We start from the raw sequence: 59,098 nt of genomic DNA on the forward strand, positions 1-59,098 counted from the left end.
TATAAACAATTTTCTAACACCTTTCAAATATAAGAGTGCATTTTTGAGTTTTATTTTGAAGAGATAAGAAAAGAAAGGGTAAGAAACTTTTAGTTTTTGTATTCTTGAGTTTTTGTTTTAAAAGAAAGGGAAGGGAAAGAAAGGGAAAAATAAGATGTTTTGATCCCAAAACTTTCTTGCCACTTTTGGCAAGATTTGGAAGGAAAAGTGGTGAAATTATTATTATACCCTTCAAACTTTTATAAAGATTTTAATTACTACAAGGCTATAAATGTAAAATTGTATATTTTTATCCTTTCTTTTCCTTCCCTTCTAACTCAAAAATACATTTAACTATCAACTTTCTTTTCTTTTCTTTCAACTTGAGAATGTCTCTTTTTTATGTAATTATCTATCCTTTCTTCCCCTATCTAATTTTCTCATTTCTTTTCTTTTAATAAAAACTCGAGAATACAGTGTTAAGAGTTTGATAATGATTATAAAGGATTATAGTAATAGATTAATAACAAATTTGTTAAATGGTAATTTTTTCTTTTTCTTTTTATAAAAAAAGAAACCTAACCGCCGAGTGTATATATATACGATAGGCAAGTAGGGGTTAGATCAATTTGTAATATGGAAAGTATAATTTGGTGTTAACAGCAGTGTTGTTACTCCACAAACTTTTTCTTCAATTCTGGAATGTGATTGAATACATAAATAGTCTTGGGGACATACACTTAACAACGAATAAAAACCGGATATTATACAATCACTGAAGGCGCGATAGGCTTTCAGATTGAATCAATTTGGTGATTCACCCCAAATTATTCAAGCGGATACAATCAGTGATTAAGAATGTTTTGTATGATTTTGTGTTTGAGAGAAGTATGTGAAAACGGGAGAGAATTCAATTTGAACTCGTGATAATAGAATGAATGATGCCAGGCCCGTAACTGCCTTTATGACAGTTAAATTTGACTTTGCAAAATTGGCAAAATAAGTCCCTCAAGTTCTAAAAAATAATTTTCTGAGACGTTTTTACCATAGCAATGTTAATGCAAAATAAGTCGCTCAAGCTCGACCCCAGCCAGGGGTTGCAGCCCCTTAGACCCCGCTCCCATTCTTAAGGGGCTTTGCCCCTAAGATCATAATAAATTTATATAAGCGTGCACTCCGCACAACCATACTTATATGATGTATTATTATAATTAAATAACCAATTAACCAAATACACTAAAATATCTAACAAATAGCCCCCTGATTGTGAAGGTAGAAGGACGAGTTATATAATGTCAATAGCAGCTAAGTTAACCCCTTTTTTAAAATCATAATAAATTCATATAAGCGTGCACTCCGCACTACCATACCTATATGATGTATTATTATATTATGATTAAATAGCCAATTAACCCAATTACACTAAAATATCTAACAAATAGCCCCGTATTGTGAGGGTAGCAGGACGAGTTATATGATATCAATTACAGCTAAGTTAACGGCTTTATTTGCGGTATTTTTATCTATTATTTTGGAGCTTTATAATTCCTCCGTTTTATTGGATTAAATTTCAATGAATTAGATCTATAAGGGGTTGTTTGGTTCACCGAATTCAAAGGAATTCAATGGAATTGGAATTATGAATTCCATTCCTTTAGTTGTTTGGTTGGATTATGGAAGGAATTTGAATCTAAAACATTCCCCAAATTCCATTAAACACAGAATTCGGAATTCCATCACATACTAGATGGAAAGTCTTGAATTCCTCTGGAATTCACATATATTACCAAAAGACCCTTCCTCTTGTCACTTCCAGAATCACTACTTGAACATCCATCACCATCCATATTATTGCACTTCCATCACCGTACATACCCTTCGATGACTTCACACCAGCGTCACGTTCATATCACATTCATCAAGACACCACCCCCCAACAGCTCTCGTAGAACAACATTGAACCTCATGAAATAAAATACCAACAGATCGGGCGTGATGGTCACCTTATGAATCTTCAATTCGAGCAATACACATGTTGCATATTTTATGAATATAAAGAGGTGATATTATTGAAATGATGATGGAAGAAATTTTGGAAGACTGATTGAAAAAGTTACTGAAAAAAAAATATATATGATGAAGATGAAAGGACAGAGAAACGTATAATGATGATGCTGCTTTCGTTTTTGTTCTTTAGTCAATCCTATCACCACTTACATTTGGTATAGGCAGGCAAAAATATTTAATAACGTAAATATATGCAATGGCAATAAAGTCTTTTTATCATAATACAAAATTCCAATTCCTTAGATGTATTTTTGAACCAAACAAGATTATAAAATTATCAAATTTCAATTCCTTCGAATTCCAATTCCTTTAAAAAATCCAATTCCTTCAAAAATATTCGCAGCTTAAGAACCCAAGCCCTAGCCCTAGGTTTTCAATAAAAAACAAATCCCCCTTTGTAGTAATAAATAGAGGATAAAAATCCCACCGTAAAATCGAAAGAGAAAAATAATTCAATCAGATCGATGGAAGGAAAATTTAAGACACAGCTGGATGACGATGAGCTGACGGAATTGTATAATAAAAACCTGTCGTCTATATTTCACACCAATTCGACATTGACAAGTATCGTCGTGCTAATGCTGGCAAACTCTACATCGATCCCGGTTTGCACTTTGGCAAGCATCTTTACCCACATCCCTATATGTTTAATTTTATATATTTATTCTATTTTATGTATATATTTGGGGTTGTTTGGCATATTCTCCGACTTATTGCAAAATAAAAACCCTAGCTTCAAAACCTGTATGTATATGCAGTATGTTAATTTTGTATATTAATTTTATTATGATTAGGTTTCCCACCTGAAAGTAAAGGTCATCCCCGCCCCGTCCGTGAAGAATTCGAAGAAGAATATGATGAGGAGCAATATGATGGTAAACATTCTTATTTTTTTTTCCCATTATGCAGCTCGATTACCTTACAACGTAGTGCTAAAAGTCATTAAAAAATATACGAGTAACATATTTCTTTTTATTAGCTAATAACGTAATTTCTTTTTGTTCATTTAGGTCATTCTACTATAAATTTGTAACTACACTTTCGGAAAGAGAAAATAGGTCTAAATACCCAAATATTCATAGAAGTATATCATTTTAGGCAAGTTTTTTTATGAAAATTTTCACGCCCGGAAATCGCAATGAGAAACCTGATGTTTATGATCATTTTGGTAGTGATGTTACTTTCTCTTTTAAATTCCTTTAGTTTGATCATTGAATCCTCTTATGAATTTTAATTTAAATTGCATTAAAAATGACGACAAAAATTAGAGGTTTTTCTTCAAAAAAGTACAATGATCTAATTGGACAAAAAGAAAGTCTACGATTTAAAACCAACATTTTGAACAACTATATACTACGATCCTACAATGTATCAGCAAATTTTAACTTCCGACTGTAATAATTTTTAAGCATCTTCAAAAGTTGTTAGGACTTAGGAGTCCATCCTAGCTAATGATATGTTGAAATGACATTCACTTATTTTGTTTGGTTTTTATTCGTGTAGATGAGGATCGCAAATCATCATCGTTTATACCATATATATTTCCCTCTCCCCGTTCCTCATATCAACCCCGCTTCAATGAGATGGGTATCGATTATATCTTTCTCATTTTCATATAATGTATACACGCAGCAGTTCAAATATATACAAGGTTGTAAATATCGGTTTCGGTATCGTATCGGCCGACCCCCGATATGCGATATATCGGATATGTCGGGGATATATCCGATACCCTAAATTGTAAAGGAATTCATCTAAATATATATATATATATATATATACTAACAATGTATACAATTTGACATAACTTTACATATCTTTCAATCTTAATTGCTATGTTATGAAGCAAATTTTACATACCTTTTAATCTTAAAGTTAGAAACCCTATTTTTGGGTTTATAAAAAAAAGAAAAAAAAAGTCAACTTTTTTGATCGATATTGACCGACATTTGACCGAAACGATAAGTTCAGCCGATAACCCATATATCGTATCAGTTGAAGGTCGAAATCCGATTATATCGGCCGATATTTGCAACCATATGTGTGTGTGTGTGTGTATACGCGCACATACACATATATGCACGCGCGCACACACACACATATATCTATTTCTATTTAACGTATTTGGTTCAACTTTTAGAAATTTTGTCGGACTTTGATCATATTGTTATATTTGTCTAAATTAAAGGGATGTTTGTTTGGTAAGGGTGCTTTTATTTGTAGAAAACTAGGAGTATTTTCTAGAAAAATTTTCAATGGAAATATGGGAAATTGATTACGTGGTTCAGTTGTGAGTTTTTCTAAAAAAATTTCATTGAAAGTAGACGATTATTTTTTCTTACTTCTAACTACCTACTGGAAAACTTATTTTAATATTTTTCTTTTTTTTTTCACTTTTTAAATGAAAAACTCCTTATGTTTTCCAAACTTGCAACTAAACCTGTTTCAAAATTTTCAATGGTGTTCTACAGTTAAAAAGCCCTTCAAATTTTCTTGAAAAATGAAAATGGAAATTTGTAAAAAGTTTTCTGTAACTTAATGCACCTAGACTTTTCGCTTAACCTTTTTTGTGAATGCAAATATTCGTGACCAAACTTATAACCCCAAATCAACTTAGTTACTACTAGTAATTATGATGAAATCTCTTTCTTATACTATTATTCTGCTGGTAAATTAATAAAATAGATGATGGAATGGATGAAGCCCACAACAATCTTGGCATGCCAAGCGAAAGACAAAAGGAAGACGCTGTGTTTAAAGTTCTAAGACCTTTGGATTATGGTATTGTCTGTCCTTTGCCAAAATTGCGAGGAATGCCTTGCATTTATCTTTTTCTATCCATATGATAATAAATTTCTGGCAAAATCGCAAGCTACAAGTTGCTAGGTTTTTTTAGTATTGCTTGCAAGGCTTGCCATTCTGTTGGGAATTTTCTAAAAAGTCAAAAAGTTGATTAAATTGGTATAATTGTGGGGTTTTTTTGGATACTAATGTTATTTTCTTATTTTGTTGTAAACCAACATGAACAAACTCGAGCTCGAACAATAGTCAATTATTTGAATTTAAACTCGAACACCATTTTGAAATGTTACTTGAGCTCAAGTTTGACTTTCAAGCCAAGTAAATAAGAAACACTCTTTATTGATTCTTTATTTTATCTGTCAATGCTTTCAGCAGCATGCGTCTCACATTCTGGCTACAAATTACTCTTTTCTTTAATAGAATCCAATCGTGTCTTATGTTTGGTTGGTAGAAAATATAACTTCACTCAAATCAACTTATTTCTAAACAAACATCTTGAAATTACTTTGCCGTATCGTGCTATTGTGCTTGGTTAATTGATAGGTACTTCTTTTGATGGCAAAGGCCCCGGCCCCTGGAGGGCATTTTCCTCAACATTAATACGATATCCATTTGCCTCAGGTAACAATTATATTCCCTCTTAGATATGTGGAAGGGACCAGCATGTAATGTAAACATGATGAAGTAACTTTATCTCTGCTATTATTTTGTTGGTTTATTAATAATAGGTGGTACGGAACCGTTGTCGAAAAAGTCAAAATCTGTACCCCTGCAACAACTTTTTTTGTTGAAACTACTGTTGATGCCTCTGCCTCTGCCTCTGCCTCTGGTAACAATGGTATCTACTTTATGGTTGAAGCATTTCAATTCACTCTTGGCTTATGTTACTATTGTGTTTGATTTGTTAACTTTGGACCTTGTAGTTGATGCTGTTTCCCTGCCCAGTTGTGGTAATAGGATTTAACGTCCATCTGCATAGCAATTTTTATCATTTGTACACATGGCAAGCTAACGAGAGTATAAATTTTAGGTAGATGTATGGCTAATAGGTACAACTGTCTCAACTCCAAAGAAATGTTGCAAGAACCTTGGCAGTTAACCTTGGTTGAGAATCCAAATTCTGCTTCCTCTGGTTGCACTCTTGCTATGTTCTACTTTCTAAAAGTTATTAAGATATGTAAAAAAAGTTTGGATTACTTGTTCCGTTGTAATCTTAGCATGTTATTATCAGATTTCTTCTTTGGCATTTTATTATGTGAAATGCTATGGTTTGGGGAGACTCTATTGTCATGATAAATTTATCTCATGTTGAAATTTAAATGAGTGAGTGCCCTTAAAGTATAAAAGTTCCATAACCTATTATATGCATGAAACGCAACAACAGAAAATGATATTACATTTACCAGCATATGTATAATCATAACACAAACCAAATCTACATTTAAATTTTAGACTTTCGGTTTCTCTTTTGGTAATAGCTTATAGCTCAATTCACAAATTTCTGAAACTACAACACCAACATTATTTAATAAGCACTAATTACTCGAAAATTAAGAATTAGCGCTAAACATAATACCAAAGAAACAAAACAATTCTCAGCAATACAAACAAACAAACAAAACAATTAGATACAACGATATTCCTACGTTCATCTATAAATAAGATTTTTCTTAAATGATTCTAAAAACACCCACCATACACTGATACACTCTCCGTGAAACTCAAATCCATTGTTTTATAATCATTCTTAGAAGCAATAGCAATCCATCTGCCATAGATATACTTGCTCCTTGTCAACAATCAATAAATTCTTCGTCTTGTAATAATGATTAGTATGATAGCCAGCTTTAGCGAGTGGGACAACTTTCTGAATTGGTTCAGTGTGCATAACAATCTAAACTTTTTTTTAGAAAAAAGTCATGTAAACTTACATCAGTAAATTGTAACCACCTGGCTCATAACATGATACATATACACGTATTTGGGAATTATATTATAAAAAATTCAGGCGATAAAGTCTTATAGGAGAAGTTAGGCTTCGGAATTACGAGTAAATGAAATTATTCCTCTCCCTTTGGTTGCCTTCTCTTAAATGGGCCCCACATAACAATTGAGTTTCGGTCCAATTACTCATTCGATTTCCCGCGGCTACTAGTATTTGACCCGAATAAGATATGGGTTGGACCTTAGGTCCCCTTGTCTTCTTGATTATGCATAAAATTGGCTTTGAGTCCTTATCTTGGCGCGATTGTTTGTTTTCACCTATGGGCTTGGCTACCTTATCGGGTTACTGGGCTTGTTGACTCGTTCGACCACTCGTCGGGCCCAACAACACGATTGGGCTACTTAAGGGTATATATATATATATATATATATAGGGGGACAATCAAATAAGAACAGTTTTAAAATAAAAATGGTGAGAATACCTTAAAAACATCATTTTGATGCATTAAAAGTCTATAAAACTGACATAGTGCATAACTAATTATCATTATTTAAGTGTTTAACAACACATTGATTCATCAAAATCGAAAAAATCACGTTTTTTGTTGGATGCATCATTTTGATGATTATGCATCCAAGATAGATGCACAAAACAAAAAACATGATTATTTCGATTTTGATGGATGAATGTGTTGTTAAACACTTAAATAAAGATAATTAGTTCTGCACTATGTTAGTTTTATGTTTTAATGCATCAAAATGATGTTTTTAAGGTGTTCTCACCGTTCTTATTTTAAGAGTGTTCTCACTTACCCATATATATATATATGTATATATATAAGGTGGCAATTAAATGAGAACCAAGTTAAAATGAGAACAAATGAGCCACTTAAAAACTATATTTTGATGCATTAAAAGTCTATAAAACTGACATGGTGCATAACTAATTATCATTATTTAAGTGTTTAATAACACATGGATCCGTCAAAATCGAAAAAAATCACGTTTTTTTTGGATGCATCATTTTGATAATATGCATCCAAGATGGATGTACAAAACAAAAAACGTAATTTTTTCGATTTTGAAGTATCAATGTGTTGTTAAACACTTAAATAATGATAATTAATTATGCACTATGTTAGTTTTATGGAATTTTTAATGCATCAAAATAATGTTCTTAAGTGTTCTCACCGTTCTTATTTTAAAAGTGTTCTCACTGGAGTGTTATATATATATAATGTATTTGTATTTTGTTGGGCATTAAATTTAGGATAGAGATTTCCTAAAGTTGATAAATAACTTTAGGTAAAGTTTAGTCAATCTTGACCCTTGATTTAAGTTCAATGGTCAAGATTAACAACTTTACCCTTAAAGTTGTTTTATAACTTTAGGGAATCCTCGTCCTTAAATTTAGTACTAGCTACTGACGTGTCACTCGAAACAATATGGTGATCTTAAGTAGGAAAAAATTGATATAACAAGCTCAGAAAATGCCAACCGAACACATTCTGATAGTCATATATACACAGTGCAAACACTAAATTCTATATCCCAAAATGAAACACAACAAAAATGACCCAAAATCATAATTTCACATGCTAGTCAAACCATGTGAATCCAAATCTTTACAGAAAAACACCGATGATGATGATGATGATGATGATGATGATGATGATGATGATGATGATGTAACCATTTTTATTTCGTCTCGTAACCACTACTCTGCTCCCCGCCCCACCGTCGCGCCCTTCTCTCTTCTCCAACCACACTGTCGCCCACACCGCACCCTAATGTTTTTTTAGATCAATCTGTTTGTTTTCTTGTCTATTTGTGTTTGTCAGCTAGATCTGTTCAGATCATGTTTTAATTTGTTGGTTTTTGTGTTTATTTGCTGGTGTGAAGAGGTTTATGGCTGTTGGGGTTCGAAAATGTGCCACAATAGTCGAGTTTGGTGGCCAGAATTGGCTGGCGGTGTGGTTGATGTAGTTGTTGGTGTATATATGTGGTGGTCGGAAGTGGCTAGCGGTGGTGGATGATGTAGCTGTTGGTGTATAGATGTGGTTGTTGGGGATAAAAATTTTTATAAAAATAAAAAATAAAAGAAAAATTCCTACTGAAATTATATTTAAGTTGAAAAGCAAAAAAAAGTAGAAAGTAAGTTTATGGGTATCAAACGGGTAATCGATATACTATATCCATTATGGGTAAATCCTATGTAGCACCGAAACGGATACGGCAAAGGAGCACGGGAACGATACGGGAACGGAAAACGGAAAAACTAAAAAAGTTAAGATACGGGTACGACAAATATACGGCAATAAAAATATTTTAAAAAATAAAAATATATTGCTTTTATATAGAGAAAGACTTGAGACTTAATAAATTATGTATAATTATATATGTATAAATTTATAATATATGCTTGATGGTGACCGGTGATCACGGATTAAATTTTTACTAATCAATGAGGGAATAAAAAAAGCTTGATGGAGACCTCAAATGTATAATGTAGTTAGTTTGTGTTTGGGGTATGCATTTGAAATAGAAAAAGCTCATTAAAACCCTATTATTAATTGAATACGGTACGGAAGCTTCACAGAAACGTTTCGGTATATATGAAAACTTCAAGGAAACGTTTCGTCGTGTTTCGTACGAGTTTCCGTTCACATGGAGTTTCTGAAACGGGTACGCTTACCTGTTTGGAGTTTCGGTGCATCATAGGGTAAATCTATGCCGCCAACCCATGATACACTTGTAAGAGACCCATGGATATATCCATAACTATAAGACACTGTCAAACCCGTATTATGCAATATTATTTATATTATGTTTGTAATATAATATATATTTATAATATCTCTATGACCCCCCTTATTTCAAGTTTGAACAATCTTAAATACTATTTATCTTGTTATTTTAATTTTTAAACATCTCTACTTATATATCTATCATTAATGAAACTAATTTACAATATTTACGAGTATCTTTTAACTTCTAAAATAACTAAGTGAATAAGGGGAACTAATCATTTTGAAATATACAAGCATGATATTCACACCCGCAAATTGCAACGGCGATAATTTACGGCGAACAAGATGGCGAAATTGTGATAAGCTACGTGTTTATTAGTATTGGTAAGGAGTATAAAACTATTGAGTGTGATAGTTTATGGCGGTGGACTTGTGGTTTACCGTCATACGACTAAAAGAAAAAGTAACTCCTAATGCCGTTTTCTACGGGTTTTGGGTCCCAATGTATTTGACGATGTATGGGAGAGGTTAATATGTAGACAACCTTACCTCTACCAAAGGTAGAAAAGGACCTCCAGCCTTGCTGGGCATGAAGATTGAATCCATAACATCTGCTTTCAGAGACAAAAGCTTCAACTACTGATCCAACTCAGTTGGTTATTACCGTCATACGACTCATACCCTTTTATTTGTTTTAAATTGATTAATGATTTTTTTATAGTTGCAAATTCAATGTTACCTTCTTATTATTATATATATATATAAAAAAACAACAATTCCAATTTTTATAGCAATTTTTCTGTAAGAAAACTGAAACCTTTGTAGTTCTATATACATTTTCTAGTTCAAACGATTGAACTTTTTTTTTTTAACAGTGAGTTTTTTTTTTTTGAACGGTAATGATTCGAACCTAGTAGTGATATCCAAGTGGTCAGTATGCCAGCATTTGGAACTTGAAGGCACCCCTGGAGATCAAGGGTGCGATAACACGACCCGCACACGTCCAAAAAGGTAACTGTCTAAAACCATGGGAAATTGAAATTCGATCCCTGGGCTCTCAACCAACATCCCCTCTCCTAGAACCCCCAAAGAAGGCTCAAGGTGGCCATTTGATCTAAGACCAAATGGTATTTTTTTAACAACGAGTTAGTAGTTACCCATTAGCATTCAAGACACTACAAAGACATGTAGTTGGACAGTATTCAAAACTCGAATATGTAGCACTTAAACACTAACGTGAAAGTTTATATCCAGTCCATTTGTATGTTATTTGTTTTCTCTTCCTTTCTTTTTAGCATCTTAATTCCATCTCAAGATGAATATCCCCAACAATTATTATTATTATTACTATTTATACTCCCTTATAAAAGAAATTGAACCTCCTTCCCTTAAATGTAAGAACTTGACATGTCTAATTTACCCTCCATACGCGGAAACACATAGCAAAAACCCTAACTCACAATGTGTCCCCCTCCTCCCCCTTTCACATGCCATCACAAAAATTCATCAAATTTCCGACCGCAATGAAACTACTTTTACGTTAATAACCACACCACCACTGCATTGCGCGGACACCAATCTAGTTAATATAAGGTAGGAGAATGATGAGAACCAACTGTTTAAAAAAGGCAACATTATAGGATATAACATAAAAAGCAAGACGACCATCAACACCAAAACCATATTTTCAATAACAATCATCTCCCACCCATGTACATCTACCAAATTACACTTACAGCTCCATACACACATTTAATTACATTTATACCGAATATCCACATACTAACATGAGGCGTAAACGATCATTCAATAGAATTCACGGTCTGGGAAGATGAGGGGGGCAACGAGGGACCAGATATAGAGCCCAGCAGTGACCCACTCGGTGCAGATCCGAACCCAAACTGATGTCCACCCAACATCAATAAGGTCCGAGCTTTCAGAGCTGCTCCATCCTGTTAAAAGCATGGCAGAGTACATGCTAGCCAAAGCAAATATCACATGGAAAAACGTGTACGAGTAACTCACGGGTTTTGCTTCACCTTCTTTCTTGCCATTGCCTGATTCCAGTTCTTCGGAGTCCAGAAGAGGTGATCTATCACCTGTTATGGAAGATATGCTAAGTTGTTAGTTCATTAAACTTACTTGGTAAAACCCGAAATCCTTGTACTAATTGCACAATTGTGGAGTGGAGTAAATAGTAAATCATGCATGATAATGGAGTGGCCATATCAGCAATGACTCAACCGGTTCTAAATGAGGCCTTATTGACCCATTTATTCAAGAATTTGCCATTGGGATTCTCTTTATCTCTAACATATCAAAAAAATCATATATAAAAGTAGCTTAAAAGGAAGATGCCAGAAAGGTCGATAGTCACCAAAACTGTATTTATAAATATATACAAAATTCTAAATCATTGTAAATGTAAAGTAATATTATTGATGAAATAACATAATTACTGTAATCATATATGACAGACTAAGTAATTATCATGAAATAAATAAACTTTCATGGAAAAAGTCTTCTGGGTCAACCAAACGCAACCAGCACAAAATTACACATTCTGACCGGGTAACCCAACCCATCTGACCAGCCCATTTTGCCACCTATAATCGGTTTAGTCACAGTCTTCAGTTGGTAAATGAAAAAGTTTATTACCAGCTCTTGGAGAAGATGGGGGCGATAGGAAAGTTGTAGATGAGCCAGCACGAAGGGCTGAATATAGAACTGAGAGAACAGTTGTAAACATGCCAAGTATAAGGGTACTTGTGGTAACCACTTTGGAACTGTTAAGACCATTGCAGGCATAATCTCGGGGTTCAGCAGCAAGACCAGTGTAACACACATAAGCACAGTAAACTGATATCACAGAAGCAGGCAACAGGCTACCATTCACCTGTTAAAACCAAAAAACACGATATCTTAAGAATGGGTTTCCAATAGAACTTAGGGGGGATGTATTGACGTTTGTTTCAAAGCAACTATGCATATCCGACGTAATCAGATAGCAAGCGAAATAGAAAGATTGCGAGACAGTGTTTGGATTTGCTTTTGTTGTTTAAATTTGTAATCATCATGAAATCATCTATTTGAGTGTTAAACAAATTTTGACTAAAAGAAAATATTTCTTGAAAGATGACAGTAAAAATCTTTGAAAATAGGTTGAAAGAATGGGCAGTTAGGTATTTTAACTTTGTAAGGTTTTGTTGAAGCTGGTACGAAACTGATTTCCAAAACCAATTATTTAACCCCAAACTAATAAGATAATCAGAAGTATTTATCCAGACATCAAATGTGATGATCAAAAACAGAGTGATCAGTTTCAAAAACCAAATCCAAATACCCCTAAATACCACCCCTAATAAAAAATTAACCACAAACATCAAGTTCCTTCAGTCTAAGTATGGATTCTATAGCTAAAAGCAATCATAATAGCATGTATTAAACATATTTATACCGTGGGATGCAGTGCAATAACTGCAAATACAAGTGCAAGTATCATTGTCATGACAAGAAAGAAAACATTTAGACCACAATCATTGCCAGATGGATTGAACCAAATAAACAGCAGTCCAGACATTGTAAATGCAGCAATATAGCAAGTAACTGACACTGCAAGTAAGGCAACGAACCTGAAATTATACATAAGAAATAGATTATATATACGAAATAGTACCAAGTACCCTTTCGTACAACAATATCAGGGATTATAGACGTGTGTTTAAGCCTCTTCAAAGATGTGAGTCTATGAGTTTGCTGTTTCATTAATAGAAATAAATGAAGAATAGCAGGCCTAAAACTAACCACTTCTGTTCATCTTTAGCAACCCAGGCATCATTCCAAGAATGTGTAGCATCCAATAATATTATCACTTGAACGAGTAAAAAGAACCCTGCTCCAAATTTTGATATAAATCCTGCATATTTAGAGAGTTTTAATTTATATCAATCAGACTTCAAGTTGAAGATACAAGCAAATTTCCACAAAATTGTATTAAAGTATAAAACTGATGAAACTGGAATAAAAGACACAATGGCAGCCTAAAATATATAGGTGGCAAATTTTACACATTTACCTATAAATAGGTCGATAAAAGCTATGTTGTTTTTCTAATTAAATCAGTTAAGCCAAAGGATTTAGCTAAAAGGAAAATTGGTCAGATGAGTCAAATCCAAAGTGCATTCAAAAGTATAAAACCATCTAAATCGCTTATTCGCTTGATATACAAGAGTTCAATATCTTTGTACTAATACAATTTTCCATATTAAACACATTAATAATTTAGATAAATTAAAAAATGTATATCAACTTTGCGAAATTTGTCTAATAAGATGTTCCACTAATAGCCTATAAGGGCAAAGTAAGATGAAACTCGCGGATCAAAATCATAGCTAATGATCTCAGGTAATGATCAGAAGTAAACTAGGATCCAAAACTCACCATAAACAGATGTGACTGGATTCGGAAGAAAAAACATAAGGATGATAAGCAAAGCCCATATTATAATCTTAAAAATCCAACCACCATGGTGCCAAGCATCACGTCTGTCATTCTGATCCTTTATACCAATCATCAACAAAGCAAGTATTGCAAAAAACAAGCAATTTCCAAGGCTGACACGTAGAACAGCTTCGGATTGGAACCATTCATCTGAAAGAGTATCAGATGTATTGATCCCTGGAAAAGTTCAGAAGAAAGAAAATGGTTGTTAGTAAGATCTAACTTAAAAATTCAGACAATGGACTGCTAAAAACACTTCATTGAAAGGAATTAACAAGGTATTGTATCATTGTTTGTGTTAGGCCACAGTTTAAGGAGTGTTTAACTTCTACTCAAAGATCTAATTTTCCACTCAACAAACAAATAAATATAGAAATCTTATATATCAAAATTATTATCACTGTCAGCAGTCTTTTGTAATGCATACTATAACTATTACACGCAACTGTAAACTTTGTGTAAACTTTATCAAAAAGGAATGACACATTTTTTAGATAACCAGACAAGAAAACTCATTCTATCGACGTATAGGGGGTTTAGTATGCTAATCAAAATTAAAAAATTAAAACTACTTATGCTTTTTGCAATACGCAAAAGCAACAATTGTAACAACACACACTGCCAGAAATAATGCTTACACTTGTTTCTGCCGTAACAAAACCCAATAACTAAATACACACTTGTTTTGGTGAATGGCAATTCTCCTAATTTATAGATCTAAAATGTATAACAATCACATATAGGCAATTGAAACAAAAAAGTCCCAAACCACTTTTTCAAATCAAACTGCTTTATTAGCGCTAGCTTGCTTTTATCCAAATAATCAAAACTACTTATCTACCATGTCAAAAAAATAATAAACATATAAACACCCCATAAACTGACCAATTTCGACCTTATTTTACATCAATTTTAACCATCCAAATGTTTTTGGATTCATTTTTAAACAAGACAAAAAAGTAACATGTAGTTAATTACACAACGATACTTAGCTATAAATGACAATTTCATATTTTACACAAATATACACTATGTAGTGTCCTACCATACATGTTGCGTATGGCTAAATATTGTTGTGTACATATCACCTCCTCATTTGAATTCGTCATCCTACTTTATAACTCGCACCTTACATCATCCAATTTCAGAAAATCATCATAAGCAATCACACAGTCTATTTTTAGCTAAAAACCATACAACATACACCCAGCAAAAAAATCACCAAAAACAATTAAAAATCCAAACTTTACAACAACCCAAATTAATATACACAAAAACAAACAAAACCCAGATTTTAAAATGAAAAAATTACAACAACTTACAAGAAATCTTTTTCAATAGAGGAGTCCCAATTTCACGGAGAACCCAAGAAACGATCAAAGAAAGACCAAAGAGACCACAGTAACCAAGCCTAGCTGATTTCTTTGTGATTGTTGATGCAGCTGATGTGCATAATCCACATGTTAATGATGCACAACATCCAACCAAACACGACATCGTTTTGATTGATTCTGTTTTGAAGGTTCACGTATCCTCTGTTTTTTATGACAATATGGATCTGTGTGACACAAGTTTGATTTTTTATTTATTGATTGATTGATTTTATTTTTATGTTTATTTATATGATTGTTTTGGTTTTTGGATAATAAACAAGACTAGACTTTCTCACTTGCAAAATTGGGTTAATTTTAACTATTTATTTTTTTCTCTTAAACTATTGTTGACAAAGGTTGTCTCCAAATGTATAAAAATAAAATTGATATTAATGTTCTGTATTAGAATGAGTCAATAAGTAAATAAGGGTAAAGAACTTGTGTGTACCTTGTCTTTATCTACTATTATAAGAAAGAAACTTTTTTTTGGTTCATTGTATGTAAGTAACTTAATAAACTAAATAAATCCTGTAAATAATCTGCTAAATACTGATGTGGTGGTCTCTCATTGGGTGGGCCACATATCATATGTTTAATGGTGCCACATTAGTACCCAGTCGATTTATTACACAATTCGTTTAGTTTTGAGACAAACTTACAAGTTACATATACACACAGATTCTTTTTCCTTTTCAAAAGATATGAGTTACTTCTAATTATTTGTTTAAAAAGTTCACAAAAGAATCTCCAAAGTAAACGTTTAACCGTTCAAGTCCTTAAATTTTAACTTCATATCAAAAGTTCATGTTTTTTTCTTTATAAAAAGTGAGATTCGAATATCAAAACAGATTGTCTAGTTGTCTTTATTGGTACCACGCTAGAGAGTTCACTCGTCCAATATCTAACAGAAAGAAAAACCTATTTTTAGTCCGTCTAAAAAGAAAAACTTTATATGTTAAAACTTGAACCTAATAGCTCATGTTTGAGTTTAAATAAAAAAAACTTTTGAATTTTATAATAGACATCCAAATATATATGCAACTCAACATCTATCTTATAAACAATCATTAGCCATACCAAACTTATACATCTACATCTACATACAAGGTTGTAAAATTCCCTCGAGTCGGCCGAGTACCAAAAATAAACTTTTGACTCCCACCTCGTCGAGTCGAGTCCGAGTCACGAATTCTCCAACCTTGATAAAATGATGATGAAACGTGAATCAATCAACTAATCTACAGTTTAATTTTTAAATTTGAATTATTATGTTAATATTTTTAAACAATTATGTTTTAAATTGAACTTTAGAATATATTTTTAAAGCTCTATTACATACAATTTCATAGATATTTATAGTTCTATATAAAGTTCCAATCCGAGTTCTTCCCGAGTCGAGTCCGATTCTCCAAAAATTCCTGACTCCTCCCTTCGTCGAGTCGAGTCCAGGTCACGAGTTTCCCAACCTTGTCTACATATATATGTATAATTCATTAATTTCCTATCTTTTATGAAATCAACTAACAATAAATAAAAAATAAAAACATCACAAGTAAAAAAAGATAGAGCCTTTTAACATTTTTACACTTTAGTAAATGATAGGAATATACGAGTACTAGCCACTTTATCAAACGGTTGAACCAACCAACCACTCGGCAGGCAGTAGTCAGTCAGTCGGTCAGTAAATCATTTGCGAAGATCCATCATCCACAAACCCAATTTGCTTTTCTCTTTTTACCCATTCACTGATTGAATTCTCAATACAACATTTATTACCACTTCTCTTCTCTCAAATAAAATCTTCACACCACACACTCCAATATTTGTTCTTTTATTTTTATCTTTTTTATATTATACGTATAATATAAAAACAAAAACAGTAGACACAAACACAAACACAATCGATAAATAAATCACACTCCCCGTGTGTGTTCTTTTTCCCTGATTCAATTTCAATCTCTATATCTAATATCTATATATATATTTATAAAAACAATAATAATTGTAATGATGCATGCGATAAACGCAGTGCAAATAATAAGAATGTTGACAAGTAGCAGTAGTAATTCGATGATGCTAGAAGCTGAGATTGAATTCGGATCGGCGTTGTTTTACGTATACGTCGGAATATCGTGTTTTTTAGTTATTTTCGCCGGAATTATGTCGGGACTTACTCTAGGATTAATGTCTTTAGGCCTTGTCGAACTCGAAATCCTTCAACGTAGTGGCACTCCTACTGAAAAAAAACAAGCAGGTTAACATTATTATATATTCATTTATTCAATTCATTTCACTTTTTTAATCATAATTCTCATAATAGATTCAGTTATGTTATGTATGTATATATATATATATATTATGTGTTTGAGAATTTTGATTGTGGTGGTGATAATGAATAATGATTGGTGTGGGGTTGACTTTTTAAGTAACAGGTGTTTGACTTTTTAGGTTGGGAGGGCAAAGTATGTAGAAATGTATGTATGTATGTTTGTATATACACGAGTTCTCTGGTCATTGCTGTTGTGTGTATCTGACAACGTCTTATAATTAGTGAACGTGGCAGCTTAGATGATTTGACGCCTATAATTCTGGATTTTGATGGGTTATTTGATGGAATGGTTAGTTAATGGATAGGAAAGAATTGAAAGGTTGGTACGTAACGCACAAATGAATGTACAACGTAATAATTAGACACGTTTTGTTTTGTTAACTAAGAATTAAAATTTTGTTTGCCTGAATGTAATTTACAAGTGGAAAGGGAATATGTAGCTTTTTAGGTAGCTAAAGTGTATAATTATAGAATCATAAAGTTTGACTTCTAATGTTATGTAACCTTTTCATGATACCCAGAATTGCAAAACATGTATAGTTGGAGGCATTCTTATGTCGGCTGACCTATTAGGAGATGAGTTTAAAGGCTCTACCGTAAACTTTGGTTATCTTAGAAAGGGAAGGGCAGGACCCATTATGAACATTGTCTCACTAATTTTTGTTGAACAAGTGTAGTGAAGAAACTGAGTTTTCGGTACCTTTTGTTTTCAAGGCTCTTTTGGGATTGGCCTTTTTAACCATGTCTTGATAGATGGAATTAATTATGACGTTGGAACATGAAACATGGCCTCCATCGGGATGTACTGCATATAAGATGCTTTAAATAATAATTTTTTAAACTACCTTCAGAATGTAGGATTCTGTTTTTCATACAGGAAGTTGTAAATATTCTCATCTTGATTTCATGATATATTATTGTCTTCAGCTGTCATATTTCCTGTGGTTCAGAAACAGCATCAACTTCTTGTAACATTGCTTCTATGCAATGCAGCTGCGATGGAGGTACGATATTGAAACTTACTACTTTTAGCCAAGCTTAATTTTCCTCCAAAATATGTGATAGGATCATTCCACTTCAGTCTATTTTCAAATACACTTTCTTGAGTGGTTTTCTTTAATTTTAAAAAAACTACACACACGACACACCAATGTTAGTATCAAACAAGTAATGCATTCAATTATGTATCTCTTTCTTATTATAACAGATAGTCACTAAGTAGTGATTGGTTATTCACTCTACATTTCCAGGTTAAGTACATAGATATTTTAGCCATTAGAAAAGCTTGGAAACACTCTAATTTTAAGGTTAAGTACATATGTACTTAACCTTAAAATTAGAGTGTTTCCAAGCTTTTCTAATGGCTAAAATATGCTAATAACTATTGTTATATTTTACATCTTACACACAGACACATGGTTTCTAATGTAGATGATATCTACTATTTCAATCTGCAGGCGCTGCCAATATACTTGGATAAGATTTTCAATCAAGTTGTTGCAATAGTACTTTCTGTAACTTTTGTCTTGTTTTTTGGAGAAGTGATTCCTCAAGCAGTATGTACCAGATATGGACTAGCTATAGGTTCTAGTTTCATTTGGCTTGTAAAGGTTCTGATGATAATTTGCTATCCAATTGCTTATCCTATTGGCAAGGTAACTAAATACAATCTTTAACTCTGTTCACTTGTTTATTAATGTATTGTGAATCGAACAGATAAATTCATATTACTTTCCATAGTTGACCGTGACTGCGGACTTCAGTTAGTCATTTTGGTAAATTATTGCAGCTTATGTTTTCAGTATTATGTCATTCCAGATGCTTGATTTGGTACTTGGACATAATGATGCTTTATTTAGACGAGCTCAGTTGAAAGCCCTTGTATCTATCCATGGCCAGGAGGTTATTGTTTTGTCATTTAAGCATTTAACTTAGTTCTTTTTCCTTACGATTGTAGTAATGATTATCTCAGTTGTCATCCCTGTGCTGTACGCCTTTGCTGCAAAAGATGACATTTTCATTCTATTGCAGGCTGGTAAAGGAGGTGAGCTCACTCATGACGAGACAACAATTATCAGTGGAGCACTTGATTTAACTGAAAAGGTATCAGTTGACATAATTTCGCAATCTATGTGAGCATTATACTTGCATTCTGTATGATCTGAAACTTTTAGAGACTCAAAAGTTATGCTTCCATTCTTATTGATTATTAATATTTGTGTTAATTAGTGTTAGATGATTTCTGTTTAATGTTACTATTAATAAGTGACTGTTGAATCTATTGATTATTTATCTGACCAGACTGCAGAGGAGGCCATGACACCAATTGAGTCAACTTTTTCCTTGGATGTCAATTCAAAGTTAGATTGGTGAGTTTTGTACATGTACATGATTATATTTGCGTGTTAGCAGTTTATCATTTGGTGTTCTTCTGATAATTCATAAGCTTACCATTAAAATGACATTATATGTTTTGGTCAACATCTTTCCAGATCCTTGCTGAAAATGTGTACTTGAAATTAGTGAATAGATGTGATACCGTAGGATTAACACATTGGGTGGTTTCTTTTTAAATGTATAAAATAGATTGGGGTATTGAGAATTAAGATTGTAAACAAATATATGTGATTCAATCATTTAATGTCTTTTTGAAATTAAGATATTCTATTTTGTATCAGTTAGTATGAACCTGTGAAAATTGGGGGATCTTTATCCAAACAACATCAACTAATGTTGGTATCGGCTTATCACAGATTTAAAACTTCATTTACATAATTAGGAACCCCATAACTACAATTTGACACATCATCTTTGCTTAAGAGAAGTTAGCATTGATATTAATTGGTAGCATGTTTCAGCAACTGTTTTAGGCATGCAATTGTATTACCAAGTTTCAAACCAGTAGAATTATACAGTTTATAAACAAGATTGTTATGGTCTTAGCACTGTAGCAGTATAGCTTCAAAGTAAGGTTAGAAAGTGCATCATTCCCAGCATTAGGTGTCTGAACTGTTTTGGTTGCGTAATAAGTTAATTTTCATGGAGCATTTTAGGAGATTAACCTTCAGCCTATGAAGATTATTTATTTTGTTAAGTATCCCTTTGTTCCTAAGATCAGATTTATTTTTGCTTTAGCTTTAATGGGTAGATGAAACAGTAAATGATGGACACAAAATGTGAAGCAAAAGTTGACCTGCTCCATTTGTGTGTCAGAACGAGCTGAAAGTTGGAAACAACTTTTTTCTTTGTGTATAATTATGCAGACATGGTTTCGTTTCTCAAATCTTAATATAAAATCTTTGTTAGTTGTGTTACTTGATGTGGGTTATCGATATTTTTCTCCTATTATTTCAGGGAAGCAATGGGAAAGATACTTGCAAGAGGTCATAGCAGAGTTCCTGTGTATTCAGGAAACCCAAGAAATGTTATTGGACTTCTATTGGTAAGTTATCACTACACATGGCAATTTTAATCATTTACCCAAAAAAAAATGTCTGACCATAGAAACTAAATAGCAGCTAAAGTGATGACGGTTGAAGGGGTTGAGTGGCAAAAATGATCGAAAGTTGCCCAAAGTTTATTCAAAATGCATACAACTTCCCAGCTCTTCTCTATAAAAATAATGTATTGTGTATTATTGCAAGAGTGATATAGTTTTTGCAAATATATTTGCTAATACTTTAGTTACTTATAGAAGTCAAAAAGGAAAGACAAAAAAATGTCGGTGGTCGATCCCGCATGACACAAACCGCTTTCACCCATCCTTAAGTTTTACATGGTTATTCTTCCTTTGGTACTTAGCTGTGAATAAGCTATCCTTTAAACCTATCCTTGTCGAGCTGCAGGTGAAAAGTCTTCTTACTGTACGAGCAGAAACAGAGACCCCAGTAAGTGCAGTGTCTATTAGAAGAATTCCAAGGTGTGCCTATCCCCTTCTTTTTATCTTATTCTCTTCCATTATTCTTCATTACTTATTACTTAAATTTTGGCCATAATTATAAATAAGGCACCTTGGGATATTTTTCTTGTATCAATATCTCGGTTTCCATCTTTTGAGCCTCTGTTAGCTGTACACTAGTGATTAGTTCTTCATTTGGGGTTTGTTTTTAAAATAATATAATATTTGCCACTTCAATATATATATATATATAGGGGTTGGGTATTGTAAAACGAAGTATAAAGTAAAACAAATAGGACAAGATATTGACCCTTAGATCATGGTTAAATTGATGCATGAAGATTCACGAATCAATTGATGCACGATGATTTTCATGATGCACGGTGATTTTCAGTAAAGAGAAACCTATTGTTTTATTTGTTTTACTTTAATAATTGTTTTATTTTAAAACCTATATATATATATTATGAAAATATGGATTGCGTATAATTTATTAATCAATTACTATATATAGGGTTCCAGCTGACATGCCTCTATATGACATACTAAATGAGTTCCAAAAAGGAAGCAGTCATATGGCAGCTGTAGTCAAAACTAAAGGGAAAGGTAGAAAGCCTCCTGCACTTGAAGAAGAACCAAATCAAGAAACAATTAGCATACGGTATTCTCAATCTGCAACTCCACAGCCATCGAAGGAGGGCGAAAAGGGAGATAGTGTAACAATTGACGTGGATACGTCTGCTAGATTCACACATACATTCTCCATGCAACGCGATGCCGCAACAAATGGAGCGCCTTATTCAACCGAGGACATTGAAGAAGGTGAAGTGATTGGTATTATCACGTTAGAAGATGTATTTGAGGAACTTCTCCAGGTTCTCTTCATTTTCTCATTACCTTAATATCTGTATTTTTACTTTTAAAATGATGAGCTGAATGGGTAGTTTAGTATGGGTTGAAACATATTGTGTTTGGTTGACCCTAAATACATCTTGGGTGATATTCTGTTTTACCCATCTGTCTTGTATCTTTCAAGCCATTTTTTAACTTGTGAAAGACGTATAAAGGATACATAGCCGAACTCGATCTCGTTACTAGTAATGGGTTGAAATTACCATCTTTTAGAATGTCGCCTTTATAAACAAAGTTCTAATTGGATCTTGAAAAGTATTGGCAACAGTTTGATAGTCTTTTGGTGACCAAGTCTTTTAGTTTCTATGGCTTGATAAATTTGGGGATCATTGCAGGAAGAGATTGTAGATGAGACTGATGAATATGTTGATGTTCACAAGAGGTATTTAAACTTTCTAAAGCTATCATGCATATTGTTGTATTTTCTGAGAAGATAAAGCTAACCAATGGTTGCTTTCCACAGGATACGTGTCGCAGCAGCCGCAGCTGCTTCATCTGTAGCCCGTGCTCCCTCGGTACGGAGATTAACTTCTATTGCTGTAAGTCATCGTCTTTGCTATTATATAATTTATATGCATGTTTTGAATTTGTAGGATTTGATTTTATTCTGTTCTGCATGGTCATCCTAAATTTTTTTATTCAGATGTATTGTATATTGATCTTGTTCTTGTTAAATACAGCAGGGAGGCCAAAATAAGCAAGCTCAAACTCCAAAGAAACCTGGTGATGATGATTCTACTTCAAAGTTGCAGAGAGCCCTTGCTGAGCCTTTACTTAAAAAGGACACATAAAACATATATTTGAGCTTGATTTTGTAAGCTGAAGTTTGATGATCAGTTTTTCAAGCAGAGAGTTATGCGTATAGCCAGCCAATCACAAAAATATAAATAAGGGTGGGTTGTGCATTCAGATCACAGCATACATGCAGGTATTTATTGATTTTTTTTTCTTTGTTGTATGAAGTTAAGGTCACATATTGTAAAGCTTGTAACACATGGAAATAGCAGTAACAGGAATTCTTAGACCTTTTTTGTGTGTGCATGTTAGTCTACATAAATATGTTGGCTAAATATGTCAATGACTCTTTAGTTGGTTGGTATATCGTGCGTGATATCTGCATACTAGAATTGTCACCGTGCTTCTTTGTGTTAATTTGTTTCCTTCGAACTTATTTATACTAGAACCCGATGGAGCGTTAAGCAAAGTATGTTGATACTTGATTTGACTTTGGATTTACCTTTCTGCATACAGAACAACAGCGACTTGTAGAATTTTCTCATTCAGTTTCAACCTTATCCTAATATACAAAACATATGATGGATTCATCACAGCCTGGTCAACATAGTTAACTTTGATGTCACAAGAGGACAGGTGTGGATCGAATTCAACAGCCTTTAGTTTTTACAACGGAAAATATTGCTTTAAGACTACCACCAACCATTTATTATTAGCGAGTGCACTCAACTTTAATAAATGGAGAATCATTTATGACATTTAATCACAATTAATTAAGATAAAGACATTCACAAGATCATGAATGATCGCCACAACCAAAATGTACCGGCTGTTCTAAAAAAAAAAGGGGAAGGAGGGAGCATCTATCTTCCAGACTTCCACCTCTCGTCTTTCATATCTCTCTCTTAATTTTTCTATCCATTTCATCCTTAACTGTCTTACATCTTTTACTTCTTTTTCAATTAAAAAAATAAATGAAACATAGAAAAACAAGATAGATGAAAAGAGATAGATTAAAAGACCACGACCACTCTTTCTAACTCTCATCCTCCTCTCGGCTCTCCTCGTCTCACTCCTAGGAGTGGTGTGCGTTTGCACTACCACAACACTAGTGCTCTCATCTCTCTTCCAGCCTTCCTCCCTAATAACGAGCTGACTAGCACAAACACCTAATACAAAGTTTTTATAAGTGCCAATTTTGTCTCAGATTAGGAACCAACAATGTACATTTGATTTATTATTAAGAAACAAACGAGTTTCATGCGTGTTTATATTTGTGTTTTTTTTATCTATTATTTTATTTTGTTTTGATTAAGCAGCGATGATAGATGGTGGAGATAACAAAAACACATATCACAAGAATTTTTTTAAAAGATAGGTTTAACTTTTATTACCCTACTCAATGATAGAAAAGTTCCACTTAAAGTAGAAAAGGAACTTCGTTATTACATCAAATTTAGTATTCCCTATAAATATGGTGTTTTAAATTTATTTTTGTAACTACAAAGAAACCGATAACACCAATGAAAATGATGTATTGGTTCTGAGTCTTGATAACGCCAAATAAAACTAAGTAAAACTGATAGGGTTTGGATTTGAACCATCTTCAAGATGAAATCAGTTGGGAAAAGAACACCGTAACTAGTGGACCAAGTCTAAATGGCTGTTAAGAATTAAGTTGTTTCAATTGACAAGAAGGAAATGTTGTATCTGGTTCAGCCAAAAAGTCAAATGTTTCTTAAAAATCTTCTTCGAAAAAACGTGTGTTGACAAAGTCACCCCCAAATTATACCCACCATCCCATCATAATTGCCACCACTTTTCATCTTTTTTTTCTCGACACTCCATCTCAAGATTTCCATCAAAGTTCCAAACTTTATCAAATGGGCATCTCATTTAGCAGCAGAAATAGAAGAAACAACAATTATTATCATCATCAAAACCATCCTCCTCAACTAATTTCATCATACCCATCTTCTGATCCTTCTTTTTCTTCACCCCCACCATACAACTACCCACCGCCGCCGCCGCCGCCGCCGGCTCCGCCAGTCTACCACCAACATCCCCACCAACAAAACCCATATGATGGAAATAGCTATTCCAACAACCCCATGATGATTGTTAGGCCTAATTTTGGACCTTACGTTAATAATAATTACAACTATGGGTGGCGGCCGGTGGCGCCGCCGCCAGTACTACCTATGTTGCCGCCGCCAGCTTATGTTGAACATCAGCAAGCTAAGAAAGTTAAGAATAATGTGAATTTACATAAAGATACTTTGAAAGTTGAAGTTGATGATTTGAACCCAGATTGTTATTTGGTTTCCTTTGTTTTTGATGCCCTTTTTGATGGCAGGTTAGTCCCTTCTCTGTCTTACTATTTTTATCATATATATATATATATATAGTGTATATGTATAGCCTTTTGAGCACAATTTAATTTTAAGTACTAGTTGCCATATAAGTACTAAACCGGCAAGGAAGCTTAGTGAATTGCCACATGAGAAATTGAGCACAATTTTGCACACTCGGATAGGAAGAAATTATAAGAAGTAGAAATCGTATAATCGAATGGATTCGGTCTTTGTCTCGTGGTAGCCTGCTCCAGTCCCTTTAGTCTTTAGGACCATCATTGTATAATCATTCATCGAGTGAAGCACCTGTGCGAGCAGTAGTGGACAAAGTGGATAAATCAAAAAAGTTGTGACTGTCACTTACCTCTAGAGTCGATTATGTTATACGAGGAAAAAGTAGCAATTTATGCACTCTAAATGTTTGAATCACCAATGTTTTGTGGAAAATAAGCTATATGCTAAGACGCTTTCGAGGTTTTAGTCTCTGCTGATGAGGCGGCACCTGGGTTTGAACTTTGAACCACGCCGGACATGGAATAAACTCTCTCACAATGTTTTTTTCCCATTGAGGCCAAACCTAAACCTGTGGATCTCACCTAAGTCACTCAATCTATCCGAAAGAAGAGGAATTTTGATAATGAAAACTGTTGTATGAGATTTCCGAGTGATAATAATACGTCTCCTCTATACTTTTGTGGTATAGTATAGTCTTTTGGTTGATATCTTTCGGTTTGTAGCTGGCATATGTACTAAGTAGTGGTGTAGTACATAAACAATGCTGAAGATGGCTTTGCTTAATAAATTTTGATGGATACCCCAAAGTCTTAAAAATAAAGTTTCGTTTTGTCTAAGTTGACGGATCATATATTGGATATACGGATCATGTTATTTGACATGTTGGATCCCAATAAATGAATGAAACAGGATCAGATTTAGATTATAATGTGACAATTGATAGGTCAAGGTTGGAGTATTTATTGCATATGCACAGTAATTAATTTGTTTTTAACCAGAAGTCTGAACCTCTGACAGTTGGATATATCGATGATCTATCCTAAGTAATTGATGATTTGACTAACCACGGGTTAAATTCTAAGGGAGTGTCAGTTTTTCAAAAAAAATTTCTCTTGACTAGCATGATACTTGCGCAATGCGGCAGTGGTAGCTGCGACGATGGTCCGGTGGTGCCCGTGACGGGTGGTGATGGCGGTGACTATTGGTGACGATGACGGTGTTGAGTGATGTAGATTGATGTTAATGTAACTGATGTAAAGGTTTTGGTGGAAATATTTTAAACGATAGAAGGATACCCGCGCAATGGTGCGGTGATGTAATGGTGGCCGCGACCGGTGGTGATGGCCGCGAGGGGAGATGGTGGCGGCGGGCGAGTGGTGGTGATAATTGATGGAAAGATAAATAATCTATAGGGTTAGTGGAGATATTTCAAAAGATAAGAGATTGATGGTGTGAATTAATTCATTAAGAGTAGGATGGTCATTTCGCATATCTCATTTTTCTAATTTTTCAACAAGGGTGGATAATCTTTATATAGTAGTATAGATAAGTGATGACACTTGCATGAGGTTTGCGACCAGATTAGAATTCTGAACAAGCTTTAGATGTCAAATACTAATATATAGAGTCGACATGGCCGGTACGACAAAGTGGCAGGGTATGCACCAGCCAGCCCCCTTGTAGGTTTATATGCTTAGTGTGTATTTTTTAAGAAAGATAGGATTTTTTATCACCTCTATGGAAAAATACCTAAATAGATTAATGTTCCATCATCAGTTCCTGTTGTAGCTTAGTGGCTGAGCAGCTATGGTTCTAGATTGTTAAGCATGTGTTTGAATCTTTCTCTTGATTTAAATTTTGTTCTGGTTTTATTCTATTTTCCTTTCTCTACTTGAAAATAAGTCCCACAACTTCACACTTGGATCCTGAATCAACCCTCTAGTTGAAGTTCTATTAACAGAAGCAATTGCATAATCAGCACCTTCTCATATATACCGATGACATTTTCTCCGGTCTCTGTTTTTGTTTGCACCGAGACTGGACCATCCCGATGTACATGTCAAAGAAAGCCCCTGAATACAAGTATCTGTCAAATTTCATATACGCTAATAGGGAATAAATAAAAGCCACAACTTGACTTTTGAGCATCAAAGATGACAAAAATATCACAAGTAAAGGTAGGAAATGGGTGGGTCGGGTAAATAGTTATAATGGGTACTTTAAGATTTTAGGAGGCATCAGGTTGGTTAGACCTAAATCATTTATTGTCCATTTTATTAAGTTCTTTAATAAAGAATGAATGCACTACAATAACAATCTAACCTTTTTTTTTCTTTGACATCATTAAGTTTTGAAAGTCAAAGCTTTACTTTGCCAAGCTCATAATTTTGACATTATTAAGTTTAACATATGCCTAATATCTTTTAAAGAATACTAAAGTTATGACGTAGATTTTGATTTGAAAAGCTAACCATACCAATTTTAGTCTATGTTTTCTTTGAAGAACACTCAACCTGAGTACCCGACCCCAGCACCTAAATTTGCTCTCTTTAGGATTTTATCCTTTGATTTTAGCAAGACGTAAATAAAGAAATCATATGAACAACTAGTAAATTATTGAACAGAGAATAAAGCAAGCCTATACTACCATACAAGTTCTCACAAGTAAAGCCATTTGTTCAAATTTGTATACAGAATTTAAAGAGAAATAGAAGAAATACCAGCAGTGAATCTGTAATTTCTAGTCTTAAAGGTAATTTGAAATGATCAAGTTGGTGAATTATAGTCATTAAATGGATCTTACCTTCAGTTAACACTTGGAGGATTTGACTGCACATTATATAGTAATTTGTAAGAGTTACATTTATTTCAGTAATGATTGCAAGCTTTTCTTCAAGAACGTTTTCCTGACGTACCCGGGCCGAACAAATACCGAGAAAAATCAAGACATATTCTCTTTTCAGCACCTATTTATTTCCTCCTAGTTGCACTGATCAGACTCAGTATTTTCAGTCAATTATACATAGTTAAGGGTAAACTGCATAGGAGGAATATACAGAAAGCCATTATGCAGGTTACTGTTTTACCTGCAATATGGATATTTCCGAGGCCACACTCCACAGCTTCATTTTGCAACACTTGAAGTCTACATTTTCGCTCGGGTTCATACTTGCATTTGTTACATTTGCTACATCAGCATCATGTTAATATTTAAATTTCAGTTTGACTTCATCAATACTTTTATAAGGCGCTTAATATCTTAAATTCGAAACTTTCTAAAAAATGTTGATCCTCAAAGTAGTGAATCATAAAATAGAACTTGCCTAAAGAAACCAAGTAGTTGTAGAATGTATGTACACCAAGAGATTGAGTGTCCAAGGCTTGGCTTGCTGTGGTTGAGAACATAAAAGTACTTTAGGGTTTCTTGTTTTACTATAACCCACAAAAGCAAACATACAAGCTGTATCTCTTTAATGACATGCTAAAGTAGTCCATAGTTTAGCCAGCAGAGCTTTCATAGATCCGAGATTATGAAGACATCCTGCTTGTTATAACCCGTCCCTCTTCATTCTTCACATAAATTAGAATGGCAGTTGCTATGTAAGGTTTTATTCGAAATAATTGCTGAAATAGTGATTTTGGACACTAAAACTAGGGTTTGGTTCACAGTTAGGTATCGCCTCTGATGATCCGACACAAAACTTTAAGAACTTGTAGCACATATAAACACTGTTTTTACAATTCATTTCACCATGTCTAATCATATGGTTATAATTGTTCAATCATATAATCACTTTCAAAATGTTTATCCAGACACCCGCTTAGCTTTCTTTAGAGAAGAAATAAGTTAGCCTATTGATTCCTGCCAATAGATAATAGATTTACTAATGTGTTGATTTTACTTGCATTTTGAGACTGAAGGCATGTTTGCTTTTCTCTTTGATGACTAATTGTTGTTTCTTATTCAAATTTTCAATGACAGCATAACCATATATTACTTTGCAAAGGAAGAGGCTGATTGTAAGTTTGTTCCATTATATGCTGAAGCATTTGTACCAGTCAAAGTCTCATTCAAGAAAGGAATTGGCCAAAAGTTTCAACAACCCTCAGGAACCGGCATTGACTTAGGATTCTTTGAGTTGGACTCTCTTTCAAAACCATCATCTGGGGAAGATGTTTATCCGCTTGTGATATGTGCAGAGACAACCATGCCGCCGTTACCAACTGATGAACATCTTTATAATCCAGTACAAAATACCGTTACTACCCCTCACATGCAAATTACACAAGCTGTTTTGGAGAAAAACAACGGGCATCCTTTTCAAGTGAGAGTTATGAGACAAATATTGTGGATCGATGGAGTTCGGTATGAGTTACGCGAGATTTATGGAATTGGGCAATCTGAGGAAAGTTTTGATGATACAGGTTCTGGAAAAGAATGTGTTATTTGTATGACAGAACCTAAAGATACTGCTGTACTTCCATGTCGGCATATGGTAAGTTCTTGGTGCCAGCATATTTAATATAGACTTGAAGATGGGGCAATAAAGGGTCAGGTGGGCTGGGTAACAAGTCAAAGTTGGTTGAAACAAGCCCGGTTGGATTGACGAGAACACTTTTTTTCCAAATTCATATGTAAATGGGTCAGCCTTTTGTTAAGATGTTTTAATTTAAAATTATATGAAACTTGAAGGTGAAAAAACATACTGCTTAGGATGTGAACCTACTAGATATGGATCAAATGGGTTCATATCCACATTGCTTGTGTTAGACATGGATATGGGTATCATCCGTTTTATCATATATAGTTTCAGACAAACAAAGATATGTTTATTAATAATGAGAACACATGGATAATGCATGGGTTTCAGTGACTACTAATAAATAACCTGACATGTGATGCACAATCCATATAAGTTATGGGTATTTGTCAGAAATGATTTTAAATTTAACCACATTTTCTATTAATGTTAGTGAGTTGGATAAATTGTGTAATAATAATTACATTAAAGAGATGCTACATAGATAAATTTTAGATGTTAGATGCTTATAACGTCGGCGATATAAGTATAAATAACTTAAATGCGTTTTGGACTTATATAAGGATTTTTTGATATCTGTTTGCAACCCTAGTTCATATGGACCCCAAACTTATATCTTCTGTATCCATAGATTCCTAGGGTCTTTCACCATTTGTTAACTATCAATAGTAGTAATTGACCAAGTGTGGTATTGTCTTTTTTGCATGATTCAGTGTCTATGCAGTGAGTGCGCCAAAGCATTGAGACTTCAATCAAACAAATGCCCAATCTGTCGTCAAAATATCGAGAAGCTAATGGAGATCAAAATTAATACAAATGATCGGTGATGTATCCTTTTCTTTTTACTGAATCCATAAAAAAAAATTAAGATACAAAGTATATTCTTTTCTTCTTGTCCAGTCTTGTGATGTAGATAATATTATCATGTATGTATGTTAAAAGCTGCGAGTTAATATTCTTTGTTTTTGTATTAATCATAGTTTCTTCCTTCTCATCTAGGATTTTCTTTTCTTTTATCTCTTTTCTTTTTGATGAGGAACAATGGTGAGCCATAAAGTCAAAGTCAATGAACCCAACCCTTGTAAAGCCATTGAGCCATGGTGCACATGGGTCTCTCTTTGTTGATAGTGAAAGACTGGTCTCTGTGTTTATGTTTATGTCAGATGTTGGCATGACCACTTTACCACCACCCCCCTTTTCATATGCAAGCTTGGAATGTAAGCTTTGCTTTATCTCCTTTTTGTCTTCTTCACTTGGCTATCCTTTTGGTCATATGTCTATCCTTGTCTCAAGCTGTTTAAAGTTCATGAGGAAGGCAGGGTAGTTGCGGCGGCTTTCCGCTTTTACACTTTATTTCCCATATTCTTGTTATTAACACTTGTCCCTTTAGATTTAGTATTCAAAAGATCATGCAAATTAAAAGAATATTTAGGGAACCACAAGGGGTTGATTTTGCGCCTTGTGGCATAAAGTCTCACTTTTGATTCTCACTTGGTCACGGAGCCTTTTATGCCTAATGTGGCATTAGGATTCTCGCTGGTATAACTTATGTTTTTTGTCATTTTGGAAGAATGGATTGTTAAAGGTTAGGTGAAAGCTAATACAGGTTGAAACATGGTAGTGCAGGTTGAATCGGGCCAAGTTGCATTGACGTGCAAATACTTGTATGGCTGTTACTGGATCTGATTAATGCACATAACTTGATTAGAAAATTCATCTTACTCCAGTAATAATATGTATTATTTTTAGAGTAGAACGATTTAGTAGGTTGTAAGCATTCAACAAATTAACCGTTACCTTTAGACCATGTGATGCATTTGAACCGTTTCTCTTTTACCTAAATACTTTGACATGATCAAGTATTATAATCCGAAATGACTAATGAACAACAAAATCCCACAGAAAACTTACAAAATTTGTCAGATTTAAGTGTTTAAAATCAAAAGAAGATTAGCATGAACCCATTAAACTAATTAGAATAAAGATGTCAGATAACCTGGATATACTGTGTTAATGCATGAGGAGTAAAAGGTTAAGATAAGAAAGAAATGCATTATTTTACAAATGAAGAGAATATTTGACATGGAAGTTAGCACTGGGAGAGAGACAAAGGGTGAGAGCATCTGCAGAACTATTTTACAGAGGATGTGTGGACAACACAAGATACAAAATTGGTGCAGTAATAATATTGACTTTCTTGTATCTTTCTGGGCTTGTTAATAATAATCTTATATACGTATAATTGTAGCTTGGGGACCATCTATACTTACTGTGCACTTGTCTCATTCTTGCCTCATGCATTTCTAGGTTAACATTTCTAACTTGTCACAAAAAGTTCACTTTTCAAATCTTCAATTATTTTTTTCCCTGAAAACCATCAAATTTAAGTACGTTACATCCACGTCTAAATCGTGCGGTGCAGGTTGTGTTTTGCTTCGTGTTCGATTCGTACAATGTTGGAAAAAGGGACCGTTTGAAGAGGGTAGTGTTTCTTTTCCTGAAAACTCAAAAAATCATCTGGTGGTAACTTTTATATAATGTCTATCGTGTCATTACAAATCGACTTAATTAAGGAAAACGCGGTTGTGCATCGATTCAATTTCTATCAAAACAACTATTTATAGAACCGAGCTCTCATCATCTTTGATTTGGGAATCCGAAATAGGGTTATCAATAGTAGAATTATTCTTTTTAGTTTGTATTGTAGCTCATATATATGTAATGACACATTTTGTTTTTGTAAGTATTGCTTTTGACATTTCTAACATTAGAAACGTGTCAAACATGATACAATTTGTTTAAAGTTACCATGTATAGAACGGAAGAGAGCATGTGGGGAGATATATTTGTGTTTGTAAAAAGCTAAATATTGCATATGATGATGATTTTTATGAGAGTTCCAATGAGTAACAACAGAAAATGGAAGGATTATTATGTGTTAAGTCTCCAACATAAAAAAATGTATCAAGTGCAAAATGGCCAAATAGGAACACCATCCCCACACCATGTGGTCTACATGTGACACCCCTTCAATATAAATGGCAATTGCCCTAATTGCATTTACATATCATATTCACTTTTCAAAATGTTATCATCATTTTTGCTTTTTAAAAATGAATGTCATAATCATGAAATAGGGTTTGTATACTTTTTACTGCATTGTGAGTGTGCCTTAAATATGACTTGTGCTAAGCAATTGTGTCTTTTCGTGATTTATATGCTCATAAAGAACCGCCTATTGTGGTAAAAGAATTTCCACTAAGGATGTTCCCCGAGTTTAGCTCTCGTGATCTATACAAAATAATTCCTATATGTTTCATAGCGATTTTACTCAAAAGGTAATATGATTAAGAATAGTAGAGAAGTTCTGAATAACTAGGGTCGTACAGAGGTCAACTTGAGCTTGGTTTGGTAGGTTTTCGTAACGTAGGTTAGGTTCACACTTGGTTCGAGGAGAATTCGAGCTGATTCAAAATCGGCCCAAAAAGCTCAAATCTAATGTAAAAGCCGCTATGGTTTGACAACAAAAAATGTAAAGTTGAACTTCATTGAAATTAATTTAAAATTAGAGCAAAACTTATCCCAAGTCAAAAACCTTTTAGGAACTCTTTTTACAATATCATTGCAGAATTCAAACTAAAACAAATACATTTATAGAAGTTTGCTAGGCATAACTCTTATGAATTAGGATTAAGTTTAGCACACTGAAAAATATGATGATACATAAAAATAAACTTCTACAGAAAAAATGGTCAACCATCATTTACAACAATTTTTTACGTGTTAATCATAGCCCCAACCAAAATCCATATATTTATATATGTTGGAAAACTTATTACGTACTACTTAATTAAGACTAGAAAATTTTAATATGATCTTAAGCTTTACAAGTTTGAGATCGCATTTAATTTCGAGCTGAGTATGGTTTTTTAAATTCAAGCATGGGCCGTATAACTTGATAAAATCTCATATTGAATGAGTTTGAGTTGCTTGATCAATACTCTGACACGTATGCCAAAATGATAGACACGAGGGTTGAAAGCTCAACAAATAAAATTTGCCATCTTTGATTATACGTTGTTTTGATGCGTCAATAACTATATCACATATAACATGCTAATTTTGATTTTCTAGTTTCTGTGGACACATCTAAGAACTACTAAAAGTTTAAATAAATAAGCCATGCGCAGAATTGAACTTGAGTAGTTAACTTACATTGACATTATCCTTGTTGAGGATTATATGATTACCAATTTGATACATGGGATCAAACAGTTAGTATCAATCTACTATTTCTTTACACTTAGGTTAGGATAATTTTGATAAAGATGAACATGTATAATTTTGAATTTGAAATTGTTACACCTATTATAGTATATATATATATATACTCTCGTTACAAGCATTGAAGTACTAATACTATGTAGATGTATTTTAGTGTCAATTCTGGTACTTTAATTGCTTTTGACATGAATCAGTTTCAAGAATATATAGATACAAATGATATATATGTATCCATCTCAAATTCTCTATCCACCTCAAACACCAACAAACAAAAAGTGTTTGAAACTACACTTTTGTTTGTGTTAGTCCATTCATCTTTGACTATTCCTAATTGCTTATATCCAAATTAAATCCCATGTATATGTATCTATATATGTATTATATAAAAATTGAAAAATAATATTAATAAGAACAATTGTAAATTGATCAAACATGCTACTTATTTATTTATTTTATGTATAGCATTATTTAACACTAGTATTTGTTATTATCTAATAATTTGAACAGAATCTTCTCTATCCCAAAAAAATTTAGACCACATTCTAACAAAAATGTTATGACCTGCTTGAATATGATGTTACATCAGAATTTGGTTAGGTATATGATCCAGAATCATTCAATAGTGAAATGACATTTAATCATACCTTGTATAATTTTTTAACTATTTTTAGCCTTCGGAATTTATGAATTTTATGAAAGAAAGTAGTTAAGAGTGACACTCTTCCTTTAATTCATCCGAAAAAAGTATAGAGTTATGGAGCATATATCCCATATAAATGTGAACTGTGCATATAGGTAGGGGCGTAGGAATTAATATGATAATATAATATTATATAAATATATTTATAAACAATGAATTATAGCATTATATGGAATTAATAATCAAAATTCTAAATTTTATTGGTATTGTTGACCATTGAGTACTTATTATAATTAATTTATTCTTAAGAAACTGGGATTCAAAGTCACTCATTAAAGTCTTTATTGGAATGGGTGAATCCTACTTTATTATATCTTGGTTTATGGTTTATATTAGTAAAAAATACAATGTACTTTTTATATACAGTAGCTTAATTCCCTTTAAAAGGGAGATGATATTTATACCATAAATTTTGATTAATGTATCATAACGTACAATTTTTACAGTTGACTGTACAAATTAATAATGCACAATAGTGGTAAAAATATCAAAATAAGTGGTACAAATATCAATTCCCTTTTTAAAACTTGTTCTTTGCAATCCAATCCCTCAAAATTAAGATAAATGTTATAAACATAAATATAATAATTATAATGTTCTTTTTATAGAGGTTTGGTTGCAAAAAAGAATTGCTCACTCCCTTAACGGTGTATTGTGCAGGTTAATATTTAGGCAGACTTTACCTTTATTTAGGTAGGTAAAGAGATTACTTACAAAATCTACTTAAATAATAAAAAATGACCTCCAGCCTTTACATCGGATGAAAATCGAACATTCAACATTTATCTTTAAATATAAAAATGTTTATCAGTGATTCGAACTATGATGCTCTTTGGTTGCAAGATAATTATGTGATAAGGAAAGAGAGCAATTACATTAATTTGTCTACCTACTTATTTACTAAAGGTAAGTGGTGTAATTATGAGACCACAATAATTTCTCAAAAAGTTTAGGGAGTTCTCGTTCACTCACTTGCACTCTTGTTTAACTCCACATGCTTAAATTTGTATAATTTAAAGATGTTGGGTGTTTCAAGATCATACGAATTACAATGTCATTTTATGTTTTAATTCTCAAGTCTTTGTTTTATGGGCCTTTTTCGTTATAATATATTTACAACTTAAATGTTTATATAAATGGCCAGGAGCAATGGCTTTATCACTTGCAATCATGATCTTACAGGCTAACTATACAACAACCTCTTGTACTCTTGAGTCATTGTGGTGACATAAAGGAGGATGTATCCATGTGTTTTTCTAGTGTTCAATGTTGATTCGATATAATATGGAGTGTATATGTGACACATGGGGCTACTACACTCGAGAACTCAAGTCATGTTAACTTTTTCTTGATGGGAGGTTTTTATGATTGACATATATTGAGGATTTAGATGAAAAAGGAATAAACATTTCATAACCAAATAAATGGTAGCTACGGTTAAGGTCGATCAATAATGTTTGGAGACCCTGTATTAGATAACAAAACAGACTCTGTATAACAAGGGGGGGAAATATTACAATTATTATAAGTATATATAAAAACATGTTAATAACTTTTTACAAGTCTTTGTCACTTATCTCTATCTTAAGAAGTAGATTTTGGATGGTTATTAACTTATTATGTTGTATGTCCGCCCTCAACACTATATTCACATCGCATTGACAAAGTAAATGATCGTATATGACAAGCAATCCTAACCTATAGAAAATTACTAGACCACACGTTCATTTTATAAGATAATATATTTATTATATGCTATTATAAAGATAAAAAAAGAAATTACTAAATGTTAAAAACTAAAAATAAAAACTTACAAGAGAATATTTTACTAAACTTTAGGTACAACTAATGGAATAACATCAACCTCGATACAAAAATCACATGCACAAGGAGAGGACGAGTCAAAGGTTACGGTTTTAAAATGCAAAATATAAAAGTAAGTAATTTATTTTATTACTAATAAAAAAAGGTCTTTTCCATGGACAAAATAAACACTTATTTTATTGGCCACTGGGGTCGATCATCCTCATTATTGGTTTTCCCCGATAAAGAATTGGGACCCATAGCTCACTTTTGTCTATATATACAGTTTAATTAAGTTAGATTTAATTATTGTTTAAGTTATACTATAAGTACGTGATTGTATAAACATTAATCTTGAGAACAAATATTGGACGGTTATATTGTGCATTTGGTAACTTGAGAATTTGTGTATATCGAATAATATTTCCATAGTTTTTGATTAGGTATACTTCCTTGAGGGAGTGTGTCCAATGCTCTCTGGAAACTATACTATACGAATGGATACAAAATGTAGTTTTTGATTAGGTATAATTTTTATAATTTATCGAGGTACGGTTTTTGAGATAAAAGATTTTGACTGAATTGGATGAATAAATGATTTATAGAGGAGAGAGAAAAAATGATTGGTTGAGATTTGAGTAGAGAAAAAAGGTAATATACTTATTTTAGGTAAATATATAATTGATAGAGAGACATTTTAGAAAAGTAAATGTTGAAACTTAAAGTTGTCTGTTAAGTACCGCACGTTAAAATTTGTCCCTTTTTAATGCATTTACCCCACCGAACCTGGATTTTTTTATGAATGCTCTCCTATTCCGACTTCCCAGAGCCTCTGGTAGCACAACCGACACAGCTACGGGTTCCCTGCCCCTGCGGTTTAGTCCTTGCTCAACGGGTGGGTCTTGCAGTCAAGCTCCCTTCTGCTTTTGCATCCTGGCGTCGAGCTATTTTTCCGCACGACCTCCCCCCGATGAACCATATAGCCAAGAGAAACCATGAACCAGAATATATAACTAATTTGTTACGTCTATATTAATGCTAGAAAAGCGATAACACATGGATTTCATTCCTTTCTCTTTTGATTTTAACTTTTGATCTATCATTTTTTAGACATAAATTTTAAATCTGACAATTTAGTCGCATTTATTATTTCTCTTAGTTAAATCGATCATTTCTATTTATTTCAGTGAAAACTATTAGATACTTCAATGGCAAAAAGTTGGCACTGGCATAGGGATGGTTTTTACGAGACTTATTCAGTTATTTGTTTTGTTTGAGATGGATTCTAGTATAAGATATAAAGTTGTTGATACTCGTGAAAATGGATTATTATTAAATTTGATTCTGATTCATGAGGAATATTGGAGCAATCAGGGTACTAAACTATTAATGATAATGAATTTTAATCTGATTCCTTATTCGTAAGTTTACACATTCATGTTACAACATTTTATTTTGTGTCAATGATAGTCTTGAAATTAAAATGGAAAACTGCACAAAATAAAAAACAACTTTGATCCAATTCACGCAATTAGCAGTTATCTTTAAAACTTATCGATATTAGAATTGACCTTTCAAAAATTACTCAATATAGCAATATTTTGTCCCGTCAGCATGTGACATGGCATTTTTGGTGACATGGCAGTTTACCTCCTCTCCACTAAATATAATTACATTCACTGTTAAAGAATAGCTGCAATATTCATATACATCAATCCACATATACATATATACATTCATATGTATTTACACATAACAATCATAAACATTCATTCAGAAACAAAAAAACAAGACACTAACCGAAACTCCTTATACCGATAATATGATAATATGAATCAAGGGCCCATCCTTGATGTTTATTCGTAGCCATAACCATTAACGAAACCAAAACTCAAACACCCGAAAACCCAACATCATCTTTTTCAACATCCCTTTTTTCTCCAGGTTACCTATAACATACCGGTTCACCACGGGCACCGGACATGGCAACGGCGATGGAAACCTAGATCCGGTTAAATCAATTAATGGGTTTAATGGCGGAGATCCATGTGGTTCCGGTTCTGGGTTTGGTTTCGAATCGGGTTTAAGTTCATATCTACAAGGTGATAAGCCATGGCTAAGAGATGAGAGTGATGACATGGATGATACGGGAGAATTTTCCGGTGATCTTTGTGAAGATGAAAACGGTGGTTTCGAAGTAACCGGAAGAAGTTGTTGCGGGTGACACATGTTTTTGTTTAAGTTCTTTTTCCATGACCAAATAATAATAATAATAATAACAAGAATAATAATAATAATAATAATAATAATAATAATAATAATAATAATAATAATAATAATAATAATTATTATTATTATTATTATTATTATTATTATTATTGAATTTTTTAATAAACAAGAGGTTATTATGATATGTAAGATTTTATAAAAAATCAATGTGAGTTTGAAGGCAGGGAGAAAGAACAAAGGAAAGACGAAATGAATTCGGGGGGTTGGGAGAGGAGGTGGACTGCCGTGTCACCAAAAAGACCATGTCACGCACTGACGGGGCAAAATATTGCTATATTGAATAATTTTTGAAAGGTCGTTTCTAATATTAACAAGTTTTAAAGATCACTGCTAATTGCGTGAATTGGATAAAAGTTGCTTTCTATTTTGTGCAATTTTCCCAAATTAAAAATCATCAGTAAAGCCGTAAAAGATTGAAAGTTTGAAAAACCTTACGTTTATGGAAATCTTTTGTATCCACAACAATCTCATTACTTACTTTAATATGAGAATAGAACGTGAACAGTAGTTATTTTGTTTTTTTGCATCACATAAATAGATAAGATATATATTATGTATATGGGACTATAAGCAAAATAGTTTGTAAAAGGAGTGGTATGCCTACCTGTCTCTTATAGTAAAATTTAAATAAATTTTACGTGAACAGTGGTATTTTTGTCCTTATATGCCGTATTAGTTTAAATACCATACTTACCAATTAATAAATAAGAAAGTTTTATGGTGGAGTGGTTTCTGCTACTACCTGTGGGGTGGGAAGTCACGAGTTCGAAACTTAACCCTTTTAGTTTTTTTTATTTTGTTTCTTTATTTTTATTTTTTTATTTTGCCCCTTTCTTTTTATTTTTTTGTTTCTTTTTGGCCCCTTCTAATTTTTCTTTTTCTGCCCCTTCTGCTTCTTTTTTATTTTTTATACCCCTAACTTTATACAAAAATTCCTTTTTTTATTCCTTTTTAACATTTTTTTTATTTTTTCTACGGTTTACATGTTATTTTATAAGTTTTTAAAATGCTATATTTTTATTCAAATGCTATATATTTTGTATTTTATCCTATTTCTTTTTTATGTCTTTTTTGTTGCATTATATATTTGTTTTTATATTTAAACATTTGATTTTTATATTTTTTCACATGTAACATTTGTTTTTTTTTATAAAAAATTCATTTTAGTTTTCGTATTCTTTCTTTATTTTTTTTCCTCTTATTTCTTTTTTAGCATTAGTATCTTAGTTTTGTTTTTCTAAAAAATATTTGGTCATCCCCGGCCAACGGCCGGGTATAACACTAGTTGTCTTTTAATATTATGGTTAACGCACCACAAAAGCTTTTTGTTTTTCATAAATTAACCAATATATAAAAATTAATTATCAACATTCATATACACCAACACCATATTGAGTAGTAACCATTGCATTGGAACTTTTTCTTTAAAGTAAATTTAATTCACAAACTCGCTTGTACGTCTACGGTGTAAACAACATTTTCAAGCTATACAAGTATCATATTACATTAAAGTTACATCAATATATCCTCCCGACTAATTGGGCAATTCTTTGATCCATTTCTGCACCATAAGAAACTCACATAATAAATGTGCATGATAATCTTATCAACGTATCAGGATGTTCGTGAAATAAACAATGACGGAGCTAGAAAATTTGTTCGGGATGGGTCAAATCAATAATAATAAGTCAAAAATCATATAAAAGTCATATACCAAGTTTAATATATATATATATATATATATATATATGCTACATGTTAAAAAATCAAAGTCCAGAACGGGTCACGGCCCATCCTACGTCTAAGGTGGCTTCACCACTTGAAACAAAAGTCACTTCTATCTTCCATTAGCACCAACACTTCTCCACGACAATACCTCGAAAATATAGCTAGCTAAATCCTTAACAAATAATTTGCAATTTATTGCTTTCCTTGTTCTACGTTAGCCAATATAAACTTACACAGCCTTGTGAATATTTTGATTTTTCAGGAAATCTTCAATCTTTATTATAATTAGTAAGGATTATTTCATTATCTAGTCACTGTAAGCTAGTTTAAAAATATAGTATAAATTGAGTTTGGTCCAATCCATTTAGTAGTTTTGTTTGTTTGGAAGAGTAGTTGAGTCTTCCATATATTGGCAATCAGTATATAAAAAAAAAAAGAGATCTCACAACAAGAAACATATCGTTTAATGACATATTTATTCATTTTGATGCCAATCAATTAAGTTAAGAGGTTATTTGCATTCAATCAGTACTGATTTGCGCTAATTAGAATCTATCCCTGTCAAAAGGCATCTCATTAGAGTTTTTAGTATGTTTGTTTGATAAAGATCAATATATATATTTACCATGTTCATTTTGGTTACATTTAAATACCCAAAATGCATACAAATAAGTTTAGCGTGTCCAACTACGCCAAGGAAGTAGGATGGGGCTCAAGCCTATCCTAAGTTTGTCCGCAAGCCTAATCAAAAAAAAAATTATTACTACGTTCACGGTTTAATCATACAGACTGATGTATGATTAATTAACGATTTGTGCCTTATAGGCCGAAACATCTCCGAACTTGTTTTAAGGCTAGAAAATGCTTGATTTTTTTTTTGTCTAAACTTGTTTGAGCATCTTCAATTTATATGTTGGCCATCAACCAAGTTGTGTACCGATAGGAAAATGCTTGAAATGTGTAAAATAGCGTAAACATATCTTTAAAAAACTTATCCGACATCTGTTTATAGTATATTTTTTTTAAATAAATGACAACGGAACAAGAACGTTTTTGCAAATATTCATAAATCAATAAACATCCAACCTTTTGTTTACTTTCAATTGAACTACAAACACATTTCCTAAATTCTATCGCATACTATTTCTCTTAAAAACAAACATTATATCATAAATAATTTTAAGCTACCTTCATTGTCGAGGATCACCTCTTGATTTTTTACATCAAGAGACAAAGCCTCTATCACCAACGAAGTGGTGATGGCAACATACATCAGCCAAAAACCAACAGGGTATCACTTAGTTATGGTCTAGCCATTTTGTTTCCTAGTTATCCTTACATAATATAAAAGTTGAGCTATGAAACAACTCTAAAACTTAAATAATTTCTCTTCATAATTGTTGTTATAGATATAATTGCATAGTTTACAAATGTATATAGTATGGGTATTATATTCTTCATTTCTTATGTGGTTTATTAGTGATATGTGCATTGTTGGAAGCATGTGAATTGATTATATTGATGATGATTAAAAAGTTGAAAGGGTGGAATAGGAAATAGATATTGGGAAAGTGGTAATTGATTATATTGATGATGATTAAGAAGTTGAAAGGATGGAATATGATGTATATGTGTGTGTAAATAAACGTGAAGTTTGTGATAAATAAATAGATGTTTAATGAGAGTTTATTGAGTTGGGGTTATATAATATGTTTAGTTCATGATGGGTCTATATATATGAGAAATCCATCATTCACTTCTCACTTTGCATTTTTCCCTCCAGAAAGCATTTAGTTCTCGCAAGTCTCTTTAAAGCCAAAAAAATACATTTTCAAATTGGGAAGAGTAATGATATTGCTGCCAAACAACCTAAGTAAATGGATGCTATTTTTTTGGATCAACTTCACAAATAGTCTCCTGTCCCGATTATTGTCATGTTTTGTAGGCGTTGGGATGTGATCACCGTGAAGAACAAGTACATGAGGACCGACTTCATCATCTTTGATGAAAAGGTTTGTAGGCGGGAATGTTTTTTCTATATAGATGTTTGTAAAAGATATATTTTTCCCAGTTTTTAATGTAATTATATTTTTGCGTTGGTAGGTTAATACCCTTCATTGTTTTGTCAAGGTTGCGATTGCTTACCAGTTTAAGCCACTTCTGGAATAAGACTCTCTTTACATGTTGAAGGACTTTAGTGTGCCGTCGAATCCTCAAAAATACAGGATCATGAAAGATATTGAGTTCATGATCGAGTTTCATGGTTCAACCATAGTAAGAAAAGCAACTAATATATAAAAGTTGAGCTATGATTCAACTTTAAAATTAAAATAATCTCTCTTCATAATTGTTGTTATAACTCTAATTGCATGTTTACAAATATATGTAGCATGGGTAGTAAAATATTGATTTGTTATGTGATTTATTAGTGAGTATGTGCATTATTGGAAGAGTTAGTAATTGATTATCCATGTAAGTATGATATAATGTGAAGTTTTAAAATTCCATTAGCCTTACTATTGATGATGATTAGAAAGTTGAATGAATGAAATGTGAAAGAGACTAACTAAATCTCAATTGCTACCATACTTTTAGATGTTATTTTATTCATATATAAATACATTTAAATATTACACTAAAAGACAATCTATAACAAATATACACCAACTAACGTATTACATACTTTTTCAAAATAAACAATAAACGTTAATTAACTTAATTAATTATTGGTAACAACATATTGTACATATTATGGAAGTAACACACATTATATAAATAAAAATGCTTTATCACCCTATAAATTAACCTAAAAATCATCTTAAAACTATTAGATTATGACATGTGAAAAAATAAGTAATTAAACTCATCATATACAACATCAAGTCAATGTTCTGTAACTTTTTTACACACAACTTAACATTGTTCTACTATAGATCATTTTTAAACCACACGTTAACAATCAAAATGATACTTTTTAAATACAACTATTACACGAAAACAAATATAATTAATCATGGACGTGCAACGCACGGGTCTTAAGACCTCGTTTAAATGACTACAAAAAGCATTATTAATTGTATTTTATCTAACAAACTTGGTTAGGTGTTAAAAAGTTAAAATCTAAAAAATATGTCAAGTTTTAACAAAAAATAAATAAAATAAATAAAAATTAACGACAAGTTTTGATCACTGAGAATATCCCTATTAGGTAATAATGTCAATAGAACAATTTAAGAGAAAACTCAATACATATTTGAAAAAATCTCGTTTGTAAGATTCAAATCCATGATTTCATAGTCTTTGAATGTTATCCCACCACTAAAATGCACCTAAGCTATTAAACCATTCACACTACGATTACAATATACTAATCGAAACTTCTACCGTAAAACTACAAAATGGATCAAGAATATCAACCCAATTACTCTAAATGTTTTTTTTGAAAGTCGGGGCAGATAAATGACTAACACAGTAACACCCTCAATTTTCATGCGACCACGTCGGGTTTGAATTTTGACAATGCTCTAAAGGGTTTATTCTGTCATGTGTAGATGAATATAACATTGTTAAGAATCACTCACCATATTTGCATATGACAAGGTTAGAATCCATAAACTCTTAAAAAAAACCACAAAGTGAAAAATTTCCAAATTATTACGCTATCCTAGTGGTAATTGCTCTAAATGTTACCATCTCAAAATAGTACACAATACCCTAATAAATTCGGTGAGTGCACCAAAACCAATAATCCCACCCTCTTTGCACTCTTTTTTAAACTACTATACTACTTAACTCACATCGTACATATATAGATATAGATATAGATATTAGATATATACATATATATATATATGGGAAAAGGGAATATAAGGTTGTTCGGCACCTAAGTTTAGGTGTGGAACCTCTTACATACTAATATTTTATTATTTCTTATTTAATGAATAAATACATGGGCCCCCATGATTTTTATGGATTAAAAAAACAATATATGAATATTCCACACCTAAGCTTAGATACCGACAACTTTATATTCTCATCCCCTTATATATATATATATATATATATATACATGTAGGTATACACTTACACCATATTAAAGATAGTGGACCCCATATCATCACTCCAATTGGCCCCTTCGTTCTCATCCCAATTTTATAAGACCCCACGTATTGCCCTCCATGATTTTAAGTTTTTAACCACATTACACCAAGATTCACCTTATATTACAAAAATGAAGAAAAAACAATTAAAAAAAAAAAGTATCCCCAATCATCATTTATCTTCTAGGTTCTGTCTTTCAAAAATCAGCTTAACAAATATTTTGTAAAATGTCACTCTAAAGAGAAGTCAGAATCATTTACTTCTTTATGAATTGTACCGCCAAAGCATATGAATTCATTGAGAGTTAATTTAAAAGCAACATATTATAGATTTGAACTATATGAATTAAAGTAATAAAGATACCCGTCAATTTAGATTATGTAAAGATAGTGAAGTACAAGGAAAATGGCATCAAATTCAGTATACTTTCTGTTGGTATTTTGCTTCTTTTCTTGAATGATATGTTTCTTTGATTTTAAAGATGGTAATTGGTTTTCCATCTTCCAGTCAAGAACACTAGGCATTGTGTTAGTTTTGATAATATGTGATATCTTTAAAATAATAATATCTTCTTGCACTTTTAAGTTTTACCTTCTCATAAATATAAAAAGAATAAGACGGTATATAAAAAAGATGTATGTATAGGCATCAAAATTGAAGTTGTAATATTAATTAGTTAAGAGTCAAACTATAATCTTATTATTTAAAAACATACTAGGAAGTTAACTCATCATTTAGTTATCACTCTCAAGTTATTACAAAAGAAAATACACAAGCAACTTTTTCTTGTCTTATTTTCCAATTACTCAAGTTGTAAATACTAGAACTAAACATAGATGAAACTCAAAAGTAACTGAGACAAGAGATGATTTATGGGGGAAGAAATGAGGGGAACATTGTTCTGTTTCTTAAAAACCCCCAAATTTCTATTCATATTATTTCTGTGTTTTTCAACATATGAACATATATAAACATCAAGCTCATAAAACCATAATTATCATCATGATCTTGACCATCACCACCACCACCATCATCATGATGATCATCATCATCCCCAGCTCACTGACTCATTAGTCGCTAACATCTCATTCTCCCCCTTAAGCTTTTTGATAATATATTATCATCTATATATTACTCCCCTATGATCATAATATAAAAAAACCCTAATTTATCTTTAGGATCAAGTAAAACAAAATTAAAGAAAAAAGGGAACACCTAAAGCTAAAGATAACCCCATCTTCTGAACCACCAAACCACCACCATAGACAACCAATGACCGCCACGCAACCTTATTCAGATTGGACTTTCTCACCCTCACATTATGTTGCAACTTGAGGTGTTTTCGTCACTAAAATAATGCGTGATAGGGTCACCTTGTGGTGGGTGTTGGTAAGGGTAAGGTGGGTAAGGTTGATATGGTGGTGGTTGCATATAATTTACCGCCGGTGGTGGTCTCGCATACATCATTGGGTGAAATCTTTCACCACCGCCGCCGCCGTTTGCTTGTTGGTTCATCATCGCCAATTGTTGTTGATAATATGGGTTACCAGCCATCACTTCTGGTCCTCCACCTTGAAAATGCCCACCACCACCACCCATACCGCCATTCATTCCGGCACCGGCCGGTAGCCCTTGAACCGCTTGCATATTACCCATATGGGCCATGGATGCATTCATTTGACCCATTTGATTCCCCATTTGACCCATCATTCTTGGACCCATCTGACCCATGGGCATGTTCCCCATTGGGCCCACATTACCCCCACCCCCACCCCCACCCATCATCATGTTTGGCATGCCATGTACACTATCATTCATCCCACCCTTCTTTCCTCCATTCCCACTCATGTTTCCACCACCCCCTTGTTGACCACTTTGACCCCCTTGTTGACCACCACCCTTGTTCTGACCTTCCACCTGAGCTCCGCCGCCATTCTTCCCTCCATTCTTTCCACCTCCACCACCACCACCACCACCACCACCACCACCCTGATTTTGATTCCCTCCGCCACCTTTCTTACCTCCACCACCACCACCACCACTTACCGGCACATTTCCACCACCTCCGCCGCCGCCTTTCTTCCCCCCATTCCCACCATTTCCCCCCATTTGAGCACCACCCTGTGGCATTTGCCCACCTTTCATAATCCCCGCCGGCAACTGCCCACCATTCTTCATAAACTGCGGGGGAATCTGCCCTGCTTTCATAAGCTGTGGTTGCATCATCATATTACCCATCTGACCACCCACCGGAACTCCTCCGCCACCACCTTTCTTCCCACCAACCACCACCGGTTTTTTCATAGGAATATCATCTAACTCATCATCATCAAACTCATCATCATCATAATCATCATCATCAAATTCATCATCGTCATCATAATCATCATCACTCATATCATCTTCTTCAATCACCTTCACACCTTTTTGCCCATTCTTCCCACCACCACCACCTCCGGCGGCGGCAGCGCCTCCAAAATTAGGAACCTTCATATCTTTAAACTGAGGAAGCATTTTTAGATCTTGAAACCCTTTCATCTTCTGCAACTGTTGTAACTGCTGAATTTGCTGCGGCGTCGGACCGCCGCCGTTCGCCGGCGGCCCCTGATTTTTACCATTATTGTTACTATCTTTTCCACCACCCCCCTTCTGTCCCTGATTTTTATTATTACCACCAGCGGCGCCGCCGCCGCCGCCGCCACCTTTACCACCTTGAATCTGCATGTTTTTAAGTTGATTATTTAATTGTGGATTCGGCTTAGAAACACCCCAAATCTCGGCAAGTTTCCCACTTTTTGCAAGTTTCTTGATTAGTGTATCAGGATCAACATCCCCTGATACTGTCACCTTGCTCTGTTCTGGATCTATATTAACAGTATAAACCCCTGTTTTCATAAAAATTCAAAAAAATATAAATTAGTTATCAAGTATGTACATTTACTCAAAACCCATATTGGATTCAACAAAAAGTTATGAAATTTACAAAACTTGTAAACATTACCATCAATTTTTTGAAGTATTTTCTTCACTTTTCTCTTGCATCCATCACAGTGTATATTCACTTTCAGAGCACAAGTCTGCATGCAAAAATATAATGTTATTTCAAGATCTTGATACTATTAAATTCAACAAGAAAACCCCTGAAAATCCCATAATCAAATTAGAGGAGAAACAAAAAAGGTTCAATTTTTATGGAAATAAAAAAACAAATTATGTTCATATATACATATTGTTATTTGTTATGTATTAATTGAGGAGAGACTGGGGTTGAAAAAAGAAATATAATGAAGGAGTAGAAAACAAGCACAAATGTAAAGGCAAGTTTAAAGATTTTTGAGTTCACAACAAGCAAAGCATTGAAAGAAACAAATTACTATACAATAACAAATAAATAAATAAAATAAAATACACCTTTATTTTCACACACACTAAAGAGAAAATTGAAAAATGTACCTGAATCTTCACAAACTCTTCTTTACTCATATTTTCAAGATTAAAGGTAAGCAACCAAAATGAAATGAGATTATGGGTCTAAAAGATCTTAATTGACAAGAAACATAAAATGAAAAATTTGCTGTTAAAATGCTAGGAATGTATGGTTTGTTTGATTATAGTAAAATGGGAAATGAAGAACTGAGAAAAGGTTTTAGTTTGGTTTGTTTATGAAAGCACAAAAACAAAGAGAACTTTGACAACAAGTCTCAGAGGCGGTGGGTAAACATTAAAAACATCTCTGAAATTAGAATACCAAAGAGAGAAGAAGTAAAGATAGAGAGAGAGATGAAGATGATAGCTTTTTTTTGCTCTCACAATATTAAGTTTATTTATTTTGGGTTTTCTTTTCAATGAGTAATATTTATAGGTGAATATTTAAGCTGGCTTGAAACTTTTGGCTTGGCCGGCTTTGGTTCTTCTTTTTCTTTTCTTTTTTCATGTTTTAATGAGTACCCATTTAATCTTAATTTTGCTAAATACATGAAACATGGTAATCCTCAACCAAATTTCAATCTACTTTTTATTTGGAAACGGCAAACTTCAAGGATTTTCCCAACAAATATGAAATACGAGTATTTCTTTTATAGAAGTGTGTTAAGCTTTGTTCAATACATTTCGATTTTAATGAATAGTCATCATTAGTAAAAGGTGATTAAACGTATTGCTTTTAACTGGTCATTAACGTATTTGATTAATGAATATTTATTAATAAAGTTGATTAAAAATTCCTTTTAGCTGTGTTTTAATGTGTTAATAATCTCGACAAGAAAGGAATTGCGTTAGATGTCATTCATGGTCAGTTGGATACTTACTATTCTCATGTTACACAAACTTGTTGAGAATATGGAGTCTAACGTTTGTCGGATATATGCGATACATAAGATTAGATCCATCTTTTATAAATAATATAAGAACTCTTAAATTATACGAGTAATACTTTCTTTCTAATGATATCTAACACTACATTTAGCAAATCACGCAGTAACTTGGTAAGGAGGTAACAAAGAAAAAAAAACGTAAAACAAGATTGTAAAATCACTTAATGCAAATGAGATTGGAAAAGAATTTAATAGTTAAGAATTTAATCATCCTGTTAAATTTCATGTTTTTTTTATTTAATAAACAAAAATAACCGCCAATTACTTATATTTTACTTAATATATACAAACATTCTTAATGCATTTAACTACTTAATATACTCAACACTTAATAATTAAACAAAGAAACGGACCCTTAGAGATGCATATACTAATATAAATATAAGTTGAAAATTAGAAAGAAAAAATATAGCCATTCAAAAATTTTGATTTTTAACTATATTAATAACCATTGAAAAAGTTTCATCAATTTATAATTTTTTTTTTCAATCGTTTACAATTTTTAGATTTTCGTAAAAGAATTTATATTCAAAATACTTAATTCAACTATTATAAACACTTTTTTGCTTTTTACTATTATTAATAAACAAAGTAAAGATTTAAAATTTATCTATGTTTCAATTAATGCTGATAATCGAATTTATATCCACACATTAAAAATAAAGACTATATTATCGGTATATTAAAAAGATCAAATTGTGTTTAAAAAAATATCAAGCTATCAGTTTGTTTAATTATATTTTTAAATTTAAATTTATAAAGTTTTTTATTTACATTTATTTAATAATTATTTTATTCTAAAAATATTGTTGCCTTCTTGTTTGTTTGACACAAGACTAAATCTAGTTATATACTACTATATTAGAGTAGAAGGCTATGAATCATAACTCGTTCCCGTTACGACTTATGATTCTTGCACACTTTCTTTTTGGGGTTTCCAACCAATGCATAGAGGCCACACTTCATACTACTATTTATATTTTGTCACATCGCATCCCACTTCGGTACTCAACTAATATATTGAAAAATTTTATTCAATTTTTTGTAGTCACGTACCATTATCACTAATTGGATTTTGTCGCGTTAATCACCTACGTGAATTACAATTCTTCTGGACGTCACATTACGTACCACTATTTGGACTTTGACATATTGAATGTAGTTTGGGGTTTTTATTACAGATTACTTCTTGTTTATCTATATATTTTTTCCTTTTAATATATTGAAAATTTTCGTTTAGCTTTTTGTGGCCATACCTTGCACCACTATTCGGATTTTGCAACATCCCAACCTGCTTGGATTTTATCATGATTCAACGCAAAGTACACTAGAATAACGCAACAGTTTCAACACGTTATGGGGCCTAGAATTTATGGGTATCAAAAAATATATGTACTAACATTTATCTGGAGTGTCATTTGGATCGAGAATTCATTGGATTTTAATTTTAGTATTATTACTTTAGTCATATGTATTATTCCTCCGAGGCTTAAGATTACAGAGAGAAACCCGGTAATATAACCTCTTTGGGTGTAAGTTTTTCTAAGAGAAGTTATACTTGTATCACAACAATTGATATATTCACCACATACGTATTTTACTGACTTATACAGTGCGTTTTAAAAGGTGTACCGTGTGGTAAAATAAATCAACATTTGTTTAGTAATATTACTTTTCGTTTTCAGTACATTGCTTTGTTTCTCTGTAATTGATACAAGTTTTTACACTTTTCCTCACTGTTAAACAATCGAGTAAAATGAGTCAATAATCTTCATTACTACATATCAAACACAACCTTAATTAATATTTTGGTTAGGGGGTAGGGAATGGTACCCAAATAAACTTCCTTACCCAAACTCTCCTCCAATCAAAACCTTCCAACTCATAACTACCCAATTATACCCAATTCTTACCCAAATCATAGGCAATAGTGCAATACATACCCAATTCATTAAACTTACCCAATTTTATTTTTTTTTCCATTTAAATTTATTACATATAATTAAAACCATCGAGGTATTGGTGCCTTTTCTACCATCGAAGTATTGGATCCTCATCCCATGCAAAGGTTGGAGGGTATTTTCTACCATTTAGGTAAAAACTGGAAGCAGCCTCTCTACTTGGGTAGAGGTAAGGTCTGCCTACATCTTAACCTCCCCCATACACCGTTGAGGTATTGGGGCTCAAAACCCGCGGAAGGCGACACTGAGCAGTTACTTACTTACTTACTTACATATAATTAAAACCATATAAACATAAAACATAATTCCACTAAATTAAAAAAACACAATACATAAATAATACTAAAAAACACATAATAAAAACATTTTATAAAATACTAAAATACATAACTAACAATCGGAGTAGTCCGAGTCTATAGTACTGTCACCGTCGTTGTGGTGAATGTGGCGGTATGGCTCAGGAGACCTGGCAACGTCGCCGAGTTGAGGAGATACGTACTCCTCCCCCCGGTCAGAATAATAATCTACATCCTGACCACCACCGACACTGCCTTGCGAGAATAACCCGTGGTTTAGCGTCGCAGTCAACGTTGTAGAGGCGGCGGTATGCTGAAAAATAACTTGATTCAGCTAATCGATCTTCTGTTGAAGATATACAAAATACTCACTTTTGGCGTTGTTACGAGAATAACCCGGGGCAATAAGTCGGTTGATTTCTGCTTGGTAAGCCGCTTTGTTGTCAGAATCGTCCTGAATGACGTTAGTCACTTCAAAGCAGTGTTTGGAGTCGTTATTCAGGTGGGTTTGGATCGCCATTTTACAATCCTGAAGGTTCATTGTAGTAATTTGTGTGTGAAATAAGATGTGTGGAAGAAGTTGGTGATAAAATATTGATGAAGATTGAAGAAGATGGTAAAAAGAAGATGATAAAATTAGTATGTTGTGTGTGAAATATGTGGTTGTGTATATAAATAAAAGGTAAAAGTTTTTTTTTTCTTTTTTCTAAGGGCTTACATTTAGCCCTTTTGAGGGGGCCCCACTTGCTTTCCAACATTCGAATCAATACCCGTACGTCGGCTTTCCAACTCAAATCTATACCTGATTTCCACTAACCGAGCTCTACCTGATGGCTTGAAATAGTGAAGCCGATCGGGTAACTTGTAGCCGAGTAAGTACTCGAGCGGTGCTCCCTCCCCTCTTAATCACTTTTAGTAGGACATTGGTATCTATTTTCAATTCACATAGTAAAAGATTTGGTAATGACATATGACGGGCCATGACTTATGATGGGTTTGTGTAAGCTAAGAAAAATGTGGTAAAGTTGATAGATATACGGTACGTAAATTCGCTTGACCATTGACGATATTCATTTTAGTACAACCACCAACAATATGGTACTTTTATGTTGACTAAGATGTGTGTACGTAAGATGAGAAAACTCAAAACTCTGTTAGATTGTCCAATAAAAGAGGTTAAGTTTGCTTGAGCATCATCATTAATAATATGTGGCAGCAAGATGTTTTACATTACACACGTACATATTCGATTCTATGTATAGATCAAAAGGAGTTAATTACTCGTATATCGCTACATTGAGTCAGTTCTTTATAATCTGGTCCAACTTACTTAATGGACTAGCTAATTGCGAAAATAAAAAGATAACGGTAATTTTGTCGCAAAATAAAAGGGTCACTAATTAATTTGAAGCAATTAAAAAAAGTACCACATTAAACCATCATAAAATCATCACATTTCACATAAACCACAACAGTTGAATCTTTGATAAAACAAAACTTTTGTCTAGCTAATTCATATGATATGTTAGTTACACAAGACCAATTTGAAGCTGACAAATATAGTAGACAAATAATAAACGATCATGGCTAAAAACATATATTGGGAACTGTTTTTAATATTTGTTATGACTTTGTGCAAATTGATAGTGTCGGGCATCTAGGATAGTATTTTGCATTGAAGTCAAAGCTGAGCAAAACCTTTTTGAAAGGTGCAGTCACTGTATTTATATACATTTTTTAAGGAATGTAAAACATATACTCTGTCCTCAACACATGCTGCTTCCATCTTTCAATTGAAACTATATATGTTATTTAAAATTTTATAATTTAAGTTTCGAAATCACTAAGAACGACATCGGTATGATAAACACTATCTGAAACAACCATATACAGATGTTGTATATCATATGTCCATTTCACCATAATAATATCACATTAATTAACCATTCAACTCGACACTGACTTGAACATGTATTCGATTGTATTGAAAAAATTATTGGGAGTGTAATTCTATTGGCCGGGTTAAAAACTGAAAAACACAAAGTAAAAGTGTAAACACAGGCACATATGTAAAATTAAAGGTTAGAATTAAAAATTTGATGTAAAAAAAATACATTGAAGAATATACTTTCTAATGAGTTAATCTGATTTTATGAGGGTTTTGTTGTTCAGTTTTAAACGTAATGATAAATCAATCTAATTGGTGTGTCTAAAGATGTGCCTAATTGTAAGATGATGACATATGAAAAAATTAGGGGACAAGATTAGGAAAGAGAATTAGTGACATCCACATGTCAAATTCTTAAAGTTTTAGGCATATCTTTAAGCATACCAATTAGGTTGATTAATCATTTTCCATGTATTATATATACACGTATATATATATATATATATTTAATACATTTCAAGCATCGTTATTATTAGGGCTGTCAATGGGTTCGGGTTGACAGGTTCGGGTTGACGGGTTGGTGGGTTGAAAAACTCTGACCCTAACCCAACCCACTAAAAGTTTCAGGTCAGAAATTTCAACCCTGACCCACAACCCGCCAACCCATGACCCAACCCATGTGACCCGAGAAACAATTATATATAAATATAAAATAGAATAAATCAACCAATATAAAGCTTTATCATTGATGGTATAAGCCGAAAACGAATGGTACAAAAAAGAAAGAAATACGAGGGTATTGTTAATACTTGGCACAAAGTTAACAAACTTACCGCCTCATCCTACATCACTTATCATCTCACAGAATTTTGAATCCTCCTTTTATTTCATATTTGAAGTTACTTTAGGTTAAAAATATAAAAAATGAGAATAAGACGTATGAATTAGTGTAATGTGGAGTATGAACTATTATATATAATTCAATTATTTTAAAGATATTGGGTTGGCGGGTCGACCTGACAACCCAACAACCCAACCCGGAACCAACCCAGAAAAAATCAGGTTGGTGGGTCGAAAATACTCAACCCTAACCTGATTTTTTTCGGGTTGGGTCGAAATTGACAGCACTAATTATTATATAGTTTGTTTTGGCATACAATTAGAGTGATGTTACTAAAACTTATACTATAAAACTACTAATATATATATACTTTATATTCATAACATGTTAAATGTGTGTATCAAGTGAAGGCTCATTTAAGTTTGTTTAGCTATTGGTGTTCAAGCTCAAACTTGTTTTAAGTTTGGCTTGTTCTATTTCTATACATTGTATAGTTATATATATACCGTATATATTGTGTGTATTCTACCTTTATGGTTAGTATATGGCAAATTAAGTTTCCATTGGGCATATATATTTTGACAAGAAAAGAAAGAAAAAAGAAAGAGATAAAAGCATATATGTACGATGTACCATGGATGGGGTTTGTTAGCTCATCAAAGACCTCATGTGTCCAATCAGGGACAGTAATGTGTGGGACACCAAGGCAAGGGAAGGGTGGATGCAGCAGATTGCCACACCCACACCTTGCAGTGTAGTGGGGAGTGGTGCTTGCTTTGCCTCTTAGGTGTGTCAGGGGCCTATATTGAAAATTAATTTTGATTAGTACTACCAGCTTTGGTTCTTGATTTTTTCATATAACTACGTACGATTTGGTTTTGATGTGTTTGTGTTTATGTGACAATTTGTAGTCCTTTGTCACATTTATTTTTGTAATTCAACTCGAGATCCGTGATCTGCTTGTGGAGGAGTTGTAGTGTTTGGATTTAAGATTTAAACATGAAAAATGATCAATTTTTTTAAAAATTAGCTTAAAAGTCCTTTTAAAATTATAAGAAGGTAACATGTGTTATCTACTGATTTTCTTTTCTAATTATACCTCTGATTTTGCCATATATCATCATCTAATAGTTACGATGATTTTTAGACTATTCTTTTAGAATGATTAATCATTTCTTTTTAAACATCATAGAAAATCCGTAAGGATATGTATCAAATACTGTAATAACAAGCTAGGTCGCACAATTTGACAAAGAGATCTGGTGATGACCGATGATGATGATGGAGTCATTGGTGAGATGTAAATATAGCTTATGATCAAGAATAAGAGTTTATTAAAATGATATTGTAAGTATTTAAATAGATAAGAGATAGATAATGTACTATAAAAAGATATTTTAGGTATTTTTAAATTTAAATGGTTAAGTGGAAGGATTGTTATTTTTTGGGTATTTTGTAAGAACCGTGAGAATTCTTAAATTTCATATTGGAACAGATGAGTTTTTTTTTGTCATTCACATGTGAAATGTTGTAAAAACATATGTTGTAGAAAATTTTTTTTTTCGAAACCTTACATATAGCCGTTTGTCGAACAAATTCATTCACAAGTTTATAAAAAGGCTAATTTGAAGGTATCTTGAAAAAGTTTCTTTTACAACATATATTTTTATATCATTTCACATGTGAATGAACAAAAAAAACAAATGAATAAATATATAAATTAAGAGTTTTCATAATTCTTAAAAAAAATGGTTCTTGAAATAAGGAAACTCTAAAGGATAAACATAAAACATATATTTGTTTTGAAATTGCGTGAATCTAACTTTTTTATTTAATTCAAGTTATATGTGTGCATCTTTATAAAGTACTGACTTTTTTTTTCCGAATATGTGGATCATTTGCTCGCAATAGAATATCTAGCGAAATATCAAGTTTTCATTAAAAAAAAAAAAAATTAGCTGTCGCTTTACCCATAAACTTGTTATACATTGCATATATGACCAAATATGGACAATACCTATATGACAGAATTCTAATATATGACCAAATATAGACAATGTCACAATGCCAATATGACATAATTCTAATATATGACGATATATAAACATTAATTGTATGTATAAAAAGATAAAAATACATAAAATACAGATTTACAAAACTACGTACATGTTCAGATTTATTGAAATTATAACTAAAAAGGCCATATTCAAGATAGATTTTATTTATTTATTTGTTATTTTATTTGAGCAAGACCTAGCAGATTGTTCATTCTATATCCGGAACGGATAAACCCTTCTCATAATTTAAGGAACAATAATAGATACAATAGGACGATCACATTGCATAAGGAACGATATATTCCCTCACTACACGAATAAATGAAATACGAAGTACTTCTTATAATTTAGAGGGATACTACCATTTTTTAATTACGAGAGATAGTGCCCGCACGTTGCAGCTGCGAAAATTTACAACGTGTGATATGCCGTGATGACGACAATTTACAAAGTGATACTTATTTTACATTAGTAATAATAACTTTTGTTGCCAATTTAAAAAATACAACCATTAAACTCGAAACTCGCGATCAGATCCGTACGTAAGGAAGTCAAGAGTTATATTTTTTACTTAGACAATAGTGAAAATAATAAGTTATATTTTTTACTTTGATTAGTAAGAAAATCTTCATTGCAAACTATAATTTTTGTTTCGCCGTTCATTTAAAAGACCATCATGTAATTATTTGGACTTCATAATATAAGGAAAATAATGGAAAGTGGGCATCTAAACAATGTGTTGAGAAAATATGAGAGGTGCCCTACACAATACACTGATACAGCCGCCACTTTCATCCCTTTCTGAGTTTTTTACTTTCTTCCCTCCTACTTTCTTCTTTATCTCTATCCTTTAATTCTTTTTTTTTTTCCTTCATATTTCTTAAAGAAAACAGAGGGTTTAGTCGTAATTTTGTTCGTAAACATCAATTCTTGCAACGATTTGGTTGGATCTGGTCAAATTGACTGACATTCATTGGATCTGATGGAATTGACCAGCGTTGACCATTTATTGAGGTTGTCCCATGAATTGAATTGTGAAGGTGTCTATCCCGATTTAGATTCTGGGAAATCGGCTGGATCGGCGGTGGTGGTTATAAGCAGCGGTGCCTGGAGGTGGTTGTAGACGGCGGCGGCGGTCAATCTCATCTCCTGTCTCTGTTCTTTCCATGTCTCTTATCTTTTCTCCGTCTTCTCTTTCGCAGCCACCTTCCGCCGCCGTGGATCTCTTTTCCAGCGATTTTTTAAATTTTCGGCCGAGCCTTGAATCAATTTTATTTTGGAAAGGGTTTGTTCCGACTTTGTTTCTGAGCATTTTGGTGACAATTTCGACTTCTAATTCGAAGAAACGGAGGAGCAATCGTAGATTTAAGTTTCCCGGCGAGATTCATGATTTTCAGGCGGCGGTGGTGGTGATGTAATGGCAGCGACGGCGGTGGTGGTGATGAGTAGCGGTAGCGACAGTGTTGACGGCGATTGGTGGCGGAGACGGGTGGTGGTGGAAGGTAACGGCGGCGGTAGTTGGAGGTGGTTGAAGGTGGCGATGGCTGGAGGTGGCGGTGGTGGTGATTTGGGTAAAGGGGTAATGATCTATAAAAAGGAAAGGTATTTTAGGTATTTCAATTAATATTTTTCTTTTAAAAAAAAAGCGTGCTTTATAATGTATTATTCTTAATTATATTGCTCTTTATTTATCATATAAGATATACTTTATTAATCTAGAACATTAATTCAGATCAAAACTTCAAAGTTATGACGTATAAAACTTTTAGTTATACTAACCGTGTACATACTGGTTTAACCCAACAGAAATTTATACATTGAAACATACTAATATCATAAAAACTATCAAATCAAGCTATATAGCGGCATAGTAAGAAAACAAAGAAAAATAAACCTCTTGCTTAATAGAAATAAAAATGTCATATATAGGTTAATTAAATCCATCATATCTTTAATCATGCTTTATTTATATTATTAATTTTGTTTTATGCAATTGATATATTAAGATAAAATTTTACTACATTATTATAGGAAATACATTTAAAAAAAATGTTGAGCTATTAACTTAGTTAAGAAACACTACCATGATGACGCAATGCGACAGTTTTCGTAGCGATGATAGTGTGGTATTGTGGTGTGCAAAAGATTTACCCAAGATAATTTCAATTCTACTTTTCCTACGCTAACTTTATGTTCAATTCTACATTTTCTACACTAACTTTATGCCAAAAAGTTTTAAGATCCATTGAGAAGACGAGTAATAGAAGCGGTTATGATTATAATTTTACAAACTAGTTGAAACTCTTTCGCTCCGAAATCTACAATAGCTTTTCAATTTCGGATGTCTCGAAACACTTTACAAATTTTCTTCATAAAGATAAGAAGTAAAATGATAATCTCTATATATAACTACGAGAGGATATGATTTTGCTTAATTGTTATTTATAAGAACATGTCATGTAGGATTTTTTTTGAGTTGTCATTTTTTCATTAATTTTCTAATTTTAAGGTGTCATATGTTTATCTATGTCATTTAAATTGTTCTTAATCATTAATCTTAATCATCATTATAATTATT

General features: G+C 32.7%; 5 protein-coding genes across 5 annotated transcripts; 3 read left to right on the plus strand and 2 right to left on the minus strand.

The window, feature by feature from the left end:
• Positions 1 to 2,571: 2,571 nt before the first annotated feature.
• LOC122596795 lies at positions 2,572 to 6,168 on the plus strand. Its single transcript, XM_043769439.1, has 6 exons — positions 2,572 to 2,663; positions 2,841 to 2,921; positions 3,550 to 3,633; positions 4,732 to 4,827; positions 5,392 to 5,469; positions 5,577 to 6,168. Exons 3-6 carry the CDS (start codon positions 3,630 to 3,632, stop codon positions 5,810 to 5,812), a joined length of 414 nt encoding a protein of 137 aa, XP_043625374.1. The 5' UTR covers positions 2,572 to 2,663; positions 2,841 to 2,921; positions 3,550 to 3,629; the 3' UTR covers positions 5,813 to 6,168.
• A 4,990-nt stretch (positions 6,169 to 11,158) lies between these two features.
• On the minus strand, positions 11,159 to 15,663 carry LOC122595344 (serine incorporator 3). Its single transcript, XM_043767690.1, has 6 exons — positions 15,365 to 15,663; positions 13,983 to 14,219; positions 13,347 to 13,458; positions 13,000 to 13,174; positions 12,201 to 12,438; positions 11,159 to 11,641 (listed from the first exon to the last, which is right to left on the minus strand). Exons 1-6 carry the CDS (start codon positions 15,537 to 15,539, stop codon positions 11,349 to 11,351), a joined length of 1,230 nt encoding a protein of 409 aa, XP_043623625.1. The 5' UTR covers positions 15,540 to 15,663; the 3' UTR covers positions 11,159 to 11,348.
• Positions 15,664 to 17,320: 1,657 nt separating this feature from the next.
• Positions 17,321 to 23,582, plus strand: LOC122595229 (DUF21 domain-containing protein At4g14240-like). The gene is made up of 12 exons (XM_043767565.1): positions 17,321 to 17,669; positions 18,672 to 18,748; positions 19,202 to 19,399; positions 19,563 to 19,646; positions 19,776 to 19,847; positions 20,046 to 20,113; positions 21,099 to 21,186; positions 21,590 to 21,663; positions 22,157 to 22,517; positions 22,890 to 22,936; positions 23,018 to 23,093; positions 23,235 to 23,582. Exons 1-12 carry the CDS (start codon positions 17,423 to 17,425, stop codon positions 23,343 to 23,345), a joined length of 1,503 nt encoding a protein of 500 aa, XP_043623500.1. The 5' UTR covers positions 17,321 to 17,422; the 3' UTR covers positions 23,346 to 23,582.
• A 1,514-nt stretch (positions 23,583 to 25,096) lies between these two features.
• On the plus strand, positions 25,097 to 31,173 carry LOC122598654 (probable E3 ubiquitin-protein ligase LUL3). The gene is made up of 3 exons (XM_043771243.1): positions 25,097 to 25,645; positions 29,641 to 30,154; positions 30,913 to 31,173. The coding sequence occupies exons 1-3, from the start codon at positions 25,173 to 25,175 to the stop codon at positions 31,024 to 31,026; spliced, it is 1,101 nt and encodes a 366-aa protein (XP_043627178.1). The 5' UTR covers positions 25,097 to 25,172; the 3' UTR covers positions 31,027 to 31,173.
• A 14,800-nt stretch (positions 31,174 to 45,973) lies between these two features.
• LOC122598001 (heavy metal-associated isoprenylated plant protein 33-like) lies at positions 45,974 to 48,930 on the minus strand. The gene is made up of 3 exons (XM_043770609.1): positions 48,558 to 48,930; positions 48,106 to 48,181; positions 45,974 to 47,989 (listed from the first exon to the last, which is right to left on the minus strand). Exons 1-3 carry the CDS (start codon positions 48,585 to 48,587, stop codon positions 46,419 to 46,421), a joined length of 1,677 nt encoding a protein of 558 aa, XP_043626544.1. The 5' UTR covers positions 48,588 to 48,930; the 3' UTR covers positions 45,974 to 46,418.
• Between the last annotated feature and the right edge of the window lie 10,168 nt (positions 48,931 to 59,098).

Source organism: Erigeron canadensis, chromosome 4, assembly GCF_010389155.1.
Source record: "Erigeron canadensis isolate Cc75 chromosome 4, C_canadensis_v1, whole genome shotgun sequence".
Lineage (NCBI taxonomy): Eukaryota > Viridiplantae > Streptophyta > Magnoliopsida > Asterales > Asteraceae > Erigeron > Erigeron canadensis.

Bases quoted from the DNA above. Each gene is read 5' to 3' on its own strand.
- LOC122595344 (XM_043767690.1), bottom strand. From the start codon at position 15,539: ATGTCGTGTTTGGTTGGATGTTGTGCATCATTAACATGTGGATTATGC. The intron at 14,220-15,364 runs GTAAGTTGTTGT...GAACTTTTCCAG, and splicing joins TCTATTGAAAAAGATTTCTT to GGATCAATACATCTGATACT. The intron at 11,642-12,200 runs GTAATAAACTTT...CTTCCATAACAG, and splicing joins CCCATCTTCTCCAAGAGCTG to GTGATAGATCACCTCTTCTG.
- LOC122595229 (XM_043767565.1), top strand. From the start codon at position 17,423: ATGATGCATGCGATAAACGCAGTGCAAATAATAAGAATGTTGACAAGT. The intron at 20,114-21,098 runs GTGAGTTTTGTA...CTATTATTTCAG, and splicing joins GTCAATTCAAAGTTAGATTG to GGAAGCAATGGGAAAGATAC. The intron at 22,937-23,017 runs GTATTTAAACTT...TGCTTTCCACAG, and splicing joins TATGTTGATGTTCACAAGAG to GATACGTGTCGCAGCAGCCG.
- LOC122598654 (XM_043771243.1), top strand. From the start codon at position 25,173: ATGGGCATCTCATTTAGCAGCAGAAATAGAAGAAACAACAATTATTAT. The intron at 25,646-29,640 runs GTTAGTCCCTTC...TTTCAATGACAG, and splicing joins GATGCCCTTTTTGATGGCAG to CATAACCATATATTACTTTG. The intron at 30,155-30,912 runs GTAAGTTCTTGG...TGCATGATTCAG, and splicing joins TACTTCCATGTCGGCATATG to TGTCTATGCAGTGAGTGCGC.
- LOC122596795 (XM_043769439.1), top strand. The intron at 4,828-5,391 runs GTATTGTCTGTC...GTTAATTGATAG, and splicing joins TCTAAGACCTTTGGATTATG to GTACTTCTTTTGATGGCAAA. The intron at 5,470-5,576 runs GTAACAATTATA...TATTAATAATAG, and splicing joins ACGATATCCATTTGCCTCAG to GTGGTACGGAACCGTTGTCG.
- LOC122598001 (XM_043770609.1), bottom strand. From the start codon at position 48,587: ATGAGTAAAGAAGAGTTTGTGAAGATTCAG. The intron at 48,182-48,557 runs GTACATTTTTCA...TTTTGCATGCAG, and splicing joins AAGAGTTTGTGAAGATTCAG to ACTTGTGCTCTGAAAGTGAA. The intron at 47,990-48,105 runs GTAATGTTTACA...TTATGAAAACAG, and splicing joins AATACTTCAAAAAATTGATG to GGGTTTATACTGTTAATATA.